At 35.3% G+C, this 63,452-nt stretch overlaps 4 protein-coding genes across 5 annotated transcripts in view; 3 read left to right on the top strand and 1 right to left on the bottom strand.

The window, feature by feature from the left end:
* The first annotated feature begins 3,512 nt into the window (after positions 1 to 3,512).
* On the top strand, positions 3,513 to 5,635 carry ier5l (immediate early response 5-like). The gene has a single exon (XM_023265295.3). The coding sequence runs from the start codon at positions 3,626 to 3,628 to the stop codon at positions 4,481 to 4,483; it is 858 nt and encodes a 285-aa protein (XP_023121063.1). The 5' UTR covers positions 3,513 to 3,625; the 3' UTR covers positions 4,484 to 5,635.
* A 13,402-nt stretch (positions 5,636 to 19,037) lies between these two features.
* On the bottom strand, positions 19,038 to 47,491 carry ptpa (protein phosphatase 2 phosphatase activator). 2 transcript variants are annotated; one of them, XM_023265292.3, is made up of 10 exons: positions 47,356 to 47,491; positions 46,067 to 46,176; positions 44,587 to 44,673; positions 41,939 to 42,064; positions 41,746 to 41,863; positions 40,527 to 40,626; positions 38,871 to 38,995; positions 36,504 to 36,604; positions 27,756 to 27,863; positions 19,038 to 20,000 (listed from the first exon to the last, which is right to left on the bottom strand). In XM_023265292.3, exons 1-10 carry the CDS (start codon positions 47,378 to 47,380, stop codon positions 19,926 to 19,928), a joined length of 975 nt encoding a protein of 324 aa, XP_023121060.1. In that variant the 5' UTR covers positions 47,381 to 47,491; the 3' UTR covers positions 19,038 to 19,925. The 2 variants fall into 2 exon arrangements, with proteins under 2 accessions (XP_023121060.1, XP_023121062.2); XM_023265294.3 differs by having other exon boundaries at positions 47,326 to 47,403.
* A 1,078-nt stretch (positions 47,492 to 48,569) lies between these two features.
* LOC111565257 (carnitine O-acetyltransferase-like) lies at positions 48,570 to 59,854 on the top strand. Its single transcript, XM_023265291.3, has 14 exons — positions 48,570 to 49,632; positions 51,678 to 51,968; positions 52,676 to 52,794; positions 53,006 to 53,059; positions 53,950 to 54,115; positions 55,485 to 55,659; positions 56,587 to 56,765; positions 56,985 to 57,085; positions 57,180 to 57,299; positions 57,615 to 57,737; positions 57,821 to 57,956; positions 58,176 to 58,238; positions 58,900 to 59,037; positions 59,280 to 59,854. The coding sequence occupies exons 1-14, from the start codon at positions 49,606 to 49,608 to the stop codon at positions 59,493 to 59,495; spliced, it is 1,908 nt and encodes a 635-aa protein (XP_023121059.2). The 5' UTR covers positions 48,570 to 49,605; the 3' UTR covers positions 59,496 to 59,854.
* A 1,488-nt stretch (positions 59,855 to 61,342) lies between these two features.
* LOC111565256 (leukemia inhibitory factor receptor-like) overlaps positions 61,343 to 63,452 on the top strand; it is a 13,153-nt gene continuing 11,043 nt past the window's right edge. The window contains exon 1 of the mRNA XM_035945967.2: positions 61,343 to 62,008. Coding sequence (XP_035801860.2) covers positions 61,939 to 62,008 — 70 coding nt within the window. The 5' untranslated portion in view covers positions 61,343 to 61,938. The remainder of the gene's footprint in view (positions 62,009 to 63,452) is intronic.

The raw sequence follows: 63,452 nt of genomic DNA, 5'->3' as shown, positions 1-63,452 counted from the left end.
ACCACCGTGCTTCACTTTTGGGATGGTATTTTTATGTTGGTGTGTATAATATTTGAATTATTTGGCATTATGTTGTAGAAATCTGTTTGAAAGAGTCTTTTTTTTAAATCCTTAATAAAAAAAAGTGAAATTAAACTGAAAACTTCCAATGGAGGTGAATACTGATGCAATCACTTATTTTACATTTTTAATGATATGACATCATTTTGTGGAAATCTCTTTGAGTCTTTTTTTGTAAAGTCTTGTCAAAAAAGCTCGACAAATTCATTGTGATTCAATTTTGAAAAGCAATAAAAGTGGAAAACTTCCAAGCAGGGTGAACTCTTTTTTATAGGCACCATATGTATTATATTATATTATATGGAGGGTCCTGGTGGTCCAGATTCTAGTAACTGGGGACTTTCATAGTACCAGAACCAGCAGCACTTTCTGTGTTACTGCAGAACATTATTTCTTGCATTCTGAACTTCTTTCTTCATCTGTTGTTGAATCTGAGTTTAGATTCATCACTGAAGTGCTGAAAACAAAAGGCGCTGCCCTCATTCCATGAATATGCAACACATTCTCTGTGTGATTCCAGCTTCTGCAGCCTTTCTGGAGCAAACCCTGATCTTCCTCTATGAAGCAGAAGCAGATCTGCTCCACCACAGCCTCCTGGCTGAGCTCCTCTTTGCAAACAGCTACCTCCTCTGGAAGAAAAGATGAGTGTGTGTCATGCATTCATCATTCCCGGGGAACATTTCGTCTTCCAGGCATCCCTGGGCTCGGCTCGGCTCGGCTCGGCTCGGCTCAGCTCGGCGTTATCCGGCAACACTTCCACGCTCTCGCGGCTTCTGCTCGATCCTGCGTGAAAATAAACATGTCGTTGCGCTGTGCAGGCCGAGTCCCACCTCAGAGGGGGAATTTGGAAAAGAGTAGCAAAACACTAATGACACAGGGCAGAAAACTAGTGCTGCACTGGCCTCTACAGGTTCAACACAGGTTACTGCACTCAGGGCCAGCATCTGAACCCATCAGCAATGTGTGGAGGCCACCGACAGGCCCGATTCCCCTCATCCAGACTCGAGTATTCATCTACCCTTAGGGTCACACTGTCGGTGGTTGGGGATATTCAGGAGGAAAATCAATTTCAGGTTCTGGTTTTGTGCCAAGAGTCTGTGAAGGTTTTGCTTTGGGTTCCTGCTCACTGCCATCTACAGTCAGAAAACCTCCATCTAGTCCACTAGTGGGCTGAGAAACCAACTCTCTATTAGCTTCCATGACACAATAATCCTCAGATTTCCACCAGAAACAGTCCACTTCCTGTCTTCTGTTTGCTGTAGTTTGAGTTTTGGGTTTCTAAATCTGTTTCTACATGAATCTGATGTGCAGTTTATGTCCTCAGCAGCCTCTGAAGTCTTAATTATTTTCTTATGTTTGTCTGTTATCTATCTGCTATTCCTTTAACCTCACTCTGACTGAGTGAGTGAGGCAGATATTCGCCCTACCTGAGCCTGCTTCTACTAAAGATTTTATTTTATTTTTTTTGTACTTTCCACTGTTCCTAAATGTTGCTTAAACAGAATCTAAGGGAAATTTTGGATTTTGTTGGGTTTTCTATATAAAATTATATTTAAGCTATTTCCATCTACTTTCCCTTTATCCTCACTCTGACCGGTTGAGGCAGATATCTGCCCTACCTGAGCCTGCTTCTGCTAAAGGTTTGGTTTTTTCTGTCCTTTCCATTGCTACCAAATGCTGCTTGAACAGAATCCAACTGAAATTTTGGATCTGTTTTGTTTTCTGTATAAAATCTTATGTGAGGTGCTTCAAATGACATACAAATGCAAATTTCTGCTTTTCATATAGAAAAAATTAATTTAATTGAGCTCTAATTCTTCTAGAAATGTCTTGGCATCAGTTGCTTCCATAAAAATACAGGAAAACTCTGCACACCGACCTGCTTTCTGCTTACACTTTAACCTCACTCTGACAAAGTGAGGCAGATCTCTAAGGCTACCGGAACCAGCTCTGCAGTCCACACTTAGCTGCTTTATCCATCACACTTAATCCAAAGAAAGTCGAGGATTTAGTTGGGTTTTTATGGAGGGGGCCTTGAGATGACATATTTGGCGTTTTATCTTAAATCGAATGGAACTGAGCTGATATTCTTCTAGAAATGTCCCATGCATCATTTTTCAGATGCTGCATCAGTCGCATCCACAGAAATGCAGGCAAACTGTACATGCTGACCTTTAAAGTCTTGATCCTTCCTGTCCGTAATCTGTCTGCTTTCCCTTTAACCTCACCCCGACTGGACGAGGCAGATGTCCAACTGAGCCTAATTCTGAGGAAAGTTCTGGACCTGTTGAGGTTTTTCTGCTTAACATTTATGTGAAGCACCTTGAAATGCCACATATTCTGTGTTGGTGTTTTATATAAATGAAATTTAATGGAATTGGGCTCAGATTCTTCTAGAAACGTCCCGTGTAGAGTTAAAACCGGCTTTTTGAGAGTTTTGGGAGCCTCCATCTAGTGGCCAGCAGGTATTTCTGCATCGGTCTTTAGATTCTGCATGATGAAAATGCAGGAAAACTCTGCTGCTGAGCTCCAGTCGGCTCTATATTTATCTGCTGAGGCTGATTACTGCAGAGCCGCTGTTCTATTCCTTTATCTGCCCACTCAGAGTGACTAAACCCGACTGGATGCTTTCAGAGAATCACTCTGGTTTCTGAACGTTGCTGCCTTCAGATCCTGAGCTCCTCATTAGGTTTCAGGTTTTGCTGAATCTGGAGGGGAACAGTGTCCCCACCTGGATGACCAACAGACCTCCAGACCTTTCTGCAGCGTCTGAAGGGTAATTCTCAACCTTAAAGCCACGAATCCCACAGTTTGATTCAATAAAAGCAGAATACTGCATCTAAAGCTGAAGTTTTCAGACGTTTCTCGGGTTTTATTTCCTTCTGAACTCACTGTCATTCTGTTCAACCTCCAACATTCCTCCTCTGACTGACAGAATCAGCACAGATCTGCTTAGAAACACTCGTTTTCTACTCAAAATATACAGTTTTAGCTGTTTTAATTCATCGTGTGACGATAAATCACAGTTTATTTGCTTTTTATGGGAGTATTTTGGAGTTTTTCTGCTGTTAGAATGTGATTTATTTACTTCTGTTTGTTTCTAAGCTTGTCTGTTTCAGTGTTGGAGTGAGTTTTTTGTGAAAATGCAGGTAAATTCCATGTTGTTGCTTCTTTTTCTTGCAGATTCTTCCGAGCTGGAAGAATCTGAGGCTCTGCTCGGAACTCTGCTGCTTTCTGGGAGCTCCAGGCAGCAGAATGAGGACATTCCTGTCCGACGGCCTGGCTGGAATTTGAATAGAACAGAGGAACCGCCGGACGCTGATTGGAGCAGACGGACATATTTCCAGGACGCCCGTCTGTCACTCAGCGGATCCTCGGCAGCTGATTGGCTGCTGTGGCGGAGGGGGCGGGCTCTCCTGCTGCACTATAAATAGCTTCTGGTTTGAGGGCATCTGCAAATGATTGCTGGCTGCAGCAGGAGGAGGATCTGAACCAATGTTCCTCCACGGAGCTGAACTGAAGCTGAATCCTCCGACAGCCGCGCTCAGATAGCCCACAGACGAGCATGATCGGCGGCATGGAGGGCGGCGTGGACGCGCAGAGCCTCATCTCCATCTCCCTGATGAAGATCCACAACTCCAGGACGCAGCGCGGCGGCATCAAGCTGCACAAGAACCTGCTGGTGTCCTACGTGCTGCGGAACGCGCGGCAGGTCTACATCAAGGAGAAATACGCGGAGATCTACCGGATGCAGCAGTACGAGGAGGTGATGACGGTCTGCAACGAGATCCAGGAGCTCAACCCGCTGGACCTGGACGCGGAGGAGGCGGACGAGGAGGAGCGGAGCCGCGGGGAGGAGAGCTCCGTCTGCGGCGCTGCGCTCCAGCGAGGCGCGGCGCAGCCAGCGGCGCTCTGCCGGACGGGGAGCGCTGTGTCCGGCTGCTGCCCGCTGGAGGACGTCGGTAAAGACCCGGAGCCCTCCTACTACCGGAGCTGCTGCATGGAGGCTCCACCGGCGGCTCCGTGCGACCCGTTCACCGGCAGCGGCGGCGGCGCGCACTGCAACAAAACCACCGTGCTGGACCTGGACACGCATGTGGTGACCACGGTGGAGAACGGCTTCCTGCACCAGGACTGCTGCTGCGCTCCCACCGGACAGTCCGCCGCCAAGAAGCGGAAGGTGGAGTTCGGCTGCTGCGTCTCGGACCTGGACGAGGTTCCGGATTTTACCCGCAAACGGGCCAAACGGGAGGACTGCTCGTTCTCGGACTACACGGACACTTCCAACATCTCCAACCTGATCTCCATCTTCGGTTCGGGGTTTTCGGGGCTGCTGAGCCGACAGGCGGACCTGGAGCAGATCTGTAGCAAGCAGGCTCTGGCCAGTCTGGGCGCCTGGACCCGGGCCATAGTGGCGTTCTGACCCGACACCTAGTCCCGGAGACCGGCTCGGCTCGGACGCAAACAGGAAGTTGTGACCTGGAGGAAACCTAACAGTAATCTGTGGAAATTTTGCTTCTTGTTGTTGCACTTTGAGCTAAATATTGGCAGCAGAACTTCTCCACGGAGCTGGTGGACCAAACATGTGAAGCATCACCTCCAGAACATCTGAGCAGATGTTCTGGAGGTGATGCTTCACATCTTTGTTCTGGAGACATCTTTGTTCTGGAGATGATGCTTCACATCTCCAGAACATCTGGTGAAGCTCCACATCTTTGTCCCACCACCAATCTGCTCTCTGATTGGCTGAAACGGGCTCTATAACCCTTTGATACCCATTTTCCACTGCATTTGAGTCACTTTTGACCCATGTTGCGCCTCAAAGGGTGAAGGAACCTGTCAAATTAAAAGTTGTTGATATCTCAAAGCACACCTGTGTCTTAGAAAAAGTGACATCACTGACGCTCGCTTCCGATTGGAGGAGCTAAAGGCGTTCCAGCCGAGGCCGGTCTCCCTTTCCTGGTGTCTAAAAATCCACTTTATTTTTGCAGGAAAAACAGAAAAAGCTATTTATAAAATGAGCAGTTTTAAAGGACAGAGTTGGTGCCATGCGTTGCGACGTGGTTTCTGGAGGAACATCTTGACGGTGGATCAAACTTCCATTGCCTTAAATCCGAAGCTATCTGCGGCTAGCTGACGACCTGAACGTAGGAAGTGACTGAATGTTTGTGGTCCTTGCACACCGTTGGGAGGTTGGTGGACTCGTTGGGGTTCTGGGATGTTCCACGTGGGTCGTTTAACATCCGTTTGTTTCTTAATCGTGGTCTTTTCACGGCGGTTCATGATTCCAGTTTGTGAGTTCCACTTTGTAAAAAAAAACAACTAAAAGAAAGAATGATCCGAGTCCTTTTGTTTTAAAAAGGCGTCGTCAGCCATAAGTATCCTGAGAATCCATGCGTTAGCTTTATGAGCACTATGTGTACCAAAATAAAGAGAGTATTCAGCCATTCTCGACATATTTTGTTGTTATTCTTGTATTTTTGTGCTTAACAAATTGTATATCACCGGGTAAAACTGTTCAAGAAAAGATATTTGGTAAAAGTTTATAATCTTAATAAAAAATGAAAATCCTTTACTGTCTTGTTTCACTGCAGGTTTGATTTCAACATTTTATTATCGACATATTCACACTTTAATACACTTAGAATGAACCTAAACATGATGTAAAGTTTATTATGAATCATTTACTGCTGCTTTATAATTATATAATTGTTAAAAATGAGCACGGTTTCTCATGTTTTTAAATGTTTACAGGACATTTTATTTTGAAATAATCAAATATGTATTCATGTGATTGTGTGTAGTTTAGTTTATTTCACACAAACAGCACAACATACACACAATATATATGATTAAAAAATGTGACTTTAACTGCTTCAGTAAAGTTAGATAATACACTGATTTTTTTAGATTGATAATTGCCAGAAAATATAAAACTAAATGGTCTGTTGGACAAAAATTATAACTTTATTGTATTATTATTACTTCAATTAATTACACAAATAATGTGAAAAAAAAATCAGCAGGAATGATTAGCCTAAAGTAGTGAGAAGCTGGTCAGCTAATGCTACAGCAAGCTAATATAGCATAACATTAGTTTAGTACTGACTCAGCTAGTTAGCTTGTTAGCTGGTGCTACACCAAGCTACTGTAGCATACCATTGTTAGCTTAACATAAACTCAGCTAGTTAATTTGTTAGCTGGTGCTACACCAAGCTATTGTACCATACCATTGTTAGCTTAACATAAGCTCAGCTAGTTAGCTTGTTAGCTGGTGCTACACCAAGCTACTGTAGCATACCATTGTTAGCTTAACATAAACTTAGCTAGTTAGCTAGTGTTACAACAAGCTAACATACTATAACATTATTAGTTAAATCATACACTCAGCTGGTTAGCTAATGCTACAGCAAGATAATAGAGCATAATGTTATTAAATAGCATAAATATGGCTAGTTAGCTAGTACTACAGTATGCTAAATAGCATAATGTTATTCGCTTGACATAAACAAAGCTAGTTAATTAGTGCTACAGTGTGTAATATAGCATTGCATTATTGTATAACAAAACCCAGCTGGTTAGCTAGTGCTACAGAAAGCCCTGTATAGTATAACAATTTTAGTTTAGCATAAACTCAGCTAGTTAGCTTGTTAGCTGGTGCTACAACAACTTACTGTAGCATAACATTATCAGTTTAACATAAACTCAGCTGCTTAGCTAATGCTACAGCAAGCTAATATAGTATAATATTAGCTTAGCATAAACTCAACTGCTTAGCGAGTGCTAGAGCAGGCTAACATGACACAATGCCATTAGTTTAGCATAAACCCAGCCTAATTAGCTTGTCAGCTAGGGGTAGAGTCGGCTAATACAGCATATTAGCCGATATAGCATAACATAACATGATTAGTTTATCATAAACTCTGCCAGTTAGCTTGTTAGCTAGTGCTACAACAAACTAATATAGCATAATTTCATTAGTGCCACAGAAATCTTGTTAGTTCACTTGTCAGCTAGTGGTAGAGCAGGCTAATATAGCATAACATTATTAGTTTAGCATAATCTCAGCTAGTTAGCTTGTCAGCTAGTGGTAGGGAAGCAGGCTAATATAGCATAACATTACTAGTTTAACATAAACTCAGCTAGTTAGCTAATCAAAGCTGGTTAGCTGTTGCTACAGCAAGCTAGTATAGCATAATGTTATTAGCTTAGCATAAATACAGCTAGTTGGACATTTTGCCTGATAGATTTTTGCTGGTTAGTGATTCTGTAATACTAATTATCCTGTGGTAGCATTAGCCAACTAGGTACAATAATATTAAACTAACAACATTATGCTATGTTAGCCTGCTGTAGTGCTAATATCCTTTGTTAAACTGTAAAAAGCCCAAAATAAAATACACACTTACTAAAATGATGGCTAGAAAATGCATTTTTACTGTGGAATATGACTGTATTTTAATGTTGATGGTTACTTCCTGTTATTTTACTATAGTTTTTGGTGACCAGTCTCATGAATTTATTATTTTTTTCTTACAGAGAAGCTCAGGATTAAACTCCAGGATGTCATTTATTAGTAGCTGTTTGCTGCTATATTAATTATTTAATAAACTAAAGTCATGTTTAGGTTTGGAATCTCATTTATAAAACTTTTAAAATGCCTTTATTTTGGAAATCACTAACAGGATGAAAACTAAAAGTCTCTCCTGAGGTTTCAGCTGCAGTTCAGTGGAAGAAGTTTGATTTTTATTCATATTTCCTTCATTATATTTTATATTTAGGTGATTCTACTGGATTATATTATGATCAGGGAGAGTTTTAGTGGAACCTGCAGCCCTTTGACTCCTCAGACTGGAGTTTAACTTTAACACCAGATAGTCCAAACCACAGACTGTATATAAAATCTTCATATAAAATCTTTATATACAGTCTGTAGTCCAAACCCTCCACCTCCCATGATGCCTTGCTGCTGCTGTTATCTCTGCTCTGTGCCACTTGGTGGAGTTCTTTAAATCAATGAATGAAGATGTGAAGCAGCAGAGCCACCGCCAGCTGACCCTCCTCCTCCTCCTCCTCCTCCTCCTCCGTCGTTACCCAGAATCCCCTGCAGCAGCAGCATCGTGTTGTTATGGAAGCAGGAGTTAAAACGAGGATATTTACAGGAAACGTCTCCATAAATATAAGAAATAATAACAGCTCCTCCATCTGGAGCAGGAAAGACAAACATCCAGAAATCTGATTTATTAAGTCGTTTATTTTAATTATTGTTAAGAACAGATTAGACTTTATTAAACTCACAGCAGAGAAATATGCAGCAAACAGGATTAGAATAAAAATATAGAAACATTAGGCGAATAAAAAAATAAAAATAAGCGGTTATTTAATTTTTTCACATGGATAAATCTGTAAAATATCACCAGCACTACTCATGCATATTACATATATTTTACTGTATTTTCTAAAATTATTTTAAAAATATTTTATTTTTAAAAAATAATTTTGTGAATTTTATGCATTTTTAAAAATTATTTATAGTTATTTTAATGGAGTTTTTTTATTATTAATTTTCATTATTATTGTTACAAATTCTTACTATTATTACAAAAGTTATTACTAATTATTAATTATTATAATAGTTTATTGTATTTTAGATTTTTCAAATATTTTATGTTTAAAAAATAATGTTGCTATTTCTATGTATATTTTATTATTTATTGGTATTTTTTATAAAGTTTTTACTATTATTATTATTATTATTATTATTATTATTATTATTATTAATAATAATAATAATAATAATAATAATAACAACATAAAATAAAATAAATATGTGTAAGTAGTGTTTATACTCAGATATTGAACAGGATTATTCTAAATGCATGACAATAAAATAAAATAGATAAAATAAATTCACTATTGTGCAACATCAGCACATTAAAAAATGTAGAGAAATTAGCCAAACATAAAATAAAAAATAAAAAGAAGCAATAATCAATTTTTTTCATGTACATGACAAATTATTTTTCAAATATTTTATCATTAAAAATTGATTTTATTTTTGTATGTCTTATTAAAAATTATTTTTATTGAGTTTTTAATAATAACAGTACATATGTATATTAATTCTATTTTATTAAAATCAATACAAAATACAAATAATAATAAAATAAAATATAATAAATATACATAAGTGCTGATTTTCATATATTTTTTGCACTATTTTTGTTGCTGACCTTATCATATGTCTTCCACTATAATAATACCAATTATTATTTGTATTATTTTATTTTTAAATATCAAAACAAAATAAGTAAAATAATTTTTAATAAAAGCTGATCTTATTGTGTGTCATCTGATATTTCAAACATTCTTGTTCATGTTAATTAAAATTATTATAATTTCATGTTTTATTTGGTTCTGTTGTGACGTCTGTGCTCTGAGACAAAGAAACTACGAAAACGGGTGTAATGTGGACACACAAAGTCGGAAACATGAAATAAAATTAACCCTCGTGTCGTCCTGTGGGTCAAAATTGACCCGTTTAAAGTTTGAAAATGTGGAAAAAATATATTTTCACAGAGAAACTTCTGATGTCCACATTTCCAACATTTTTGGGGAAATCTTTGAACATTTTTTGTTGGAAAAAAAGAAATGTTAAAAAAGTGTTTCTTTAAGAACATTCACATACAAATCAACCAAAATCCAGCGAAATTTGCTGGATTTTGGTTTATTTTTATGTGGATGTTCTTAAAGCAAAATACTAGAAGCGTTACTGATATATATGGAATCACTTTAGATATTTTTAGGATTTTATTGGAAGATTTTTATTCATTTTTTGAAAATATTTCCAAGAATTTTCTTGCCAATTTGGGGATTTTTTTTTTAAATAAAACTTTTAAGGGAAACTTTTAAGGAATTATTGGAATTTTCTTCCTGAAGGTTTTGCAAATTTTCAGAAATTTGGGGAATTTTTTGCTGAATTTTTTCAGACAAGGAAACAATATATTTTCCTCCCCGTAAATGGAGACAACAGGAGGGTAAAAATATACAAAATAGGCTTCAATAAAAGAGACTAAAAGGAACTAATTGGATCTGATCAGCTGGAGGACAAAACCAGGTGGAGGGGGAGGAGGGGGGGAGGTGTTGTTATTGTGGTGGGGGAGGAGACAACAGAGGGGGGAGGGGGGAGGAGACGCTTTGTCAGGAGGAGAAGAAGGAGGAGGTGACAGCAGGAGGGAGGAGGGGGAGGACTGTAGGGAATAGATGGTCTACTGGGGGGGAGGAGGGGGAGGAGGAGGTCAGCCAGGTTATATAGAGGTCTATGAGGGGGGAGGATCAATGAGTAACATCAGTTTATTATCATCAATAACCACCATTAATATGAGATTTACATTAAAAACTACAAATATGGCTTCATTTTCTGATTAACGTCATTCAACCTGTAACCGTCTAAACAATCTCTGATCTGATTTAAATCATCACAGCATAAAATATGAATGTTTTTAAAGATATCTGTGAAATTTTAGCTCCATATGTCAAATATGTCCAGAGATAAACGTTTCTAAAACTCAACCGTTGATCCACTTCACCAGGTTTTAAAGATACGCGAGGACACAGTACATACCAACGACGACGAAGGATTGAAAATCTGGGTCTGTCTGAACAACAACATCTGAGGAACTATTAGACTTTCTTTTGGTAAATATTACATCTTAAACCTTCCATCTGAGATAAAACTAGTGTGTTTCATGTATTTTTGTGTGTTTTTAGATGTTTTTAAACAGGACAATCTCCACCACCAGTATACGTACCCTACAAAGTCTACTGGTTACTTCAACAATATCTGAGGAACTATTAAAGATAAAAACCTGAAGTTTTCTCTCTTATTTCTCATCATGTCATTGATTCAGAATCTGGAATATTGGACAGTAGATCAAATAATCTCTGATTATGGAGGAGAAGAAATTAAAGCCAGAAATGTGCAGGGAGGAGGTTGGGGTGGATGGACGGGTCAACAAAACGTTGGAAACTTGGAAAACAATTGGAAAAGTTCCATCTTTGAGCTCATAATAACTAAAAACTGATCATCCAGAAGTCAACTAGTGATATTTTCTGAACCACATGTAGCTGCAGGTCACAATAATACAAAACTAAACATGTAGAATACTTTAGTAGGAAATACTGGGTCACTAAAACGGAAGTAAAAGTTATTTTCATTGAACTCTTAAAAAAATTATGATTTGAGATGAAATAATCCTCATTTACAGACCAGATTTTGCTCTTTATCAGAAGTAATCTGAATTTTTTGCATCATTTGACCCACATTAGATTTTTTTTGTGTTTAAAAAAACCCCCACAAAATTTGCCTTTCATCCTGCAGAAACTTTACAGGTCAGTTTTCTGTCAGATTAAACCACTACAGAAGTTTGTGTTCAACTAAAAGAATGAAAATTATTTGGAGAATTTCAACACTTTTTCAGGAGCAGATGCTTAAAATACAGATAAAAACTCAAATCTTGCAGAAACGTGAAGTACACGTCTGTCAACAGAATAATTCAAATACAGCATTTCTACAGTTGCTTCATAAATAAAGGCCTCTTCTGTAAAAATGCCTCTAATTTAATAAACATGAACCTGGTGGTTCTAATATCTGATTTTTCAGTAATAAATATGAATATTTCTATATATTTAAGCCTCTCATGAATAAAACAATCATCACATTAATTAATTAAAGGCGGGCACCCCGTTAACTCAACATGGAACGTCCTGGTAGAAACAAAAACAGGCCACGCCCCCTGCGCATATTTAATGAGGAGCTGCTGATGCATAAACATGACAGAGACAAGGCCCGCCCACTACCACATTAAACCAACCAGGAGGATCCGAATATTAATCAGAATAAACGAGGCCTCATTTACATAGCAGGACAAAAAGACTAACGAGGTCAGAGACAAACCATCTGACGACATCTGGAGGAAGAAAAGAGACGAATTATTAAATATTAATGAATAAAAATGACCTGCTGAAGGTTTCACATTTAATTCAGCAAAACGTTTCAACTGAAACAAATAAAAATGGGCAGAAAATAAGAAACACAAAAAAATTATTTACAGAAAAAAGTAAAAAATTCACATAAAACATAGATTAGTAAAATATTTTTAGAAATTCTGTAAAATTTTCAGAATTTAAATATAAATAATTAAAATATGTTTTTAAAAGAGTATATTGGCTTAAAAAAGAAAATTTACTAAAAATGTAAATATGAAAATCAGTAAAATACATGTAATACATATTTCAATTAAAATGACATAAAAGGCATATTATTTATATAAATATAAAATTTGTAAAAATTATTAAATAAGTAACACTGACATAAAATCTAGATAATATATATAGACTAGAATAATTTTAAAAATACGCGCAAATAATGAAAATATACACAAGTAAGTCAATAAAACTAACTCCGTACATAAATTAAATACAACGCATGTAAAACGTCCGTAAGTAAAATAAGTAAAACTATTTAAAAACAACTACCTTCAATTTAAATAATTCAAATACACATATATAAAATAAGAAAAAACACTGATGTAAATTAGGTAAAAAAATTAAATAAATAGTACAAAAGTAATTAAAATATAAATATGTTAAAAACGTAAAATATGTAAAATTTTAAAAGAAATGTAAATCAATAAAATGCACACAATAGGTATATACATCTTTAAAAATACATAAGTAAAATATTTTAAAAAACACACCTAGACAAGTAAAATAAATATAAGGAACATTGGTAAAACAACATAATATTTACATAAAAAATAATAAAAAGTAAAATGCATGCAAGTAAAATACAGTTTTTGTATAAATGACATCAAAATACATTAAAATATACAGAAGTAGTTTAACTCTCCTGTTGTCCTCATTTACAGACACCAAAAAATATTGTTTCCGTGTCTGAAAAAAAATTCAAAAATTCTGCAAAAAAATTCCCAAAATTTCTGAAAATTTGCAAAACCTTCAGGAAGAAAACTTCAATAATTCCTTAAAAGTTTCGCTTAAAAGTTTTATTTTTAAAAAAGTCCCCAAAATTTGGCAAGAAAATTCTTGTAAATATTTTCAAAAAATGAGTACAAATCTTCCAAAAAATCCTAAAAATATCTCAAATGATTACAGATATATCAATAAAACTTCTAATATTCTCTTAAGAACATTCACATAAAAATTATCATTTTAACATTTCTTCTTTTCCACCAAAAAATGTTCACAGATTTCCCAAAAATGTTGAAAATGTGGACATCAGAAGTTTCACTGTGAAAATACATTTTTTTCTCCACATTTTCAAACTTTAAAACGGGTCAATTTGACCTACAGGATGACACGAGGGTGAAACTAATCACTGAGCTTGACTTTGAATATATTTATTATTTAATTATTGTCACACTTCTGTTTGTCTAATTAATAAAAACAAGAATGTGTGATTTAATAGAAGTCCAACGTTGACTTTAGTTTTATTAATTCATGACTTTGAATTAATTAATTAATTAATTAATTAATTAATTAATTAATTAATTAATTAATTAATTAAAACTTCAGTCACCCTGATGGAGCCTGAAGTTCTCTAAAGATCTTCTCCTGCTGATTATAAATGTGGAATAAAGTGTCTAATGTTTCAGGAGCATTTTTTTAAATAAATTGTCTCATATTTCAGGAGTATACTTTACACTGTGGACTCTGGTAACTTTCCACTGCAGCTCCTCAGCATCTCGTCATCTTCATCCATCTAGGAGAAGCTTCAGGTCCAGACACGTCGGATCATTCCAGACATTCCTGCTAATGAGGCCAGAAAACCAACGTTAACTCACTTCATCAGCAGCAGCAGGAACCAGTGGAGGGTTTAAACTGGACTCAGTGATTAGAAGACTACAGTTTGGAGTTCCAGCTTTAGTTGAAGCCGAACGTTGATTTAAACACATCAAGTGTTCAGAAATCAGTTAACAGGAACTAATGGAGACTTTATGAACGGATTTTAAATCCACGTCTTCAGGAAAAACGCCAATAAATCCATCAGTTTATTTCTAAAACAGAGCAGTAAAAAGAAAGACCTAAAAGATCATTCCCTCATCTCTGATTTACCTGAACATTTTATAGCATAAGAATATTTAGAAAGATATCTGTGAAATTTTACCTTCGTGTCAAAAATTTTCTGAGAAATCACCCGTTCTTCTCATATTTTAACTCAGGAGATTATGCCTGTTGACCCACTTTCCCTCATAACTGATCAACTGAAAAAACTTTATTTTCCATTTCTGTGACCAAACATTTCATAATAAAGTATTTTACATGTTTGGTTTTGTATCACTGTGACCTGCAGCTACATGTGGTTCAGGAAATATCACTAGTTGACTTCTGGATGATCAGTTTTTTTGTTAATTTGGGCTCAAAAATGGAACTTTTCAGATTTGTTTTCCATATTTGAATCACTTCCAATATTCCAGATGGTTAAAGTCCAACATTTTGTTGCCCGTCCATCCACCCCGACTTCCTCCCTACACGTTTCTGACTTTAATTTCTTCTCCTCCACAACCAGAGATTATTTGATCTACTGTCCAATATTCCAGATTCTGAATCAATGACATGATGAGAAATAAGAGAGAAAATTTCAGGTTTTTATCTTTAATAGTTCCTCAGATATTGTTGTTCAAACAGACTCAGATTCAATGTGAGAAGAAACCTGCTGAAAGCGGATCGACGGGCAGATTTTGAAAAAATATCTTGGAAAGTATTCACAGATATCTTTATTTATATCTGTATTTAAAAAAAAAAGAAGCTTCAATTCAATCAGGAGTTGTGGAGCAGAAAAAACCTGAAGATTTCAGATGGATTAAATCAAATGTTTTTAAAGGTGTTCTTCAGTCACATCGTTCTGAACTTCTTGGACTCACCTCCGTTCTCGTCTCTTCATTAGATCCAGTTCGACTCCATGAAGCTGAGATCAGAACATCTGTTAGCAGAACTGCTTCACTTTTCTTTCCACCAAAAGTTCCTGGAACTCTTAATTACAGGTTCTGAAGTCTGAAGGAACCAAAGTTTCCAACCTCCACAGAGTCGGTTTCTGATGCTGAATCAGATGTTAGTTAGAAATAACTGCATGTTCCTGGTGGATTAATTCATCTGCATCAATGTTTAACAAACTCTGGGTTTCATCTTTGATCCACACTGTAAAAAAATCTATGAAAAAAATGTAAATCTGGTACTAAGAGTCAGAAATGTATGTTGAAACAAATGGTGAAATACTGTAATGTTCAACATCACTAAAAATAGTGAGAGTAATGTAAAATATCCCTAAAATAATGACATTTTAGTGGATTTAAATGCAGCAAAACTTTGTCATTTACAGATTTGTTCTGTTTTTTCTTAGGCAACATGTAAATTCATACATTTTCCTGTGATTTTACTTGATATTATGTGTAATTGAAAATAATACTAAATAAAATTGAAAACAAATGCAAAAGATGCAAAACAAATACAAAAAGGTCTAAAACTACAAAAATAAATAGAAAAGGACCGTAAATAACCCCAAATAGACTTAAACGAATGTAAAAAGAGACAAAATGTTCACAAAGAGATGCAAAAGACACAAAACAACCACAAACAGGCAAAAAACAAACGAAAAAGAGACATGAAACCACAAAGAAACACAAAATGAATGGAAAAAACCCAAAACAACAACAAATGAAATCCAAAAACACAAATATTCACAAGGACAGGAAAACAACTGCAAAAAGATGCTCAACAACCAGAAAAGAAAGCAAAATGAATAAAAAAAAGACATGAAACAACCACAAGACGCAAAACTAATGCAAAAAGATGTAAAGCAACCACAAAGAGAGACAAAACAAATACAAAAAGACATAAAACCACAAATAAACACAAACTGACTGCAGAAAAAGTCATAAAACAAAGACAGCGACACAAAAACAAATGCAAAAAGACATGAAACAACTAGAAAGAGACATAAAATGAATAAAACAAGACCCTAAACAACCATAAATGGACTTAAACAAGTGTAAAAATAGCCTCAATATTCACAGGGATGCAAAACGAAGACAAAAAGACATAAAATAACAACAAAGACACGCAAAACTATTGCAAAATGATGTAAAACAACCACAAAGAGACAAAATGAATGGGAAATGATGTAAAATTAACACAAAAAGACACAAACGAATACAAAAGGAGTCTAAAAAAGATCACAGAGACACAAAATAGAAAGACAAAACAACCAGAGACAAAAAACAAACGCAAAAACACATAAAACAACCACAAACTGACTTAATTGCAAAAAGAGTCTCCATATTCACAGAGACAAAATGAATGCAAAAAGACAGAAAACAACCAGAGACAAAAAAATTAATGGAAAAAGACCCTAAACAAGCACAAATGGACAACAAAAATGGCACAATATTCACAAAGAGACACAAAACGATGGAAAACAACCAGAAAGAGACACTAAATGAATAAAACAAGACTCTAAACAACCACAAATGGACATAAAACAAATGCACAAAGGGCCTCAATATTCACAGATGCAAAACGAATATAAAAGACATTAAACAACCACAGAGATGCAAAAATGAAAGGAAAAAGACGTAAAACCACCACAAAAAGACACAAAGAAATATAAAAGGAGCCTAAATAATCATAGAGATAGAAAACAAAAAGACATAAACAACAACAAAGAGACATAAACCCTCTGTTCTCCTGTAGCGTCCGACTACAGCCTCATTAACTGTTTACTTTCTGATGTGAACGCTGTAAAATAAACCGGCAGAGCTGCTGAACTCTGCAGGAACATTTTGTTCAGCGTTCGGTCGCTCTGACTCATCTGAAGCTCCAACGACTGAAATGAGACCCAGCTGCTGTTCTGGTTGGACAACATTCGTAGAACGTCCTCCGTCTCAGAGCTGCAGCTTCATTCCAGCTTCCTGGAAGTCGGTCGGTCGGTCGGTCTGCCTGCCTGCCTGCCTGCCGGGGGAATTCCACCTCAGAGGAGCTGAGTTTAAAAAAAAAAAGACATTAATGGGAGTTTCCCTGCTCCTGAAAGAACATCTATGAGCTGAAACCTCCTCACATGAAGGTAAACCAGAGGAAGATGGAACATTCAGAACGTCTTCGGTGCTGGGTTCATCTCAGGTTCAAGAGATTCAGGAGTTAATGCTAGTTACTGGTTTCCATCATATGAGTCATGTAGAGTCGACTGAAACGCCTCCAAGTTACCATGCGACGCTGAAATAACAGTAAAAATATGTCATTAAGTCAAAGGTTTCAGTGGATTCTTTCAGAACAGCAGCTTCTGCAGCAGTTCCTGAATAATTCAATAATTCCTGCAGCAAAAAGAGACAAAAAATTAACCCAAAAAATTAAAAACAACCACAAAAAGACACAAAGATGACCAAAGACAAATGGAACACGACAAATGTGACAAAATACGACAACCAAGAGGAGTAAAGCTACTGAAAATAAATGGAAAAAACAACCAAAAATGGACAAACAACAACTATAAACAGAAGAACAGAGACTGAAGAGACGGAAAAATATGCAAAACAATTTTGCAAAAAGACGTACAACAGCAAACCGATGCAAAAAGACATAAAACAACAACAAGGAAACGCTAAACAGATGCAAAAAGACGTAAAAACAAAACAAAGAAGCACAAAATGAATGAACAGAGCAGTAAAACTACTGAAAATAAATGGAAAGCAACCAAACATGGACAACGATACCCAGAAACAGAAGAACAGAGATTGAAGATATGGAAAAGAGACACAAAAAGACATAAAACAACCACAGAAACGCAAAACAAAAGCAAACGGATGCAAAACCATGACAAAAACACCCCTACAAACCACAAAGACACAAGACAAACGCAAAGAGGAGTAAAACTACTGAAAATAAAAAGAAAACAACCACAAATGGACAAAGAACAACCACAAAGATATGAAGAGATTGAAGAGACGTGAAGCAGATGCTAAACCAATCCAAAAAGACGCAAAACAACCACAGAGAAACACAAAACATATGCAAAAAGATGCAAAATCACTACAGAGACACAAAACTAACACAAACACACATAAAACAACCACAGAAATGCAAAACAAATGCAAACGGATGCAAAAAACCCCAAAGAGATGCAAAACAAATGCAAAATGAGATTGAAGAGACGTGAAGCAGATGCTAAACCAATCCAAAAAGACGCAAAACAACCACAAAGACACACAAAACAAATGCAAAAGATGCTAAACGAATGGAAAACCAGCCTTAAACAACCACAAAGATCACCGAAGATAAATGTAATACCACAGAGACAAAAAATGACCACAGAGAGACAAAACAAAAGCAAAGAGAAGTAAAACTACTGAAAATAAATGGAAAACAGCCAAAAAGAGATGAACAATCACCACAAATGGACAAAGAGATTGAAGAGACAGAAAAAAAGAGATGCAAAACCAATGAAGATGCAAAACAACCACAGAAAGAAGCAAAACAAAAGCAAAAAGAGCTTACCGGTAAAACACGATAGGATGCAAAATGATTGCAAAAAGAGTAAAATAACCACAAAGACACACAAAACAAATGCAAAAAGACATAAAACAACCACAAATGCAAAATGAGTACAGAAAAAGCCTAAAAACCCACAAAGAAATGCAAAACGGATGAAAAAAAAATGTAAAACAGCAACAGAAATACAAAATGAATGCTAAAGAAGCTAAAAGAACCACAAAGAAATGCAAAACAAATGCAAACCAATGGAAAACTACTCAAAATAAATGGAAAACAACCAAAAATAGGTTTGAGACAGATTGACTTTTAGTATTCATTTTAAAATCCTCCATAGCCGAAACTAAAATCCAACTGCATGGTGGGTCGTAAGGTACAAGATGAGAAAGCAAATTAAAAAATAAAGCTTAAAGCAGAACTTTCAGGTCTCAAAAATAGCTTTTCTTTTATTAAATTAAAAAGCATAATATGCCACGATGTTGAAAACACGCCAGTGGAAAGAAACACATGTAAAACCTTAGTCCTTCATAAAAAAACTACCTGTCAGGGAGAGAATTTAGAGGAAACGATCTGCACAGCACAACCACGAGTTTATTCACGGGTTCTCGATTTACAAGATTTACTGGAAACCAACGGGACATTGGAGAACACAAAGAGAGATTCCATGCAGAGATTTTCACCTAAACGGACTTTTAATGAATTTACGGTGATTCTGTACAATCCAGTTCGGATGAGATGCTTTGAAAATCTTTACTTTTCCCACCAAACGGAAAAAAAAACTAAACAAAAGCTATTGTTTGGTTGCAAATCATTCACATCATGTTTGGGTGAATTTAATTAGTGGAATATCTGCAGCTCAATTCAAACATTTGGCCTCAAAAAGCAAGAAATAAAATCGAAGGAACTACGAGATCTGGAAGAAGTCCTTGAAGTCATGAACGAGGATCTGAGGTAAATTCAAACAAGTGAAGTAATGAGAATCCGTCTAGCAGGATCCTGGTTCCAATTCCATCCCTTTTATAAATAAGACGAAAATATCGAAGCTCCAGGATCTCCGGTTGTCCTCAAACGCTCCGCAGGAAACTTAAGGATGCTTCGGTGGCCACGTGGGGATGCGAGCGTCGAACTACATGTGGTTTTATCTGCTGCTACTGTTGGGTTTGCACACGAGGGAAGAACTGTCGGTTCCAATGGTCGGGTTTCTGGTCGGTTCCAATCGGAGGAACCCGATGAGACTGAACAAAAACCAGACCACTGGAACCAACGGTTGGGTTTTTGGTCGGTTCCATCGACTTCCTCCAGGAGCATCAAGGCTTCGCCGGCTGGATGGATAACAGGCTGCCGAACTTGAAGTGCTGGATCACCGGGAACTTCTCCAAACACTGGAAACAGAAGGAAATCAAGAATGTTTAATCGTTAAAGAAAGATGACTAACGTCCCAGTAGGCCTTAAAATGCTAACGGGGCTAAAAAGAGCCATGAAGAAGGGTTCATTTAGAGTTTTCTGAATGGAAACACATAAGTGGTAATCATAGGAGCTTCAGTAGAAATCTACCGGACTTCTCTTGTAGGTTCTTGAAGACATTCAAGAACCTACAAGAGAAGTCCAGTTCATTTATACTGAAGCTCCTATGATCAGCAGCCTTCCTTCCCATTGGAGGAAGTCGATGGAACCAACCAAAAACCCGAGAGCTGGAACCAACGGTTGGATTTTTGGTCAGCCCCATCGACTTCCTCCGAGAGTGTCAAGGCTTTGCCAGCTGGATGTACATCAGGGAACTTCTCCAAACCCTCAAAACGAAGGAAATCAAGAGTGTTTACCCATTAAACAAAAGACGACTAACGTCCCAACAGGCCTCAAAATGCTAACGGGGCTAAAAGGAACCATAAAAATAGGTTAATTTAGAGTTTGCTGAACGGAAACGCATAGGTGGTAATAGTAGGAAGTTGAGTAGAAATCTACCGGACTTCTCTGGTAGGTTCTCAAGTAGGGTTCAAGAACCTACCAAAGAAGTCCAGTTGATTTCTACTGAAGCTCCTACGATCAGCTGGTTGCAACTTGGTATTGTATTTACAAGCATTAGAAAATATAACATTAGCCTCATTGACCACCTCCACCATTATGACTACGAAACAAAAAATGACCCCATATGAGTACCTTTTTCCATTACACATGTCAAGTATCGCACATGTATCTTGGCTTTTTCGGTAATAGTATTAACATTTATAAACAAAATGATCTGAATGAAACAAAGCCAGCAATGCTAGTGATTCTACGTTTAAAAGGCTTGTAGTTAGCTAAATGCTAACACTTTAGCAGGTCTGGAACAGGATGATACGATTGTAGCTTCTGGGCTTCGTTGTCCTTAGTTACCTTGGAATGTACTTGCATATTATTCTAAAATTTGACAGATATCATTGTAAATATCTACAGTTCACGAAAAAATAAAGTTTCAGGTGAATCAGAGATGGTCCAGCAGAAGGAACCTGATGATTTAAGATGGAAAAACCCTAAATTTACCATCGTCAAGTTTTATACCGATGAGCAAAGATCAAGCAAAATCAACAAGCTAGCATGGAGCCATTTTTAATTAATTTAAATGTCACTTCATGGCAGTTGTGCGTTGGTTTTCTTGTGCAAGTCTGTATAAATATCAAACATATCCTTTATAATTCCACATTTATCAAGTTGAGTACATTTAGCTATGTTGTAATTCATCCCTGAAGGTTTTTCTTTAAAGTTAATTGATGTTTGGATGCTCAGAAACCCTGATTAGCCTTTAGGTTTGTTGACAGGAGGGATCCTTTTTATTGAAGTGAAACTCAACAAAAAGACGGTGCTTCACTTTGACCGAGGCTAAAATGGCTGCCAGCCAGAGGTTCATCGTGTTGACGGGTTTTGGGGAGCATCGGCTGGTTGTTGGGGGTTGGGAGGCTGAACTGTCCATGACACTATCAGTCACCGTCATCTGGACTGAACTGGGCTGGAAAAACTGGCCTCAGAGACCTTCTGACCAAAAGATATTCAATCAATACTAACTTTATCAAACCAAACCAAAGACACAGTAAACAATTCAAGTCTTACAGGTATAAAATGAATACAAATGTTGTTACTGCTAAAGTTATGGAAAACCCGTGTAACCCTACTTAACCTACATTTACAAGTTTTAGTGCTCTACTTAGTCACGTAACTTTTCAGTGTGGTTCATCAGTTTTTTAAAACACTGTTTGTATCCAGAGGACGATATATTCATGTTCCTCCGAGCCAAACGGCTGCATTTTCATCCAGAACCGATTAAAATCACATCAGTGCAGCACAGAAATACTCACCAGATGCTCTTTGATTCTACTCTGAGCCTCTTGCTAACTTTTCCATTGAGTCTGAATGGTTGATTTGTGGATAAATGTGGGCGAAATTACAACAACTGGACCTCCAGAAATGGAAGGTTTGATTTCAGAAATGGTTGGAAACTGGTCCAGTGTCTGGTTTGCACGCGTTAAATCTAGAATATAGTCTTACGGACACTTAGATGTTGCTAATAAACTAGTTTCTACCATAGATTGTATAAGACAGTCTACGGTTTCTATTCTGATCCGTACATGGACAACAGGTCAGGTCATCATATTTGGACTTTTAGCAAAGACAAATTTTCAGGCTCTAGTGGACTCGAGATGCCAAACTTTAGCAGATTCTACTGTATTCATGGAAAAAATACAGTCCAAACACTGGCTTTACTTGTCAAACATCACACAAGTATCTGGGTTCTTTGAGTGATGGCATTAGTACTTCTGAATTAGGCTGCAGAGGTTACATTAGCCAACTTAAATTGCTATCAAAGGACTTCAAATGTGTATTAATCTGTCACTTAAAACAGTCCTCAACAAACACAAGATTTTCACTGGTTTTAGTAATGTTTGAGTAGCAACCACCTTAAATTAGGACTAAGAACCGAAGGGTCTAAATGGCCAGAAATCCCCAAAGCAAACACATGTTTGGTTGAAGGACTTTTGCGTGATTTCACCCTCGTGTCGTCCTCATTTACGGGCACCAAAATATATTGTTTCCTTGTCTGAAAAAAATGCAAAAATTCAGCAAAGAAATTCCCCAAATCTCTGAAAATTTGCAAAACCTTCAGGAAGAAAATTCCAATAATTCACATAAAAATCAACCAAAATCCAGCAAAATTCGCTGAATTTTGGTTGATTCTTTTGCGAATGTTCTTAAGAAACATTTTTAACATTTCTTTTTTCTGACAAAAGATGTTCAAAAATTTCCCAAAAATGATGAAAATGTGGACATCAGAAGTTTCACTGTGAAAATATATTTTTTTTCCACATTTTCAAACTTTAAAACGGGTCAGTTTTGACCCGCAGGACGACATGAGGGTGAACAGAAAGAAAACTCTTAACATGAATTCATTCAAACCACGTTTGAATGCGTTTCCTGCCTCCCACACAACTTTAATCTGTAATTATTTCCCTCCAGGGTTTTTCCATCTAAAAACACCAGACTCCTTCTAATCGACCATCTCTGATTTGCTTGGAAGCTTAACCCCAAACTGTGAATATTCGATACGGTATCTGTGAAATTTTAGCACTTTCAGAGATGTTTTTTTGCTTAAAATTGCACGTTAACCCGCTTTCACAAGTCGTGCATCACTAGTTGACATCTCCCCTGAAATGTTGATATTAACGTACTTTTTTATAATTTTTTTTAATATCTATACCTAAAACTGTATAAAATGTAGATATTTTCAATGTCTCAATAGTTCTTAATGGTCCTAATTTAAGGTTTTTCACATTTATTTGACTTTTTGCCTCGTTTTTTTTTTTTACCATTTTATTCTCTTTCATTCTTTTTCTCATTGATTTTTGCCCATATTTTTGTTGTCTGATTGTTAACATACATCAGCATTTCAGTTGTGTTGTTGTATGTTGACATTAATGTACTTTAGAATTTCAACATTTTTCTATCTATATATAATAATGTTGTTATATGTTCATTGTTTGTTTTACTAAAACACATTGAAATGTTGACATTAAGGGAGTTTTTAATTTCTAATTTCTCATATCTTTACATAAAACAGTATAAGACGTAGATATTTTCAATGTCTCAATAGTTCTTAATGGTCCCAGTTGATGCTATTTCCCATTTATTTTACCTCATTTTGCTAATTTTGTATTTTAATCTTGTATACTCAACTTTTCTCATTGATTTTCGCACTTGTTGTCTGATTGTTAACATACATCAGCACTTCAATTGTTGTAGAATTTTCATTGTTTTATTACTAAAATACATTGAACTGTTGACATTAACGTACCTTTAAATTTCTCAGTTGTCTCTCTCTACATAAAATAAGACATTGTTAATGTCTTGATAGTTCTTAACCCTCCTGTCGTCCTGCGGATCAAAATTGACCTGTTTTAAAGTTTGAAAATGTGGAAAAAATATATATTTTCACAGTGAAACTTCTGATGTCCACATTTTAAACATTTTTGGGAAATTTCTGAACATTTTTTGGTGGAAACAAAGAAATGTTAAAAATGCTTGTTACGAACATTCACAAAAAATCAACCAAAATCCAGCGAATTTTGCTGGATTTTGGTTGATTTTTATGTGAATGTTCTTAAAGAAAATATTAAAAGTTTTACTGATGTATGTGGAATCACTTTAGATATTTTTAGGATTTTTTTGAAAGATTTTTACTCATTTTTTGAAAATATTTCCAAGAATTTTCTTGCCAAATTTGGGGTATTTTTTTTATAAAATAAAACTTTTAAGGGAAATTTTTAAGGAATTACTGGAATTTTCTTAGCGAAGGTTTTGCAAATTTTCAAAAATTGCAGAATCTTTGCATTTTTTTCAGACAAAGAAACAATATTTTTTGGTGCCTGTAAATGAGGACAACATGAGGGTTAATGGTCCTAATTTTTGGTATTTCCCATTCATTTTTACCTTGTTTTGCTTTATTTTACTATTATTCAGTATTTTAATCTCTTTTTCTCAATGATTTCTGCGCTTATTTTTGTTGCTGTCTGATTTCTAAGTTGTGCAGCACTTTGGTTTAACTCTGTTTTCTGTAGATGTACTGTATAAATAAATAAATTTGACTTTATATAAGACGTCCTATTTTGCCTGTAGTGTCTGTCAACAAATGTTCTCCGGACTTTTTGCATCTTTGTTCTGTATTTTGTGTTATTTATCATAGAACTGTGTTGAGTTTGGAGCTGGAATGATTCTCTAAATTGTTCCCGAATATGAATTTTTGCTCCACAGCACTTGGTTTGTTCTTTATAAAGGTTTAGAGTTTGTTGAAAACGGTCTAGCGGAGGCCTGAGAAAACGGTGGATTGTGGAGTTTCTGGGTTTGTGCAGCAGAAAGTCTGAGAGGCTCGGTGTGGGGCCAGGAAAAGGGAGAGAGGAATGTAAGTCTGCTGATGGTTGCTTGGGGCTGGAGGGAGGATTTAATGAAGGCGGCGGGGGGAGGCAGCAGACAGCCTGGCCCCTCAGCTCTCTGGGAAGACCGGGCCTGGAAAACACAGGATGTGGGCTGGAGGCTGGGGGAGGACGGGCCTCGACATCCCAGCAACCCCACCCCCAACGCCCACACAGACTCACAACAGACACACAACTGCTCTGTTAACCCTTTACTGCCACGCCGAAACCAAAGAAACCAAAGGAACCGGTCTGGTCGGAGTGTTTGCTGCTCGCAGCCGGCTTCCAGCAGCAAACCAGACTCCTTAAACGTCACGTCAACAAGAAGAAATGCTCCTTACTTAGTCGGAGGTGAAGAATTACAAGAAATCCAGCGAACAGAACAGGCTTTTTACTTCTAGTTCCTACTTTGAAATACCTCTTAACTAAATAAAATGTCTTAACTCTAGAAAATAAGTTTCAGCACTCAAAAAATACAACTTTGAGACTAGAATGCATGTCTTGACACTAGAAAAGACATCTTGACACAATATAATGTCTTAAGACTATAAAATGTCTTCATGATGCAAAATACATTAACACTAGAAAACACTTTTGCCAAATTAAGTTTCAACACTCGAAAATACGTCTTGACTCTAAAAAATTTTATAGTCTTAACTCTAGAAAATACGTCAGAACACTATACAATAAGTTTTAACACTAGAAAATTTTATAGTTGTAACTACATAAAATATGCATTAACACAATTAAATACATCTTGACACTATATAAAGTCTTAACACTATAAAACACGTTTAACACTAGAAAATAAGTTTTAACACTATAAAATATGTATTAACACTATAAAATACCTATTTATACTGGAAAATAGTCGTCAGAAATCTGTGAAGTCTTTTTTTTGCCTGTAGTTTCTACTTTGAAATACTTATTAACACCACAAAATACATCTGAACACTAGAAAACACTTATTAACACTCAAGTTTATCGCTAGAAAATACGTATTAACATTAGAAATTTTTTAGTCTTAAGACTATGAAATATATCTTGACATTCGAAAATAGATTTTAACACTATAAATTCCATTTTAAGACTAGAAAATATGTTTTAGCGCTAGAAAATAGTATTTATACCATGCCACAGTAAACCTGACTTCTTAAACGTCACGTCAACAAGAAAACATACACTTTAAGGTGAAGAATTGAAAGAAATTGAGCAACTTTTTTATTTTTTGGCTTCTAGTTTCTACTTCAAAATACCTCTTAACACCATAAAATATGTCTTAACACTAGAAAATAAGTTTTAATACTATAAAATACGCATTAACACTATAAAATGCGTCTTCACACCATAAAATACAAAATATACAAACATACATATACAAATCATACTAACACCGGAATCGACTGATCGTTGCCCTGGCTGGTTATCGGTATTGCTGGTTTTTTTTATTATCGATTAAATAAAATAACTGCATCACTGCCTCTCTCTCTCTGTCTGCAGTCACTCTGTGGTCTCAGTGATGTCCCGCCCACAACTCTATCTGATTGGTTGGCACATGTGTTGAGTAACAGTCAATCAGCACTGAGAGCCATTGTTTACACAGAGAGACAGATGAGCACATTTACACAGCAAAGGTGCTGAAGTTGTAATAAACACTGCAATCTTACTATATCGTTCACAGTTTTACATCATAGTTTTAATCTGAAACTGCTTGATAAATTCACTTACTGATTTCAGAGAACTTATTTTGGTCACATTTCTATGCTCATGCTATCACTAAGTGACTTGTGCCTCCTAGCTTGGAGCTAACGCTATCTGGAGCGCTGCAACATCTTGAAAAAGTACTAACTTTAAAAGAAATCTGTTCTATCTGGGACACAACCATAAAATACTGAACAAAAAGCACAAACGTCTCCACAAATCAGGACATTAGCTGTCCATTAGGCTACGCTAACAGCAAGCGGCTCAGTTAGGAAGCCGCCAGATTACCCTGAAACAGAGTCTGGGAAACAATAAGTAGTAATGCTGTAACATTTGGACTTTAGTGGGAGATAGAAGTGACAGAACAGAGATGGATTAAGAGAACAGAGATGAACAGCAAGAGACAGTCTGTTATTGATCTCAATCAATCGATCAATCAGTAAACATCCGAATGTCATGTGACTGACACCATAACTTCTCTTTCTATTGAACATATTTAGTAATAATAATCCTAATTTAGCAAATCAGTTGATCCATTATTGTGATAGTTGAAAATATTAGCATTAAACTCAGGATTAAACTCAGCTGTTACTGTTTTTAAATACTCGTAAATTCAAGGAACACCAGTCTTGTTCACAGTTAGTGGGTATAACTGTGCAGGTAATGGGATTTTTTTTTTTTTTTGAAAAGATTTGTGCAGAATTTTGTACCACTGAGATGATCAGTCTCCACATTTGTCACCTTTGAAGGAACTAAGAAAACTGTGGAGTCCGAACTGGAGAAATCTACAGTAAATCAGTGTTAAAGCTTCCATTTTACTGAATTAAATGTACTAATGCACTCTGTCTAATTATCAAATGAGAGAAATGCTTGAACATTTTGGAACTAGGTGGTTTTCTACTTGAGTTCTTCTCACCTTGATCTAGTTTTTGGGTAAAAACCTTCATTATCTCCTCATCAAACCACCTGATAAACACCTAGACAGGTGAGCTGCAGTCGTACCTCGGCCTTGTACATTCTGATCAGACCCTGGTTGACTTTGGACCAGGAAGGAACGGCGCTGATGTTCCACAGCTGGTTGGAGTGTTCAGCAAATGGACCCGTCTTCATCTAGACGACAAACAAAGAAACGAAACCATAAAGCTCAAAAGACTAGAAAGCAATGAGGAAAATCCAGAAAACTGCTTTTTACCAATGAAGACATGAGAAACTTGTTAAATCCACTGTTCAGGTCTAATTTGATCTTTTATGCATCAAAATTAAGGACAGTCTCTGCTCAACCGTCTCTGATTTGATATTTTGACAGCATAAAATATCGATATTTATGCAGACATTTGTGGAAATTATCTTGAAATCTCAAATACTTAACTATAACTAGATAAATAACCTGTCGACCAACTTTCAGCAGGTTTTTCAAGAATTATTAAAGCTTAAAAACCAACAAACTAACAAAAATAAAGCCAAAAAAATGGGAGACAAATCTGGTGAAACTAAACCATGAAGCTAAAAAAAAAACAACACAAAATGAAACGGGTACTCTAGTGAACTCTTTATTATCCTGGAAAACGCTGTGTTAAGATAATTTTGAATGGGTTAGCACTTCAACCTGCTCAGAGTTTAACGCCAAAATCAGTATTAAGGTGTATAATGGCTCCAAAGAAAGACTTTCCAGTGATGGTGGACACCAGTTTGGGTCACCAGGTTCAATAGATTACAAATAAAACCCATTTACTCTGCAGAAAAAAGTTGTTTATGGATGTTTTTATACCTTATTTACATGTAAAAATGGTAGAATATATCGTAAATAACTGAATTCAGGTTGACATAAACTGCTTTTTTACCAATGAAGACATGAGAAACTTGTTAAATCCACTGTTGAGGTCTAACTTTAGGACAAACTCTGCGTAAAATGTGGACATTTATAAAGACGTTTGTCAAAATTTATCTTGAACTATTTACATATTTAACTAGAACTAGATAAACTACCCTACAACTTTCAGCAGATTTTTCGGGAGTTATTAAAGATAAAAATTTTCCCCAATAATCTTGGAAAATATTGAATATATTAGTGTAAAATCTCACAGAAACCCTTAAGCAGATCACAGCTTATGATAAAAAGAGTTGTGTTGACAGAAGTTGTTTTTTCCACAACATACCAGAAAAAGCTCCAGAAGTTGAGCTGAACAATGATGATTCTGTCGGTTTGTCATTAAGAGAAACGTCTTTTACATTAAACATCATTTAATCCATGGCAAATATTAAAATGTTGATTATTGCGGTTTTAAATGTGACATTTGGGAGAAACTTCTGCAATCACAAACCGCTCTGATTAACTTCTAATCAGGACGTCTTTAATTAATCTCCACATTCAGTTTTAATTCCAGGCAGAGATTTTAAAAACAAACCTCTTTAGCAGGAAGTAGAGCGGAAATCATCGGTTAAATGGAAGTTTAAGATGGAAAATGAACAAAAGTCCGAGAACAGTGATGGAGATTCTTCTATTTTGCATTTGTTTGTAATTTAATACGATATTACTTCATCAAACATTAATCATTCTCTACCAAAAACCTTCAACTGACCATTTAAACTGTTTGTTTTTCACCTCTAAATTATTTAATGCTCATTTTCTTACAGTAAAAAGACATCAAAAATAGTTTTGTTTTTTTTTTTTTTATAAATGTTTGACTTTTAGCTGAAAGCAAATGAAAAAAGAATATTAATTATTAGGACTGAAAATGGTAAATCATCAACTGTTATTTTACATATTTTCCCAGGAATATTTAGTAAAATAAAATTTAAAAGCGGTTTTCATTTCATGGTCACTTAATGTAAAAGAATTAATTATTATTTTACAAAAATCCCATTTTTTTAAGTTTTTTTTTTTTTTTTGCAAATCCTCCCCAAAACTTTGTATTTAGTTTGTCTTTTTATTGTCAATTTGTAAAATCTGTAATTTAACAAAACGGAAAATTTGTATTTTTGTTTTTTCATTTTTAATTAATAGTTTGTTTATTTTTTACCATTAAATTATTATTTGCAAAAAATCATTATTTTCTTTTCTTCTTTTTTGCAAATCCTGCTAAAAATTTTATATATTTTTTATTTTTCATATTCAACACGTAAAAGTCTGTAAATTAACAGAACAGAAAATTTGTATTATTATTATTTTTTTAATCTATTATTTTTAATAATTATTTTGTTTATTTTTACCATTAAATTATTTGGAAAAAGCCTCCCCCACCCCACCCCCCCCCTTTTCCCCAAATTCTCCCAAAAACTTTTTCTATTTTTCTCTTAAGTTTTTTTTAAATAGTGAAGATGTAAAAATCAGTAATTTAACAAAACAGAAAATTAGTAAAATAATAGTTAAAAATTATTTAACCACCTTATCCAATATTTAATATAGACATAAATGCTTTTTTTATTTTATAAAATATGACATAACTGTAAAATAGTACTTTTCGACTGATTTTAATGCAGTATAAAACATGTATTGTAAAAGAATAAATATTTGCAAAAATACATATTGTTTATGAGGACATTATTTAGAGTTTGGGTCTTTATGGATTTTTTTTTATTTATGTATATTCATATTTTTTGTGATTTTCCTAAATATCAGTAATTAAATAAAACAGGATAAAAACTACAAAATAAAAAGTTGAATAAAATGTTTGATCATAATTCAATCCTTAGAATACAGAATGAGCCTTCAAAAAAAGAAATATATGTAAAACATTGTTTTTTTGTACTAACTTAAATACAGTAAAAATTGTTTAATTTTGCAAAAATAAAGAATGTTTTTGTAAATTACATGATTATATATCTTTTTGGAAATAAATATCTGTAAAATAACTATTCTTGATTTAAACCTAAATGCGGTAAAACGTAACTGTTACAGTCATTTACTGTAAAAATGAATTAATATTTGCAAAATTAAAACTTTATATTACAAGTATTCTAAATTTTTAGTTGCTGTTTGGTTTTTCTTGGCAGTTTTGGAAGTTTTTCATCTCTGAAAGTGGAAAAGTGAAATTTAAAGGCAGCAATAACTATATTTTTCCTTATTTAAATCTAAATACAGTAAAATGGTGTAACTTAGTCATTTAGGGTAAAAGAATGAATAACAGTTTCTAAATTCTACTATCATACATCATTTTCTTTCAAACAACAGGTAATATTTGTAAAATAAGTGATTTAAACCTAAAAATGTCAAACAGGTGCCATTTTCATGGTCATTTATACCTATATGTTATAAAAGAACAAATTAGTATTTGCAAAAATCCAAACTTTAAGTTGAAAATACTCAAAATTTTTAGTTGTTTGGAGAAAACAGTTGGTCTTTCTTGACAGTTTTGGAATTTTTTTGTTTTCAAAAGTGTAGAAAGTGAAATTTAAAGACCGTAAAAACAAAATTCTTTTAATTTCCATGGCCATTTGTTGCAAAAGAACAAATTAGTATTGGTAAATTTTATTGTGATACATCATTTTACTTTAAAATTTAATTTGAATTTAAGCTAAAATCTGTAAAATAAGAATATTTTTCCTGATTTACACCTAAATATAGTAAAATAGTGTCATTTCTATGGTCATTTATTGCAAAAGAACTAATTATTTGTAAAAATCCAAACTTCATATTGAAAATACTCTAAATCTTTAGTTGCCGTTTGGTTTTTCTTGGAAGCTTTTTTGTCTTCAAAAGTGTATAAAGTGAAATGAAAAACACTGAACCGACTTCTTCCAATCACTCCTCTAATAATAATAATAATTATACTAATATTATGCTCAGAATCCTCCTGATTACGTGTTTTTTTTTATTGCTCTGATTGTGCTGCTTTCAGGATTTAATGAATGCAGTTAGAAGAACAAAAGGCTGATTGTTTAATCGTCTAATAACTGATAGATTCTGGGTCTGAGCAGCGACTAAACGTGTTGGAATCTGTGGACGAACGTTGGTCCGGTGGAGGGTTTTTCCCACCACTTTGTCCTGGGAGGCCGCGGACCGGAGCCCTAGAGCCCCGGGTCCCCAGAGCCCCAGAGCCCCGGGGCGTCCGGCCTTTTCCATCCCCCTCCTCCAGACTCTTTCCAGGGCCCGGCCTGGGAACACGTGGGGGAAGGGCGGCTGCTGGGCGGGAAGCGAGGGGGCGGAGGGCCGGCGTTCCCTGGAGGAAGGACTGATTCACAGCAGCATGTGGGGAAGGAAGTGACTCATGTTGGGAGACGCACACACTGAAGCCTTGTGTCGAAAAAAACCACGAAAAAAGTCCACGTGTGAAAACAGGCGGTAAACAAAAGAGGACGAGCAGAAAAACCAGGCAAGAAAAACAACCAGGAAGGAAAAAATAAAAACACTGTAATAATACAACTGTACTATAATAATAATAATAATAAAACACACAAAACAGTCAAAAACACTGTAATACTATTATACTAGAACAATAACAATAATAATAATAATAATAATAAAAACACCTCAGTCGATTCTGGAAAATGTACTGATTTATACTATCAAAATAATAATAATATGTACATGCGCAGGAGTAGCGTAGACACTGTAAAAAAAATAAAACCTTAAAAACTGTAAAAATCTGGCAACAACAAAAAAATACATTAAAAAGGTGGAAAGTGGTAATTTTTAACAAAACATGTAAAATATATGGAATAATAGTTAATTGTTTTTCGTTTTCATTTTATTTATTTTTTTATTTCTACATTTTTTTTCAATATGTAATATAGATTATTTTTATTTCAAGTTATGGCAAATGTCTGTAAAATAAATAAAGTTTTGCTGATTTAAATGCAGAAATCATTTTATAGTCACTTATTGTAATTTCTTCCAGGATGAATAAAGTAGATCATATCTTAAAAGAACAATCATTATTTGTAAAAAAAAAAAAATAATAATAAATAAATAAATAAATAAATAATTTAAACAAAACATTAAAAAATCTGTAAATAAACAATTTTTTTTCTTATTTAAGTTTTTTTTTAAATTTTTTGCTTAGTTTTTCACTATATAGTATACATCATTTTTATTTCAGGTTATACATATTTTTGCTGATTTCAACACAGTAAAACTGCTTTTACATTTTTGCTCTGAGGTTTTATTTTTATTTTTTAACAATCAAGGTAAAAGTTAATATTTTTTCTGTAATTTTATCAGATATTATCTGTATTTCAACAAAACATGTAAAATCTGTAACATAACTAACATTTATTTATTTATTAATTTTTTAAATGAATCTTTTAAAAAACAATTTTTCAATATCTATTATTTTTTATTTCAAGTTATGGCAAATGTCTATAAAATAAATATATTTCAGCTGACTAGCCTTCTTAGGCTGACAACAGTAAAAACTGTGGAATTCCATGGTTATTTATTGTAAAACATCCAACTACTATTTGTGTAAATGCAGATTTTTGACATTATTTACAGTTTTGGTTTAATTTTATTGAAACATTTTTTAGAGGTAACTTGATCAAATAATCTCTGGATATGGATGAGGTGAAATATGACAGTTGGATACAAAAACTAAAAAAATGCCCACAAAAAGAGAAATAAATAGTTTTATTCTCCAGAATTCTACTTGGATCAGATGATCTACTATATTATATAGTAATTCTGTATTATACTAATACTGTATTATAATAATATAGTCAAAGTCACATCTGAAAGTTCAACTAAAATAACTTTATTTTTGTCATTTCTTTGACCCAGAATTTCATATTAAAGTATTCTACATGTTTAGTTTTGTATTATTGTGACCTGCAGCTATATGTGGTTCAGAAAATATCACTAGTTGGCTTCTGGATTATCAGTTTTATTGTTAAAACTAATAAAAACCAAAGTGTTAAGTTTAAAGATAAAGGATTAACTCTCTCTATATTTGAATAAAGTGAGTTCAGCAGCAGTTTGGAGGTAAGTGGATGAAGGAAGAGGATGTTCTGCTGCAGCGACGCCTTCTTTTACTTCCCTCCTTTTCCTCCAAACAAAGCTCCGGTTCCTGCTCTGGATCTGAACACAATCCTTCTGCTGCTTCCTTTTCCTGGACCGAACCTCCTTCAGCCGTTCGTCTATTACGACCCACATGTCTAGATAAAGTCTAATACAGCAGCATTAAATAAATATTAGATTAAATATACACTTAACTGGGAAATTACACCGTTTTTACTGCATTTAAATCAGTAAAATATTATTATTTTACAGATTTCTGCACAAATTTCAAAGAAATATTATGTATATTAAGGACTGAAATTGCAAATCCGTTTAATTGAAATAGAGATAACAACCAGCTTATCACAGGTTTTTATTTACAAAAAAGAGAAAATCACGCCAAAGCTGTACATCAAAAATCTGTTGTATTTTTTAAATCAATATCAATTTGTTCTTTGACAATCTTTAATTGTAAAACTACACTATTTTTACTCGATTTAAATCTGCAAAAATATTATTTTATAGATATTTGAACAAGTTTGAAAGAAAAAATTATGAAGTGTTCAAAAAACCGTTTTGTTAAATTACAGAAAAATCTAATAAATTTAAACAAAAAAAGTATTATTTTGCCAATTAACTGCGAAACAACAGCCCAAAGCTGTAAATATCTTTTAAAGAAAATCTGTAGTTTTAATAACAGTAATTTGTTCTTTGTTATTTTAGACTATTTCTACAGTATTTATATCAACCAAAAAAAATAAATCAAGGTTCTACAGATATTTGCCCTAATATGAAAGAAAAATTCTGTAAATTAAAGATTGAAAAGTGGTCAATTTTCCAGATTTTCACAGTTTTGTTAAAACGAGTCCACAAAAACAATTATTTACCGGTTAACTGTAAAAATAACTAAAACAAAACAAACAAAATCAGGCCAGAGCTGTAAATAACATCAATATCAAAAATCAGTTTTTTAAAATCAGCAGTAATTTGTTCCTTTGCAATACTTAACTGTAAAATTACATTAATTTTACTGTACTTAAATACAGATATTTGTCTGAATTTGAAAAAAAAATCCTTATTGTAAGGACTAAAAAGTGGTAAATACTTTTCTTAACAGTTATTTTTTGTTAAATTACAAATAGCTTTTAGAAAAATCACAGAAATAAAGTATTCATTTACATGTTGGTCTGTGAAAACACATAAAATACTGTAAATAACATCCTTTCTTTGCAGATTAAATTTTTTAAATCTAAAACGGCAGAAAAGAGTTCTGAGAAAGTGTGACCTGTTTTTCATTTTTCTACGTCATTAATCAGATATACTGTTTAATAAAGTTAAAACATACATTCAGAAATGCTGCCAATCACAGACACAGAGAGTTTTCTCCCTGAAGGGGGCGGGGACAGCAGCAGTATTTTTTTTACAAATAAGAATGTGTTCTTTAACAGTGTTAAACTGTAAAATTTGACTATTTCTACTGTATTTAAATGAGCAAAATTATCAGATATTTAATATTATTTGAAATAAAAAATATGTATACGAAATGTTTAAAAATGGTAAATAGTTTTATTTACTGTTATTTTACAGATTTTCCTTGTTTTGTTCAATTATAGGTAATATCTGGTAAAATAACAGAAAAATTTGAATTTACATGTTGACTGTAAAAAAACTGTAAATAAGTTTCACTTCAACAATCAGTATTTTTACAAAAAGTAATTTGTTCTTTTACTATGTTTAACTGTGAAATTAGAGCAAATTAAATTACTTTTACTACATTTAAATCAGCAAAATTATCATTATTTTACAGATACTAACCGTTATTTGAAAGAAAAATTATGTATATCAAATATTTTAAAATGGTAAAATTGTTTTATTTACTGTTATTTCACAGGTTTTCCTTATTTTGTTTAAAAAAAGACCAAAATTGTAAAAAAATAAAATAAAATGTCCACATTGAAAAAACTTACTTCTTCTTTTACGTTTAGAACTACAGCAAATTACAGTTTTCATTGTATTTAAACCAGCAAAATTATCATTATTTTACAGATATTTGCCCATATTTCAAAGAACAATGATGTCTATTAGAGATCCAGAAGTGGTAAAAGCAATTTTAATATTTAGTTTAACAGTAATTCATTCTTTTCCAACATTTCACTGTAAAATTACTCATTTTACTGTCTTAAAATCACCAAAAACTAATAACATTTTCATTGTAATTTACAGTTTTCTGAATATCACGGTATTCCACTATTATTATTTTTTTCTGGCACTTTTGCCACCAGATTTTAACTTTTTTTTTTTTTTTTTTTTTTTTAAACACAGATTTTTGTTCATATTGTAACAGGAACACATCACTGACCCACCTGCTGTCCATCAGTAAAACTGCTAATATTTTCTTTAAGAACACCCAGAAAAAAAAATTTAACCAAAATCCAGTAAAACATTTCTAACATTTCCTTTTTTTTAACACCAAAATATGTTGAAAGATTTTCAAAAAATATTGAAAATGTGGACATCAGAAGTTTCACTGTGAAAATATATTTTTTTCCACATTTTCAAACTTTAAAACGGGTCAATTTGACCCACAGGACGACACGAGGGTTGAATGATGCTTTTAATGTTAGTTTAAACATTGGGGTTTAGTTTTTCTTGGACTAATTTGTAATAAACCTGTAATTTAACCTCAAGTTGATTAAATCTACAGGTAGTCAGACGTTTAGTGGTTGTTGCAGACAAAAGTGTTTGAATAAATAACCAGCTGGTAGAAAAAGAGTTGATGGTTGTGATGGATAAAGTTTTGGTGCATTTGATTTTCCCACCTCGTTGATGAACTTGATGCACTCCAGGAACATGTAGTCCTGGTGGTGTTCGTTCACCACCCTCTCATCTATGAAGTGTCGAGGCTCCAGAGTCGGATGATCTGAGGGGAGATTCACCTGTTAGGTCACATGATCACCAGCAGGTGTCACCAGAACATCTGGACATTTATCAAACACAGATGCAGCAGCAGCAACTGTTAATGAATCAGAACCTTTTCATGGATAATATTCCGACTTAGATTCACATTTTTACATGAATGAAACTGAAAGTAAAACCTTTAAAATCTTCTGCTCTGATCATATTATTGATTTTAAAGTTCTTCTTAGTGTAAATTCTAGTATTAATCATCTCTGACTAATTCCAGACGTTCTCTCTGATAAACCTCCTTAAAGAGCAGAGTGAAGGTCATAGTGCCATCTAGTGGTGAGATTGCAGATTACAACCACATAAAGGAGAAATTATCAGGTTGTTCCATCTCCAATCATCAGGTTCCTTCTGCTCAGATCATCTGATTCACCTGAAATATTTATATCATAAACTACAGATACTTAAAATGATATCTGTGAAATTTTATCTTCATATATTAAAGACTTTCTGAGATATAAGTCTTTGAAATCTGCCTGTCGACCAATTTTCATCAGGTTTTTTCTCACATTAAATCTGTTTGAACAAACACATCTGAGGAACTATTAGACTTTCTTCTGGGAAATATTAGATCTTAAACCTTCCAGTGAGGTAAAACTAGTGTGTTTCATGTATTTTTGTGTGTTTTTAGATGTTTTTAAACAGGACAATCTCCACCACCAGTATACGTACCCTACAAAGTCTACTGGTTACTTCAACAATATCTGAGGAACTAATAAAGATGAAAACCTGAAATTTTCTCTCTTATTTCTCATCATGTCATTGATTCAGAATCTGGAATATTGGACAGTAGATCAAATAATTTCTGATTATGGGGGAGAAGAAATTAAAGCCAGAAATGTGTAGGGAGGAGGTCGGGGTGGAATAAAATAAATAAATAAATAAATCCACTAAAGTCCTCCAGAATCTGCATTTTCCACATGTGGGTCACTCACGATAACATCATCAAAACCGTCCAATCAGAGAGCTCCCCGTCAGAGCGCATGACTTCCTGATTACAACTCTTGGTTTGTGTGAATCAGCGAGGACGAAAACTGCACCAGAAATAAAAGGAACTCTTTAATTTATTGTTTATTTTTGTCTGATTTTAGCTCCTGCAGAGTCCAGGTTGGAATCAAATGTTAGACAAACCAGTTTACTTGCATTTATTAGGGTTTTACATGAGCAGAATGGTTAAAAAGATGGAATTCTAAGACTTTAAAGTGTATTTTATGGCAACAAAAACACATCAAGTCAGTGCATGGCGCTAGACTGAGGACATCTAGTGTTTAGAATCAGCAACTACATCAAAAATATGCCAAAATATTGTCCACAAACAAAAGAAAACCCAACAAAATGTGAAGTGAAATCGATCTCAAAGCGTCAAAATTTTACAGCTTCACCATTTCTGGTTTCTCTAATTTTTATAGAGCATAAAATACTGATATTTCTATAGATATTTGTGCAATTTTAGCTTCATATATCGAGTATTTTCCTAGATAAATGTTTTTAAAATTCGCCCGTAAACTCACTTTTAGCAGGTTTTTTCTTTTCGAACAGTATCTGAGGAACTATTAAAGATAAAACCATGAAATTTTCTCTCCGATTTCTCATGAATGCAGCAAATAAAAGCAGAAAAGCAATAAAGCATGAGTATGTTGCATTGCTGAAATAAAATATGCTAAGATTACGTGAGAATAGCACAAAATAAAGCAATTATATCTAAAATATTGGAGGTTAAAGTTGAGATAAAAATGAAATATTGTAGATTATACTGATATATTTAACATAAAAGAGAAATATGAATTTATTTTGCAGGTCTGATTTTTAAAAATTTCCAAAAATAAATCTTTTGCAGGAACCAGATTCAGTGAAAAAAAAAAAAAAAAATTCTGCAGTTTCTGGTGCAACTAAGAAGTCAGAAGTGATTCGGCTGCGACCAACATTAAAATTTAACTAATTTAACAATCGTACGAAGGATTTAGAGTTAAAAAGTCTGAAAGATTCCCAAAAGTTGTGCTTGAACTTTGCCACAGTCAACAGAATGCAGATTAAGACTAAGAAACGTTGAGTAAATAATGGATTTTTCCTCTTTTTCTTGTAGTTTTCAGCTCTTTCAGGTCAGTTTCTAGGTTCTTTTACCACCAAGGTATCTCTAATTTCTTTATATTTGCATCAGCTGTGGTATATTTTCTGAAGTTTTCCCTGCAGAGTTTATTAAAGCGTTATTTCGAGGGTCTTACCTATGAACTGGGAGCTGCCCCAGATAAAAGGCAGGAACTGGAAGTCGTCCAGCCCCCAGACTCCTTGGCTTCCGGCCGGTTCCATCCTGTAGGTCCTTTGCAGCTTCCGCATCACCGACAGATACCTGGAGATGAATATTAAAACAAAAATAAACCCTAGAGCATGAATGAGGTTAAAGACGGACCAGAATTTACAGTTAAATCATCTCAAATCATCAGGTTCCTTCTGCTCGACTTGTTTTTATTACAAACTCTGGATATTTAAAACTATCTGTGAAGTTTTCGACTGATTTATCAAGTCAAGATAATTTAACGGCCATTAAATTTATATTTAATCTGAAATACTTGACACCATTTTAATTATCCAGATTTTGTGCTATAAATTTTTGGGCAAATCCGAGATGTTAAGGAGAAATTGTTTTTAAAATTTGATAATTTAAGACGGAAAAATCAACAGCTGTATTTATTCTGCGATTATTTTCAGAAATTATAAGTTCTTGTTGTATTATTTTAAATACTACAGTAAATCTTAATAAAAATGACATTAATCTAAGTCAAAACCATCTATTTTCAAATTTAGAGTTCTTTTGTGCAAAAAACTCAGAACGTGGAAGCAAAACAACATTATTTAACTAAAATAAAACATAAAATAAAACAAAAAAAACCTACGAAGTTACAGTTTTAGTGATTTATCTTGTTATACCGTCCCTGTAAAAACATGTCATTTCCGGACTCTAGTTTATAAATAAAGCTGTTGATGCCATAAAAAATAAATAAATAAATAAAAATACTGTCACTCGTGTATATTTTGCTGAATTTTTCTATATATTTCTTTTTTTAAATCTTATTTCATTTTATTTATTTTATTTCATATTTATTTTATTTTCATTTCATTTGAATTGCATTATTCATTTAATTTTTATTTTATTTTGTTTTATTTTTTATTTAATTTATTTTTTCATTTAATTAAATGTAATTTAATTTGAATTTTATTTCATTATTTCATTTTATCTTATTTTGTTTAATTTCATTTCATTTCATTTTAATTTTCAGCATATTTTATTTCATTTTGTTTTAATTGTATCTTATTTTATTTTTCTTTAATTTCTATTTTATTTAAGTCAAGTTTATTTTACTTAATTTTAATTTATTTCATTTCATTTCATTTTAATTTTCAGCATATTTTATTTCATTTTGTTTTAATTGTATCTTATTTTATTTTTCTTTAATTTCTATTTTATTTAAGTCAAGTTTATTTTACTTAATTTTAATTTATTTCATTTCATTTTAATTTAATTTAATTCTATTTTATTTTACCTTCAGTTTATACTTGTCTTATTGTTTACCCCTTTATTAAATATCCAGCTGCTGTAACAACTTCATTTCCCTCTGGGGATTAATAAAGTCATCTAAGTTTAAGTCTTTGATCAATATTTTAATAACTACGCTAATTATAGAGTTCATGTAAGTTGGAAACGAGTGCTTAAAATAAATTACTAAACTAATTTTGGATTTAAATTATGATGTTTTGGCACTAAATGAAGTTATTGTGACCCAAAGTCTGAGTAAGTGAGAATAAAACTGCAAATAAGGTTTAATTAGATGCTGTTTCACTCATAAATGTAACTTTATTCTAATAATAAGAGCAGAACTGACCGGTTAAAGACTTTAAAGACGATGGCCAGCTGATCGTCGACTCTCAGAGCTCCGACTTTACAGAGGCAGCAGAGAAACGCTGCGAAAGCTGCTTCATGACCTGAGAAGACAAAAAGAATCAAAGATTTAAGAGCTGCAGGTTTCTGGATTATGATGAATAAAGCTTGTTAATTTTCAAACTAAACCACCATCCTGTCTGCTTTCTCCGGCTGCTACATGAACGTCACAAGAACCCAAACTTTAGGACCAAGTTGATCCCAAAAATCTGAAAAAATTATGTTGTTTTCACATTTTCCCCATTATCGTAGGTCATGAAGGCATTGTAGATCTATATAGTGAGCTATAAACTGCAAAAACAAACTATTTACAACTTTAAGACTATAAGTATGCAGACACAAAATACTACTTTGGAGGAATAAACCCTTAAAACCACAACTTGTTTGTTTATAATACTGTTTGGGTGGAAAAAGCCTTCAAAACTACAAGTAATGTGTCATAAAGTAGCATTTTGGATGGAGAAAACCTTTAAAACTCCAAGTACTTGGACAAAAAGACGTATTTTGATTGGGGAAAAATTGAAACCATAACTTGTTTGATAAAAAAGAAGCATTTTTGGGCAGAATAAACTTGAATAAAATATAAACAATATGCTACATAGTAGTATTTTGAGTGGAATAAACCTTTAAAACCATAACTTGTTTGTTAGAAAGTACTGTTTGGGTGGAATAACCTTTTACAAATACAACTAATTACTTAATCACTATTGATTAGAAAGAAGCATTATGATTTAAAATCCTAAATTTGTTAGAAAGTAGTATTCTGAGTAGATTAAACCTTTAAAACTATTTATGCTTGGGTAGAAAGTGATGTTTTGGATAGAATACAAGTACTTGGACAAAAAAAAAAACCTAGTATTTTCAGTGAATCAAACCTTATTTTGGTTGGAAATATCGAGATGAAACTACAATATTGCACATTTCACTGACTTATTGGACATAAAAGTGAAATATTTCACATGAAAGTTGAATATCTGCCGCGATGCTGAACCAACCTTTGAGAAATTACTGTAAATGACATTAATATTATTGTTCAGGACTTCATGTCTGATGTTTTAGCTGGGATTCCTGTAAATGGAGTCTTGGATCTACATCTTAAAGTCTTTCTTGCACCAGATTCCCAACATCTGAACCATAAAAACCCAAACTAAAACCACCGTTACCGGTTCCATAGTCTATCCTGGTCGAGTTTCCAACAGACTCTTTCAGATAAACGGCGATTTCTGGAGCCGCTGCAGCTTTTTCAGGTGGTAACACCGTCGACACCAAAGCTTCTGCTTCCTGCAGACACAAACACTGTTAGCTGCTGGGCTAACAGTGGAAATGAAAGGTTAGGTGTTGAAGAGTGAGACTGACCTGGTCTAGTTTGGAGAACCAGGTTCTGTAGGCTTTATTACCGAAACGTGACGGCTGGTCGACAGGAGGAGTTTCATTTATCCATCGATCCAGAGTCTCCAGAAGATCTAACAGCTTCTCCACCGTCTGGAAACAACAACACAGAGCTGAACGAGGACCTTGAAAACTACTACTGCTGGGGCACAAAGTGGTATTTTGGCTGGAATAAACCTTTAAAAAACACAGCTATTTTGATAGAAAGTAGTATTTCTGAGTGGAATAAATCTTATAAACCATAACTGGTTCTTCAGAAAGTGATATTTGGGTAAAATTAAATCTTTATAACCACAAATAACTAGCTAGAAAGTACATGTGTGGTGGAAATAAACTTTGAAAACCAGAACTAATTAGTTACAAAGTCGTAGTCTGGATGGGAAAAACTTTAAAACTCTAAGTACTTGGTGTTACAACTCGGCTCCTCAGTTGTAGCAAAGACGCAGAGACAACCACTGTACGATGCAAAACAAAGCTTTTACTGCCATACAGAAAGAATTCCCCACTGCTGTCAGGCCTAAATGAGCAAAAACCCCCATATGTGGTGCTGGAGCTCCACAGACACCAGCTGCTGTCAGCGAGGCCCGTCTAGCCTGGAGAGGAGAGCAGGTAAATGCAGCTGAACCACTGACTGCAGGTGTGGTTCAGTCAGGTGACGACCCTCAGCTCCTGATCAGACACATCTGGTGTCCACATGGAGGGGCATCACACTTGGACTAAAAGAGGTATTTTCAATGAAATCTATCCTTCAAACCATACTTTGTGTGGTAAAAAGTAACATTTTGGTTGGAATAAAACTTTAAGATTACAAGTACTTGGCCAGAAAGCAGCATTTTTGGTTGAATAAACCCTTAAAATCCTACCTTGTTTGGTAAAAAGTGGTATTTTGAGTAGAATAAACCTTTAAAACTATTAGTACTTGACCCGAAAGCAGCATTTTTGGTTGAATAAACCCTTAAAATCCTACCTTGTTTGGTAAAAAGTGGTATTTTGAGTAGAATAAACCTTTAAAACTATTAGTACTTGACCCGAAAGAAGCATTTTTGGTTGAATAGACCCTTGAAACCATAACTTCTTTGTTAGAAAAGATTTTTGGGTGGAAAAAAAAAACCTATAAAACTGTAAGTACTAGGACTCAAAGTGATATTTTGGATAGAATATACTTGTGAAACCCCAAACTGATTAATTATAAAGTACTGTTTGGTGGAAATAAACATTTAAAACTATAACTTATATATTAGAAAGTAATGTTTAGGTGGAGCAACCCTTTAAGACTATACGTACAAGTATCCTTTAGAACCAGAACTTGTTAATAAATACTACTTTGGGTGGAATAAACCTTTAAAACTATAATTAATTTGTTATAAAATATTATTTTGGATGGGAAAACCTTTAAAACTACAAAATACTTGTACACAAAGCAGCATTTTGAGTGAAATAAATCCTTAAAAACATATCTTGTTTGATAAAAAGTAGTACTTTGGTGGTGTAAATCTTAAAAACTGTTATTATTTGACCAGTAAGCAGCATTTTTAGTTGAATAAACCCTTAGAACCATACCTTCTTTGTTAGAACTATAAGTACTTGGACACAAAGTACGATTTAGGTCAAAAAAAACTTTTAAAACCACAAATTGATCCATTAGAAAATAAACCTTTAAAACTAGAAGTCATCTGTTAGACAATGACGTTCAGGTGGAACAACCCTTTAAGACTAGATGTACAACTAACCTTTAAAACCAGAACTTGTTTGTTAGTAAGTACTGTTTGGGTGGAAAAAACCTTTAGAACTATAAGTAATTTTTCAGAAAGTAGCATTTTGCATACGGAAAACCTTTAAAACTACAAGTACTTGGACAAAAAGTACTATTTTGATTGAAATATATCCTTAAAATCATATTTTGTTTGATAAAAAGTAGTATTTTGATTGGAGTGAATCTTTAAAACTTGACTAGAAAGTAGTATTTTTTGGTTGAATAAGCCCTTAAAACCATAACTTCTTTGTTAGAAAGGACTTCTGGGTGGAAAAAAACTTTAAAACTATAAGTAATCTGTTAGAAAGTAATGTTTAGGTGGAACAACCCTCTAAGACTAGATGTATGACGAACCTTTAAAACCACAACTTGTTAGTAAGTAGAGTTTGGGTGGAATAAACCTTTAAAACTGTAAGTAATCTGTTAGAAATTAGTATTTTGGATGGAAAAAAACTTTGAAACTACAAGTATTTGGACAAAAAGTAGCATTTTGAGTGAAATAAATCCTTAAAACCATACCTTCTTTAGTAAAAACTAGCATTTTGGTTGAATAAACCCTTAAAACCATAACTTCTTTGTTAGAAAGGACTTTTGGGTGGAATATACCTTTAAAACTACAAGTACTTGGACAAACTGCAGTATTTTGGATTGAATAAACATTTAAAACCATAACTTGTTTGTTAGAAAACAGTATTTTGGGCAGACAAAAACTTAAAAACTATAAGTTCTTGCACAGGAAGTAGTTTTAAAGTGGTGTAAACCTTTAAAACCACAACTTGTTCATTAGAAAGTACTAATTTTGGTTGAAATAAACATTAAAAATAACAACTAATTTGCAATCCAGAGCAGAACTAAAGCTTACCTCAGAAACTTTATATTCACAGGTGAGTTTTTTTCCCTTCACGCCTTCATTCAGCGTCAGAATGAAGCCGATGTAATCAGCGTAGGCCTGGGAGGACAGAAGGGAACATTTTTACTGACTTCACATGGATTAAGATGCGGAAAATGTTTAGAAAATAAATCTTAGAAATAATCAGACGGTTGAATGTTTAGTGAATTAATTACAGTTTGTTCTACAGTGAAGCACGAAATTCTTCATACAAGGATTTAACTTAGAAAAAAATCATCTTTCTAGATTTTAAAATGGGTCATTCCATCTGAAATCATCAGCAAAGTGTTGCTCAACCATCCTCTGATTTGCCTGAAATTTTTCTAGCATATAATCTGGATATTTATTAAGACATTCGTGGAATTTTAACTTCATTTATCAAATAACTGAAATGACTTCAGCAGGTTTTTTTGCACTGAAATGTGGAGTTATGTTTGTGAAAAACTTAAAATATGCCAACAAATAATTATTTTCTCTTATTTATATTTGGAGAACCATGTTTAAACTCCAGATCTATCTGCCAATATTCTAGTTTTGTGCTACAGCTTGTCAAACCTGCTCAATCGGTTATGAAAATTCAACTAAAACGACTTTTTTCAATATTTTCTGACCTAGTATTTCCTACTAAAGTATTCTACATGTTTAGTTTTGTATTATTGTGACCTGCAGCTACATGTGGTTCAGAAAATATCACTAGTTGACTTCTGGATTACCATTTTTTTTGCTAATTTGGGCTCAAAAATTTAATTTTTCAATTTGTTTTCCATATTTTAAGCACTTTTGGTTGACCCGTCCTCCCACCCCGACCTCCTCCCTGCACATTTCTGGCTTTAATTTCTTGTCTTCCATAATCAGAGATTATTTGATCTACTGTCCAATATTCCAGATTCTGAATCAATGACATGATGAGAAATAAGAGAGAAAATTTCAGGTTTTTATCTTTAATAGTTTCTCAGATATTGTTGTTCAAACAGACTCAGATTTAATGTGAGAAAAAACCTGATGAAAGTGGGTCGAAGGGCAGATTTTTAATCAAATTTATCTGAAATTATTTCACATATGAAGCTAAAATTTCACAGATATCTTCAGAAATATCCATGTTTTATTATATAAAATAATTTCAAACATACTAGAGGTGGCTGAGCAGAATGCCTCTGATATTTTAAGGTGGAATAACTCTTAGAATTCGCTTGTGGTCGATCTGGAAAATAAACTTGTGTAAAATTTAGAGTACAAGAAATCATCTTTACAGTCACATGAACCAACTCAGAGACATAAACAAAACCTATGACCATTTTAAATTAATTTAATCCTAAATCCACTTTTACTCTGTGAGAAACCAGTTTTTTAAACACATCCAGATTTCACTGGGTGTGCCTTCTTCTTTTTGCAGTTCTATTCACATCATACAAAGCTGATAAAAATCGCCACTTTATTTGGATTTTAAACCCACCTGAGAGCGTTTCCACTTCCCCATGTCAGGCACCATGCTGATCTCTTTCTTGGGCACTATGAAGGCAACGCCGGCAGCTGCTTCAGCTGCTTCATCTTCAGGAGTTGATCCTGGAAAACAATAAATCACACCATTTACTTCCTCTCAGTATTTATGTCTGTGGATTTACATGAAATATTTACAGATTAATCCAGTTTATAAAGGCAGCTAACATCGCTAACTTTAAACCAGAGGTGTAGAACTCATTTTAGTTCAGGTTTAGTTCCACATTCAGCCCAGTTTGATCTCCAGTGACCAGAAAAATCACAGCATAATAACCAATAACAACGAAATTTCAACAACATTCAGCCTCAGTTTATCATTTGCACATTACAGCTTCCAGATCACAGCGTCTACAAAGGAACACAACATTTAGTCACCTGGAACTCAACCATAGAGGATTTTACTTTAAAAAAAGACAAAAAACAAACAAAAACACGAAACAAAACAAAAAAGAAACAAAAAATTTGCCAAAAAACTTACAAAGCGACAAATAAATAGACAAAACAAACAAAAACAAGACAAAATATTACAAAAATGATGCACAAAATGACCAAAGGAAGAAACAAAATGATAAAAGAACAATGAACATGAAACGAATCTAGTATTTTACCTTATGATCAAAACAACTTGTCATGGTCCAGAAATTACTTTAAATTTATAGTTTTACTAATTTACAATCTGCAATTAATGTCCTCTCTGGAATTTTTACACTTTGAGGACCAGATTGGACCCTCTGGAGGACCACTTTTAGACCCTCTGGAGGGCCGGTTTTAGACCCTCTGGAGGGCCGGTTTTGGCCCGCAGGCCGCATGTTGAACACCCCTAGTGAAGATTAAAAACAGAGCCAGTTCGAGCTGTTTGTAGCATCAGTTTGTGTTTAGACCCAGTTTCTGTGCTGAATAAAAGACTAAAATCCAGATGTGCAGCTCTGGAACTGCCTCCTCCAGGTGTGTTTACCTGTTAGCCAACAACTCAGACTGACAACAGAACTAAACTACATTTACATTTTAAACTTGAGGCTCCAAACACAGAGCTAGTCCTGATGACAACTGGTCCTGAATCAGTTTTAGTTTAGCTCTAGCTCCGGACAGCGGCTCGGTTCGGTCCCGGTTTGTCCGCCCACCGTGAAGTTAGTTCCCCGGTAGCAGTGGGGTGTAAACGCTAACGGTACCGGCGTTAAAACGGCTGAGAGTTAAAGTAAAAACAGAAGTTCCTACCGCTGAGCAGAAGCATCTTCTCCTCCTTACCTGGCTGCTGCTCTGTTTCCGCCATGGCGAAGCTCACGTTCTTGTTCGTGGGTTTATTTTGAGCGGCTCGTCGCCGCCCCCTGCAGGTTGACCGGTGAAGCGGATCAACTGGTGCTATTTTCTGAACCACATGTAGCTGCAGGTCACAGTATTACAAAACTAAACATGTAGAATACTTTAATATGAAATACTGGGTCACAAAAAGAGAAAACTTATTTTTTATTAAACTTTCATGACTGAGCAGCTTTGACAAGTTGTACCACAAAAACAAAAATATAAAGATAAAGATAAAGTTCTTTATTTCTCCCCACTCCAGGGGAAATTTACATTGTTACAGCAGCTTATGTAACAGTAGACATAGTGATAAGAATAAAATAATAATAGAACAATAGTAATAATAATATTTACAATATATACAAGTATATAATATATAATATTGCTATATATCATATGTATGGACATATTATTTTCCATTTTTGACCCCACTTTGTAGTCATAAACCTTATTTGGAGATGTCATGTGGTTTTGGATCATTTCTTTAACAATTATCACTGCATTCAGTCATCCTGATTACATAATATCCTCGCTATGACTGTAATAAACAGGATTTCTGGATGGATTTTGATGCAAAAAAAATTACAAATATATAATTTGCAGTTATCCTCTGGGCTCTAATCTTTAAAACACAAATCTTATGAATGAAATCTAGTAATTTTATGCATTAATAACATTCGCAGTACAATCTAGGAGCTTCTGTCTATTTTTAGGCAAAATAGAAAACAGATTTTTATGAGTTAAATTGGTTCTTTAAAGTTATATGGACGAGTAATTCCTGTTGTTTCTGCAGGAATTACAGCTGAATGACTTCAATGTTATTTGCATTATTACTTTTCTTAGTAGTTTGTGCAATATCAGTTCAAGTTTCATGTGCAATATTTCATTTTTATGGAGAATATGTCAATTTACAGTGCAATATTTAACATTTTCAGGTGCAATTTTGCATTTTCTTGTGTTATGTCACTTGACTACCTTAGAATTATCACTTATTTACTTCTATTGTAGTCTTATTCTAGCTCACTTTGTTTATTTTGGCACCACACCTTCACATATTTACAGCTATATCAGTTTTCCTGCTGGCCTGTAATAGTAAGTCACACCCTCCAGCATATTTATGGCAGCAGAACACCAGGCGTTTATAGCGCAGCAACTCTGCCCAGACATTGTTTCCAGAAGCTGGACTCAGAGCTGGATGTGACCGCTGGACCAGCCAGCTAACGGCTAACAGCTAACACTAGCTAAACTAACTTGTTCTGACCGGTGGAAGAACGGATAGCTAAAGGCTAACTGCTAGCTCTGGCTGGACGTCAAGCTTCTCTCCGGTGTGTCTGACCATAGACTGTATATACAGTCTATGTGTCTGACCGACAAAACAGCTAGCTAACGGTTAAAAGCTAACCGCAGCTACAGTTGTAGTGATCGGTATAACAGCAAGCTAACAGCTAACAGTTGTAGTGATCAGTAAAACAGCCAGCTAACGGCTAAAAGCTAACTCCAGCTTGAGTTGTAGTGATTGGTAAAATACCAAGCTAACGGCTAGCTCCGGCTGGACGTCAAGCTTCTCTCCGGAGTGTCTGGCCAATAAAATAGCTAGCTACTGGCTAAAGCTAACCCAAGCTAGAGAGTTAGCTAACGGCTAACCGCTAACCCCAGCTTCAGTTATAGTGATCGGTAAAAGAGCAAGCTAACGGCTAAAAGCTAACACCATCTAGATTTGTTCTGACCGTTAAAACGCCAAGCTAATGGCTAACTGCTAACCCCAGCTAACACCTAACACCATCTAGAGTTATTCTGACCACTAAAGCACCAAGCTAACGACTAACTGCTAACCCCAGCTACAACTGTAGTGATCGGTATAACAGTAAGCTAACGGCTAAAAGCAAACCCCAGCTAACACCATCTAGAGTTGTTCTGAAGGCTGAAGCACCAAGCTAACGGCTAACTGCTAACCCCAGCTACAATTGTAGTGATCGGTAAAACAGCAAGCTAACGGCTAAAAGCAAACCCCAGCTAACGCCATCTAGAGTTGTTCTGAAGGCTGAAGCACCAAGCTAACGGCTAATTGCTAACCCCGGCTGGACTTGGACCCTCTCTGCGGTGGGGTCTGACTGATAAGACAGCTAGCTAGCCCCCGGGCGGAGTTGGACTCCTCCGGACCCCGTGTGAACCTGTGGGCGGAACCCGGGCAGCAGAATGTGGGGCATTTGCAGCAGAACGGCGGTGAGTAACGCAACTTAACTTGACAGACCTGTTTCTTCTTGCTAACGGCCAACTTTATCACCGACTGACATGATTAATAACACCGACTTTGACACCTGTATTCTCCATTATTGCAGACTGTAGTTATAAATAGTTAAAGCTCGTTCGCTAACTGATGCTAAACTACGGAGGAATTCCTGCTAGCTGGCTGTTAGCACACAGAGTTAGCTCGTATTGACCTGAGGCAGCTAGCTAATATTTAGCTCACCTAACTGGGTGAAAGGTGGTTTTATGCTGAGCCAAGATTAAATATAGTTCAAAGGCACTATAGGGCAAACGAGGCTGGTGTGATATTTTAATTGGTGTAAGCCTGTGTGTGTCTGTGATGGTAAAAACAGAGTCATAAACTGGTAAAAATTTAAGATAATAAAGCTGTAACGTATTATAACTTGTGTTTAGACTGTGAACGACTCTAACACACAAGCTAACAGTAAAATAAGCTGTAGAAAACTTAATTAGGGTTTATTTTATCTCAAATCATGAGGATACTTCTGCTCCACCATCTGTTTTGCGTTACTTGTCATAAACTGTCTATTTTGAACGCAATCTGTGAAATTTTAGCTTCATGGATCAAAAACTTTACAACATATTTAGTAAACTATGCAGAAAGAAATGAGACAAGCTGTCAAGGACAACGAAGAAGGAAAAAATGCCTCCTTGCAATATATTCACTAATTGGGTTGCATATTCACTCTTAAAAACAGCCTTGAAAGCTCAGAAATACCTCCAGATTTTATGTAAATATCTGTTATTTTCTGCAGCACATCAAGCAAATACAGTTAGTTGAAGTCTCTTTTCTACATTTAGGAGAAGTTACGTGTAATTATTGCTAATTAAAGGCTCTATATTGTGTGTAAAATCTTCTGTCGTGGCTCTAAATTCTTAGAAAAACACGGTAGAGTCACACAAACAACAAATAAACTTTACTCCAGTGAGACGTCTGCAGGAAAGTCAAGATAAGATAAACTTTATCGATTCCTGTCTGGACAGGTTCCAGGTTACAGCAGCTAAATACAAATGAAGCGTAGTAAGAAACAAGACAAGAAATACAAAAGTAAAAATATAATAAGGACTATGTACTTTCACATGTACAGATATGCATGATGGATAAATTTACCCAAATTGTAGGACACATAAAGTGTGTAAGGTTGCACTTACAAGTTATAATACCATAAAAGTACATTCTGGAAAAAAATGGTGTTACATTAAGAAAAACAAACAGCATTACTGTATGCCAAAAAAGCTTAATTTACGAGAAAAAAAGCGTAATTTTAAGAGAAAACAAATCTTACCCAATCTGAAAAACCAGGGTTACATTATGAGAAAAAACAAGTGTTACATTATGGGGAAAAAAGTATTACTTCATGAAAAAAACAGGATTAAATTAGGTAAAAAATGAGGATATTACTATGGAAAAAAACTAGGTTAAGAAAAAAAAGCACTGTGTAAAATAACAGTGTTATTTTAATAGAAAAGCAAGCATTACTTCTTAGAAAAAATACTGTTGCATTATGAGAAAAAACAATGTTACGCTATGAGAATAACGTGTTAAACTATGTAAATAAGCTGTGTTACATAATGAGAAATAACACCATTAGATTATGAGAAAAAAACAAAAAAATGCATTATTTTATGAGGAAAAAAGAGTGTTACATTATGGCAAACACAAGTGTTACTTCATGAGAATAACCAGGGTTACATTATGAGAAAAAAACTGTTATATCCTGGGAAAAAACTGTTTTACGTAATCTCTTCCATATTCCTAGGGTGACACCAACAGCCAAAACCAAATTTCTTGTATGTCGTGTACATACTTGGCCATTAAAGCTGATTCTGATTCTGGTTTTTTAAAGTTGATTTATTTAACTTCTGAAGAATTTGGTTTCACTGCAGGATGTGTTTTAATCAGATGTGATGAGAGTCTTCTTTGCATTTCTGATGACAGTTATTTTCACCTTTAACACACTAATCTGACTTTAATACCTTCTCCTGTCTCTCTGCTGAAGGTGGCGATGCCGAAGCCCTGTGGCCTCCTGAAGCCCCGTCACCTGGTGAAGCCGGTGTCGGCCACCCGGGTGGCGGGTCGCTACCAGAGCCACCAGAAGGGGCTGCCCAGCCTGCCGGTCCCCCCCCTGCAGCAGACCTGTGAGCGCTACCTGACGGCCCTGGAGCCCATCGTGGAGCCGGAGGAGCTGAACAACACCAGGAAGCTGCTGGAGGAGTTCCAGGAGGCCGGAGGACTCGGAGAGAAGCTGCAGAGAGGCCTGGAGAAGAGGGCCGGGAAGACGGAGAACTGGGTCAGTTCAGAGACTTCAACCCTCCTGTTGTCTTCATTTACAGGCACAGAAAAGTATTGTTTCCTTGTCTGAAAAAAAATAAAAAAATTCACCAAATTTCTGAAAACTTGCAAAACCTTCAGGAAGAAAATTTCAATAATTCCTTAAAAGTTTCCCTTAAAGTTTTATTTTTTTAAAAATCCCCCAAATTTGGCAAGAAAATTCTTGTAAATATTTTCAAAAAATGAGTAAAAATCTTCCAACAAAATCCTAAAAATATCTAAAGTGATTCCATATATATCAGTAAAACTTCTAATAATTTCAAAGAAAAAAATCAACCAAAATCCAGCGAATTTCGCTTTAAAAGGGGTAAATTTTGACCCGCAGGACGACACGAGGGTTAACTGGTTTAATAAATACTGCAGGTTGGAGCTTTATTGTGGGTTAAAATGTCAGACTCAACAGACTCAGATTTACATGTGAGGAAAAAGCTGCTAAAAGTGAGTCGCTGTGTGATTTTTAAACAAATATCTCAAAGAATATTGTATATATGAAGCTAAACTTTCACAAATATCTTCATAAATATTCATATTCTGTGCTATAAAGATTTGAGACAAATCAGAGATGGTTGATCAGACGGATCCTGATGATTTGTGATGAAATAACTCATTTAGAGACCATTATTTCTATTTATCTCAGTCTGTATTTGTGTTTCTGGTCGTTCCCAGCTCTCAGCATGGTGGGTTCAGGTCGCTTATCTGGAATACCGGCTGCCTGTCGTGGTTCATTCCAGTCCCGGGTTGGTTTTACCTCGTATGAACTTCACCAATAAACAAGGACAAATCAGGTAAAATAACAAAAAGACGTAAAAGATGTTGACAATTAGACAAGATAAGACATTCTCATAGATGTGGTAATCTATTACTAACTTTCTGGTAACTCCTTCAGAGGAGTCATAGGTGTCTTGATGGCCTCCCTCACTAGTGTCATTCTTGGAACTAATTTTAACTTTTAAATTTTAACATTTAATTAATTAATAATGTCCTCTCTCTTTGTAGATTTGCTGCCAAACTGATTGCAGGTGTTTTGGACTTCAAGACGATGATTGACAAGTGAGTAGTTTCATGTTTGTGTTCTGGTGATTAAACCTTTATTATTATAGTTTGCAAAATTAATTAAATAAATAAAATCTGTTTCGTTAAAAAATAGACCAGAATATGTCAGGTTTTACTCAAAGACTGTATATTTAAAGCAGAAAATGCAGCTAAATTACAAACATTTGCAGTCAGATTTTTGCTTTTTAGTTTTCTTTTGGAAACAAATATAAAAAACATCTTCCTTAAAGTGTTGTTAGTAGAAAACTCTCCTATTAAACCTCTTTTTTATGCTCATCAGCAGCTGTAGGTGGTTTTAACCCTCATGTCGTCCTGCGGGTCAGAATTTACCCGTTTTAAAGTTTGAAAATGTAGAAAAAAATCTACTTTCAAGGTGAAACTTTTGATGTCCACATTTTTGGGAAATTTTTGAACATTTTTTGGTGGAAAAAAAGAAATGTTAAAAATGTTTCTTAAGAACATTCACATAAAAATCAACCAAAATCCAGTGAATTTCACTGGATTTTGGTTGATTTTTATGTGAATGTTCTTAAAGAAAATATCAGAAGTTTTACTGATATATATGGAATCACTTTAGATATTTTTAAGATTTTTTTGGAAGATTTTTACTCATTTTTTGAAAATATTTACAAGAATTTTCTTGCCAAATTTGGGAGATTTTTTAAAAAATAAAACTTTTAAAGGAAACTTTTAAGGAATTATTGGAATTTTTTTCCTGAAGATTTTGCAAGTTTTCAGAAATTTGGGGATTTTTTTTGCTGAATTTTTGGATTTTTTTCAGACAATGAAACAATATTTTTTGGTGCCCGTAAATGAGGACAACAGGAGGATTAATCGTGATAAATCCTGTATATCATATTGGATATTATTATCGGTGTGTTTTCCAGTGAGACGCTGCCGGTGGAGTATCTGGGAGGGAAGCCGCTGTGCATGAATCAGTACTACGAGGTTCTGTCGTCGTGTCGGATTCCTGGTCTGAAGAGAGACTCGGTGGTGAATCACGCCAAGAGCTCCAGACCCCCGAAACACATCACTGTGGTTCATAACCACCAGGTGAAGACCTTCAAATCATTCCGTTCTTTCTGCTCAGTCGTCTCTGCATCTACTTGAAACTTTTCTGTCATAAACTCTGGATATTTATGAAGATATCTGTGAAATTTTAGCTTCATCTATCAAATACTTAGATAAAGAGATGAAGGGTTCCAACAGATCTGCTCGGTTCAGTCAGTTAGCTGCTCCTTAGCTTGTAAAAGCACAAATATACAAAGGACAAGTTGTTAAAAAGTCATTCTTTTGTGTTTTTGTGCAACATAAAAACTCATTTTTCTGTAGTAGAAGTTCAAAGAATCTTTTAGTTCATCCAAAATATCAAAAAATCTGACTTTCTTTGGATGACTGTTTGGTCGTTATATCAGCTCATAACGAGTTAATCTTGTGGTTCTTTCTGCTCAACCGCCTCTGCATCTACTTGAAACTTTTCTGTTATACACTACAGATATTTATGAAGATATCTGTAAAATTTTAGCTCAACATAATAAATACTTTCCAAGATAATTTATTTAAAAACTCCCCGCTCACCCACTTTCATCAGGATTTTTCTCACATTTAAATCCGAGTCTGTTTGAACAACAATATCTGAGGAACTATTAAAGATAAATACCTGAAATTGTATTTATAATATTCGACAGTAGATCACATAATCTCTGATTACGGGGCAGAAGAAATATGAAAAAAGTCATGAAAAGTCCCATCTTTGAGCACATATTGATAAAAAATTGATAATCCAGACGTCAACTAGTGATATTGTCTGAACAACATGTAGCTGCAGGTCACAATAATACAAAACTAAACATGTAGAGTATTTTAAATATGAAATATTTGATCGCAAAAGTAGAAAATAAAAGTTATTTCCTTTGAACTTCCATATCCAATTGAGCAGGTTTGACAAGTAGAGTTCTGGAGATTAAAATGGTTCTCCAGATATTATAAAGAGATAAAATGTCAGGTTTTTATTCTTAATAGTTCCTCAGATATTGTTGTTCAAACAGACTCAGATTTAATGTGCATCAGTTGAAGTAACCAGTAGACCTTGTAGGGTACGTATACTCGTGGTGTAGATTGCCTGCACAAAACTTGAGTTTTTCTATCTGTACATATTTGATCGTAGTGGAGTTTAAACACGTTTTCTTACAGATCGCCTTTTCCACATTTAATAAAATCCACCAGAACTCCCAGTGTTTTTTTGGGTGATAGTTTCCTGTTACTTCAGTTTAAATCAGAAACTTGGGGATCAAAGATGAGTTTATATAGTCAGAAATGAGTGTAAACAGAACAGACAAAGGCTTGTAGAAAGTTGTTATATTTACAGCTACACCTCTTATTTCACCTGGTTGTTTTGTTGTTTCTTCCTCTTCGACTCCAGTTCTTCATCCTGGACATCTACAACAGCGACGGCACTCCACTGACACCAGATCAGCTCCATGTTCAGCTGGAGAAGATCTGCAGAGCTTCTTCAGAAACCAGCTCCGAACCTGTCGGCATCCTCACCACCCAACACCGAGACTCCTGGGGAAAGGCCTACCAGAACCTCATCAAGGGTGAGTTAACTCAACGGTGCTGCAAGAACTAAATCAATGTACAACAGGTTTAAGTCCTAATAGATGCCGAAAAAGTAAACTTTAATCCTGTTAACACCATAAACTCCTGTTAAAGACTGGTGTTATTGTAGGTTACTTAGTCATCACGGTGAAAACAAACCAGCTGGATCCACTGACAACGGCCAACAATGCAGGAAATGTAAGGTTTTATACTCTCCTCAACCTTTATTTAACCAGGAATAGTCTTTTTTCAGGTAATCTTGGCCAAGAAAGTCTACAAACATTATAAGTCTTAGAAAATTGAGTACATTAGATTAACCGCGGAGTTTTAAGGGTTTAAGATTAGAGGAGGAGCTGCACTCTTCAGTTATCTTTTAATCGGAGACAAACTGATGAAGCTTGAGTGTTTCTGAAGGTCGATCCAGAGCAAGTCCTTGGTACCCTGAATATAGACGGGTAGAAATTAAAACAGCTGTTAGGAGAAATAAGAAGGACTTTACCCAATATGTCCTTGTCAATAGAAATATTCCAGTGCTGCTTAACGGAGGCCAAGAAACCAGATAAGTTCCCATCACTGGCAGGTATTCTGAGACTTTCTAACCGACCGTTTTTGCTGTTAGACTTGAAATTGTCTTTATTAAAGTCTATCTCGAACATGACACACTGTTTCACAACATTAGGAACCATGGTGACAAGTTTAAAATTACAAAAATGTTAGATTTCCTGCATTTTGGTCAGCGTCTGTGGTTTGTTTTCACCACAGCGATCGACTGATTAACCTGGACGTACTCGATGTTTCATACCACGACACTAAACTGTGTATTATTTGCAGTTGTAGACTTGAAACTTGAATGACTCTGACCCCTACTAAGGTGTGTATATTTAGATGGAGTGTCTGTTTTTTGTGGGTTTCGTTGTGTCGTCCAGATAAGACCAACAAAGACTCAGTGTCGGCCATCCAGAGGAGCATCTTCACACTTTGTCTGGACGGAGCGACGCCTCAGGTGTCGGACGATTCGTATCGCAGCTGTGCAGCCGTCCAGATGTTGCATGGAGGAGGGAGTCGGTGGAACAGTGGCAACCGTTGGTTCGACAAGACGCTGCAGGTGACCAGACCTTAAATATACATGTATCTATTTGTTTAAAGTGTGTTTAGTTGTCTTAAATCTAAGGAACTTTTAGTTGTGAGACGGTTAATCCAAATCTGAGAGACCTTGAGGTAGAGTAGAAGCATAAAAAAAACCCATAAATGTACCCAGGTGCAATCCACGCAACTAAAATTGAGCTTGGTTTTGTGTTTTACATTTTTCTGATCTTTCTTCCAGTTCATTATCGGAGAAGACGGAACATGTGGTGCAAACTATGAGCACGCTCCAGCCGAGGGTCCGCCCATCGTGGCCTTGATCGACCATGTTGTCGAGTTCACGTGAGTAAGGCCAAGATTCTACAGGCTGGGAGGTTTTCTGAGGGTTTGGGTTCCATCAGATGTTTCATTTGTTTTCTCTTGTTCGTGCCAACAGGAGGAAGCTGGAGTTGGGTCAGTCCACCACCGGGTCTTTACCTTCACCTCAGAAACTACGATTCAACATCACAGCTGAGATCAAGAAGGACATCGAGGAGGCCAAACACAGCATGAACATGTGAGGAAAAACGTTCAGAATTCATACGTAGAGTAGCTGTAAGAAGTATTCGCCCATTGTGGAAGGATTCATAGGTGTCTTGGTGGCCTCCTTCACTACTCTCTTTCTAGTAACTCCTTCAGAGGAGTAAACTTTTGTCTAAAATTTCAAAGAAATTAGACCCTGATTCAGTGTTGACAAGCTAGAAAAACACAAACCAGACAAACTAAGGGTAAACTTCCAAAACGGGGTAAAACTTTTTTGTATATACTCTACACTTGATGTCATAAGGGATTAAAACTGGATGCTACTATTCGAACATTTTTCCCCCCACAGACTGGCCGATGACCTGAACATGAGGGTTGAAGTGTTCGGACACTTTGGAAAAAATGTCCCTAAAGCCCACAAGATGAGTCCTGATGCCTTCATACAGGTGGCGCTACAGCTGGCCTACTACAGGTGAGGAGAGTCACGTCTCTTTGGTTTGGACACCAGGTATGTTTCAGAGTTTGCTGACAGTTTGACCTCCTCTGTTCTGACAGGATGTACCATCACTGCTGTGCCACCTATGAAAGTGCCTCCCTGCGGATGTTTCGCCTCGGTCGTACGGATACGATCCGATCAGCCTCCAGTGCCTCGGCTTCCTTCGTCAAAGCCTTCGATGACCCCAGCAAACAGGTAGGCAGCCATGTTCTACTGAACCGATCAACTCAAATTACAATCCAAACTCTGTGATGTAGTAGAGTTCACACTGATACAGCTGTCAGGCTACACACTGTGTAGAATACTACAATAAGTACTATTTTGATGTTGCTGGTTCAAGGAAACTTTTCAGATGTACTTCTACTCTGTTTACCTCCAACCTGCTAACTAACATCTACTTCCTGTTTTGGACAGAACACAGACAAGGTCAGTCTCCTGGAAAAAGCTGTCAAAGCCCACCGGACGTACACCAACATGGTGAGTCTTGACTGCACCAGGAAGGAACTGGTGAACATGATGCTGCCACGTCCATGCTTCCATTACATGATGCTGCCACCATCATGCTTCCATTACATGATGCTGCCACCTCAATGCTACCATTACATGATGCTGCCACTGCCATGCTTTGCATCATGATGCTGCCACCTCCATGCTTCCACAACATGATGCTGCCACCTCCATGCTACCATGATATGATGCTGCCACTGCCATGCTTTGCATCATGATGCTGCCACCATCATGCTTCCACAACATGATGCTGCCACCTCCATGCTTCCACAACATGATGCTGCCACCATCATGCTTCCACAACATGATGCTGCCACCTCCATGCTTCCACAACATGATGCTGCCACCTCCATGCTTCCACAACATGATGCTGCCACCATCATGCTTTCACAACATGATGCTGCCACCTCCATGCTTCCACAACATGATGCTGCCACCTCCATACTTCCACAACATGATGCTGCCACCTCCATGCTTCCACAACATGATGCTGCCACCAGCATGCTTCACTTTAGGGATGTCATTAGCAATGTAGCTATAAAGTACACCTACTGTATGTCCTTGTTTGTGAAAGTGTTGCGCATCAAGTGACTTAAACTTGCAAACAAATAAGTTTCCTCGTTCTTTACAGGCGATCAGCGGTCAGGCCATAGACAGACACCTGCTGGGCCTGAAGATGCAGGCGATGGAGGAAAAGCTTTCTGTGCCTGATGTTTTCAAAGACGCCGCCTATGCTAAGGCCTTACACTACAAGCTGTCTACAAGTCAGGTAAGGACCAGGAGGAACCATAGAAGAGAAAGTAAAATGAACATTAGTAATGTCCATGTCAAAATATCAGGACCCTCTGATCAATCATCTCAGATTTGCTTGAATCTTTTATCTAATGAGATCATTTTTAAAATACAATGCAGGAGATGAAATGAGCCAATAGATAGTTGCAGATGGACCATATGGTGCAACAACTGAAGCTGCTTTGCTGTAAAACCACGACATTCTTGTTTCTTTCCAAGGTTCCGTCCAAGACCGACTGCGTCATGTGCTTCGGCCCGGTCGTACCCAACGGTTACGGTGTCTGCTACAACCCCATGGACGACCACATCAACTTTGCCGTGTCGTCCTTCAACACCTGTAAGGAAACCAACGCAGCACATCTGGCCCAGGCAGTGGAGGAAGCTCTGCTGGATATGAGGACACTGTTGGAGCAAACACCAAGAGCCAAACTGTGAAGCTTTTCATGGACGATGTGGAGGCTGCTGGTTTGGACGTCCTGGTTCTAGACTACGAAGGTAGTAGTCAAAGCCAGTACTGAGTTTTCTTCCTAGATTACAGATGATCACGTGCACTTTAAATGATGCTGAGATTCCTGCTGCATAAAGACTGTTTCTGTTTCAAATCTTAACCTAGACGAAAAACCCGTTTACAGCGGAGAACTTCTTATGTTCGCCAGTAGAACCATCTTCTGATGGATGTTTTCTCGTCAACTAATGACCTGATGAGTCCAAACACCAACAATCACTGAGTTCTAGAGCAGTTAATCAACCTAACAAATATTAAATGAGACTTTTAATAAAACTTTTCTGATGAATCTTCACTTGTTTTGTGTCGTTTTTCAGGTTAAAGTCGAAGATTCCAGCATCTTAAATATGAAGCTGCTTTGGTTTTCTGAACCCGAACTAAAGCTCTTCAGATTCTGAACCTTTGGTCGAACAAAACAACATTTCCAGAAGCTAAAATAGATTTTTACTAACAAGGATTGTGTGTCTAGCCACTTCCTGTTTTATACCTGAATGCCTTCAGGCCTGTTTCCAATCTGGAACCTTAAAACTGATTCTAGCCAATCAGACTGGTGGACATGTGACTGATGATGTCAGAATGTCAAAATCTAGGATTCCTCCTCTTTTGAAGGGACGTCAAATTATAAAAATGTAATCAATAAATCCAAACACAATATGCCACCACCGTGCTTCCACATCATGATGCTGCCACCACCATGCTTCACATCATGATGCTGCCACCACCATGCCTCACACTAAACAGAAGTCAGCTAGTGATATTTTCTTTATGAGGCTGCATGTCACAATAGTACGACACTAAACATGTAAAATACTTGATTATGAAATACTTTGTCAGGGAAGTTATTTTTGTTGAACTTTCAGTGCCTACTAAGCAGCATGCTGTCCGGGTCAGCGCTGTTTCCTGGTCTGACTCTGGTTTCACCTCTTTCACTTCCCCGTCTGCCTGCTAAGCACTGATTCACCCTGAAATAACCCGAACCTCCAACGCCTCCACACTGTCGCTGCAGAAAGCCACAGTTCCCAGAATATCCACCCTGCTGCTCCTTCACAGGAATTCCTGAAATTCTTTAGAGCCTAATATCGGCTTAATGACAGCAGCAGCAGCAACAACAATAACAGCTTCCAGGGAACAGAGGAGTGGCTTCTTAACACAACAGCAGCTTTTTCAATAGGTCCAGATAAAATGAAACGTGATTACCTTGTTGTTCTAAGATATGAAATAAATCACACTTACTCATCAAGTTCTTACCTTTCATTGAGGAAGAAACATGAATCATTTATGAGGCCAGTTTTAGACTGTCACTGTTTTTTGTCTGTTTTTTAACAGATTTCCCCTGTTTTGTTATGTTACAGATCATAACCAGAGAAAACCAGCAGTGTGTTTAACCCTCCAGTCGTCCTGCGGGTCAAAATTGACTTGTTTTAAAGTTTGAAAATGTGGAAAAAATATATATTTTCATAGTGAAACTTCTGATGTCCACGTTTTCAACATTTTGGGGAAATCTTTGAACATTTTTTGGTGGAAAAAAAAAGAAATGTTAAAAATGTTCCTTAAGAACATTCACATAAAAATCAACCAAAATCCAGCGAAATTCGCTGGATTTTGGTTGATTTTTATGTGAATGTTCTTAACAAAAATATTAGAAGTTTTACTTATATATATGGAATCACTTTAGATATTTTTAGGATTTTTTTGGAAGATTTTTACTCATTTTTTGAAAATATTTACAAGAATTTTCTTGCCAAATTTGAGGGATTTTTTTTTTTTTTTTTAAATAAAACTTTTAAGGGAACTTTTAAGGAATTATTGTAATTTTCCTCCTGAAGGTTTTGCAAATTTTCAGAAATTTGGGGAATTTTTTTGCAGAATTTTTGCATTTTTTTCAGACAAGGAAACAATATTTTTTTGGTGCCCGTAAATGAGGACAACAGGAGGGTTAAGCAGAAAAAATCTGCAGAATGACAGTTTTTTTTGTTTTTTTGTTTTTTTTACAGTGTAGTTTTTGGAAACTCGTTTCCAAGCATGAAGACATGAGTGAGGCATGTCTGAGGTGACGTGACTCAGACTTACCAGAATGCAGCTGCTCTGTTTCCTCCTCAGAACTCCTCATGGATTTCACAATCGTTCTGAACTCGGCAGCAGATGGATTTCCAAAGCTCAGAATCAGAGTGGACTCCAGGGAGGAACCTGAGACTTTCTCCTGTTTGACTCCTGATCCCGTCACACCTCCTCATGTCAGCGTTTGTGTTTTCCTTCTAGCAAAACCTCAGGAATTCTCCCTTCACTGACTGGAGCTTACGGCCACAGGTATCTCACCTGATCACAGGAGTTTTTCCGCTGAGGACGAACAACAACAAACAGCAGAGGATTAGAATGATCTCATGGCTGTTAATCATCTCACTGCTCTGTCTGAAGGTACGAAGTGGAAATGGACAAGAAAAAGGTGAGTTTTTATCCTTTAGTTTTCCAACAACATCTGTAGGTTTATTGCACCTGAAGTCATCAGGATCCTTCTGCTCCATCGTCCTGCTTCCTTTGAAACCTTTATAACGTAAAATATGGATGTTTATGAAGATATCTATGACATTTTATCTTGATATATTCAAAAGGTTTCAAGATAAAGGTTTTTAAAAACCACCCATCGGCCCACTTGGAGCACATTTCTATCAAACATTTTAATCTGACTCTGTTTGAACAACAACATCTGAGGAACTATTAGACTTTCTTTTGGGAAATATTAGCTCTTAAACCTTCTATTTGAGGTAAAACTAGTGTGTTTCATGTATTTATTTGTGTGTTTTTAGATGTTTTTAAACAGGACAATCTCCACCACCAGTATACGTACCCTACAAAGTCTACTGGTTACTTCAACAATATCTGAGGAACTATTAAGAATAAAAACTGGACATATTTTATTTATTTTATCTCTTTATAATATCAAGAGAACTGTTTTAATCTCCAGGACTCTACTTGGATCAGACTATCTACTAATATTTTAGTTTTTGCAATACAACTTTTCAAACATGCTCAATCGGTTATGAAAGTTCAACTAAAACTAACTTTTATTTCCATTTTAGTGCCCAAGTATTCCATATTTAAGTATTCCACGTGTTTAGTTTTGTATTACTGTGACCTGCAGCTACATGTGGTTCAGAAAATATCACTAGTTGGCTTCTGCATTGTCCTAAATTAATCAAAATGTTTCCAAAATGATTAGAAAATCATCCCAAAGGGCTTAAAATTTGTTCAAGATGACTCCAAATGACCTAAAACATAGCCAACATTATTTAAAATGTGTCCAAAATGACTGAAAACGTGTCCAAGGTTTATAAAATATCACTAGTTGACTTCTGTATTATTCATTTTGTTGTTAATGAGCTCAAAGATGGAACTTTTCCATTAGTTTTCCATATTTGAACCACTTGTCCAACATTACAGATGGTTAAAGTCCAACGTGTTGTTGACCCATCCACCCCAACCTCCTCCCTACATCTTTCTGGCTTTAATTTCTTTTCCTCCATAATCAGAGATTATTTGATCTACTGTCCAATATTACAGATTCTGAATCAATGACATGATGAGAAATAAAAGAGAAAATGTCAGGTTTTTATCTTTAATAGTTCCTCAGATATTGTAGAAGTAACCAGTAGACTTTGTAGGGTACGTATACTGGTGGTGGAGATTGTCCTGTTTAAAAACATCTAAAAACACACAAATAAATACATGAAACACACTAGTTTTACCTCAAATGGAAGGTTTAAGATCTAATATTTCCCAAAAGAAAGTCTAATAGTTCCTCAGATGTTGTTGTTCAAACAGATTCAGGTTAAAATGTGAGGAAAAAACTGCTGTAAGTGGATCAACGAGCAGATTTTCACATTATTTTA

The sequence above is a fragment of the Amphiprion ocellaris genome, chromosome 17 (genome assembly GCF_022539595.1).
Source record: "Amphiprion ocellaris isolate individual 3 ecotype Okinawa chromosome 17, ASM2253959v1, whole genome shotgun sequence".
Lineage (NCBI taxonomy): Eukaryota > Metazoa > Chordata > Actinopteri > Pomacentridae > Amphiprion > Amphiprion ocellaris.
The sequence above is the reverse complement of the archived record's forward strand: the minus strand, read 5'-3'. Positions and strand labels throughout refer to the sequence as shown.

Excerpts from the sequence above, each read along its gene's own strand:
- ier5l (XM_023265295.3), top strand. The coding sequence starts at position 3,626 with ATGATCGGCGGCATGGAGGGCGGCGTGGACGCGCAGAGCCTCATCTCC.
- ptpa (XM_023265294.3), bottom strand. The coding sequence starts at position 47,380 with ATGGCGGAAACAGAGCAGCAGCCAGGTAAGGAGGAGAAGATGCTTCTG. Across the intron at positions 46,177-47,325 it reads GAAGATGCTTCTGCTCAGCG|GATCAACTCCTGAAGATGAA; the intron begins GTAGGAACTTCT and ends ATTGTTTTCCAG. Across the intron at positions 44,674-46,066 it reads GGAAGTGGAAACGCTCTCAG|GCCTACGCTGATTACATCGG; the intron begins GTGGGTTTAAAA and ends CTGTCCTCCCAG.
- LOC111565257 (XM_023265291.3), top strand. The coding sequence starts at position 49,606 with ATGTGGGGCATTTGCAGCAGAACGGCG. Across the intron at positions 49,633-51,677 it reads GCATTTGCAGCAGAACGGCG|GTGGCGATGCCGAAGCCCTG; the intron begins GTGAGTAACGCA and ends TCTCTGCTGAAG. Across the intron at positions 51,969-52,675 it reads CCGGGAAGACGGAGAACTGG|CTCTCAGCATGGTGGGTTCA; the intron begins GTCAGTTCAGAG and ends GGTCGTTCCCAG.